The sequence below is a fragment of the Nicotiana tabacum genome, chromosome 24 (assembly GCF_000715075.1).
Source record: "Nicotiana tabacum cultivar K326 chromosome 24, ASM71507v2, whole genome shotgun sequence".
Taxonomy (NCBI): domain Eukaryota; kingdom Viridiplantae; phylum Streptophyta; class Magnoliopsida; order Solanales; family Solanaceae; genus Nicotiana; species Nicotiana tabacum.
This window is the reverse complement of record NC_134103.1, coordinates 89740046-89812134: the sequence shown is the minus strand read 5'-3', so window position 1 is coordinate 89812134 and position 72089 is coordinate 89740046. Positions and strand designations below refer to the sequence as shown.

Genomic DNA, 72089 nt, shown 5'->3' with positions numbered 1-72089 from the left:
CTTGTTCAACTTGGATTGATGGGAAGTTTCCTTTGCTAATATGTGTGTTGTCACACCCCTTTTCTACCCCCACAAAAGATATGCATGTTATGGATTGTGGGTTAAAGAGTTTTTCCAATTAAAATGATAATTTTGAAATAGGGATTATTTTGTTATTCAGAGTTGCCACTTGGAATTGATTTTTTGGTGTTGCAAGTCACCTTTTATTTGAATCCCTAGTCAAAGGAAGGTTTGACTCTTTTATTATGGGTCTGCGAAAATAAAGTCCGGATAAGAAATTATGTTGACCGAGGAGAAGGTGTAAAATATTTTCCGAGTCCCGTGGTTCTAGTACGGTCGCTTTATTGACTTAAACTTGGCTTAAATTAATTTTGGACATACTGTGATTTATTGGTTTTCATGTTTTATCTATCCGCTTTTAATTATTAAAATACGAAATTATCTTTAAAACGGATCACATGTGCGTAAATTCGTTTTATTTTGTACGCTAAAATTATGTCACGCGTACGTGTACACAATTAATAAAGCTTTATTATTTATTAAGATTGTTTTTGGCCAAAGTCGCGCGAACGCGTAACTTGATTTATTTTGGGAATCATAATTATGTCACGCGAATGTGTACATAATCACAATAATAAGTTTAAAACGCGCCTAAAGCACTCTAACGATGTTCATTATTCTTCCTAAACTTTGAGATTATTGTGAGGCATAAGTTATGAAATTTATTATGGATGAAGTGTAGTAAATTAGTTATGAAAAAGTAAAAATTTTTATAGCTCAAACAAAATCCTCACTCAGTCCAAAATTAATGAAAGTGCAATTTTCATGTAGAAGAATTAGCCAAAATCCCAAACCCTTTAATGTTAGTTAATCATCACGTTATCAAATCATTAGGTGGCCCATGCACTAAGGCCCAAAAATTATTCTTTCCATCTTTGATCCCTTAAAACCCAAATTTTGTGTCCCACCACACATATTGTAATTTAAACAAATATTCTTATCTCTCAACCTTTAAAGATTTAGTAGTAGAACCAACAAAGCAATCAATATTCATCTGATTAAACCAAAACTAAAGCAAATAAAATATATTAATCAAAATAAGACAACGAGATAACCGAGAAAACACATAGAACATTTAAAAGAAGAAACCTACCAAAAAGCAAATGTAATACGTACTTAAACAGTAAACGAAAATGGACCTTTTTATTATTGGATATGTAGCCTTTGTGCTGCATACAAAGAAGCCTCGAACCGGCGACGGAGCCTCGAATAGAAAAATCGCGACTTGCGACCTCGATCGACCTAACAAAACCAGTGAATTAGTGATTGTTTTTTGCTGGTTTTGGTGCTGCTTTTGGAGCAGTTTGGTGACTGTTTTTCGACTGATTTTGAGTGAAATTTTGGTCGCTTTTTAGAGCGGATTTCATGACTGTTTCAGAGTCATTTTTAGACTGAGAAGAGGGCTGGTTTGGGGGTGGATTTCCAGCTCGTTTTTGGGACTTTGTTGCTGGAAGTGACCAGCTTTTATGGGGTTAAAGGCTAGTGAAGTTTGATGGTTATTTGGAGTAGGTTTTATGGGCAAAAGGGGCTGGTTTACAAGCTGGAACTGGCAGAATTTTGGACCATTTTCGGAGCTGTTTTGGGGCTCTTTTTTTGGGATTGATTTTAAGGTGTTTTGGAGCTAGATTTTGGAGTATTTTGGGGGTGGTTTCAGCTAGGCTTCGAGTGTTTTCGGAGCTGTTTTGCAGTTGCTTTTGACCCATGTTTTGGTGACGTTTTTTGGGGGTGGTTTATGAGAGCTCATTTCAGCAGGTTTTGGGGAGCTTTTTTTTTTTGCTCCAGTTGGATGGAAAGTAACCAGCTTTTTATGAGCTTTATAGATTGATTTTTTGACGGTGCAAGATGATTCCTTCCTTCTCTTTTCATGCCCCGTTTCCCTCGTTGTCCCCTTCTTTCCTCCTCCCTATTTTTTTTTGTGTGTGTAAAAGAAAGTAAGAGTGTGAGTTGTAAAGAGTAAGAGTGTGGGAAGTGAGAAGTTAGGTATTAGGGAGATGAGTGGAGAAAATTCAAGTATGGTAAAAAATTAGGTGCTCACATGTGCGACTGCATTTCCTTGACGGAAGGTGTGCCTAATCGCCAGGTGTTTTAGTTGCAACATTAACAACTTGCAGTCATAAATAAGATCGTTAAATACTTTATTACCTTCTTGATGCACAATATTCACGAGCTTGGGTATGCGTTCTGGTGGCTTATAATAGAAAAACTTATTACAAAAATTTAAATAGACACATTAAAATAGTGTAAGATGATAGCTGAATTTAACTAAAACTCCTCTCACGTATAAACTCTTTCCTCTTTTTTTTTGGTAAGTTTCCAAAAAAAATATTCTTTTAAATTTAAATCTTTTATATTTTAATATTTTAATTTCAATTTTAACAACATACTCATTTGGAGACCAGAATATGCTAAAATTATCGGTATGTCAAATATAAATTTAGATTTCTTTCCTTTTCACTGTGTCAAATTAACCAACTTGCCATAAAATGGAAGGAAAGAAATAGTAGTACTTAATTACGAAGTTACTCTTAGTTTCTTTTTATGTTAAATTGCTCTCTTTTTCTTTTTGAATTTGTGCATTGGTATAAAACTACGAAGTTTTGCATTTTCTATCTATTGCTTATATACTATTGCAAAAGTACGAAACTTTAACATTGAATTTATGTTGGTTGATTTTTCACTTTTTATTTTACTTCATTAGGTTACGTTCTTTTATAGATTAATATGGCCGTTGATTTGGTAGTGTCAGAATCATCGGGAAATATGTAGGATCGAGGGACCCCATAATCATCAACTTCGTCAGACTCCTGCTTCTCTAGTTAGGTCGAGGCAGGCGTTTGTGATTGCTATTTGGTCTCCTGTTTTCCCTTCGAATTTGACCCCCTTGTCGATGAGAGTGACGATATCGGAGTCACTTCGTCGACGACAAACATTTCCTTTGCGGCGGGTTGCTCTCCGTAGATTGTTTTGATTCCCTCTAGTGTTGTGAAGTTTAGAACCTGGTGAAGGGTCGAGGGTACTGCTCTCATGTTGTGGATCCATGGTCTCCCGAACAGGGCATTATACCTCATGTCTCCCTCGATCACATGTAACTTCGTTTCTTGGATGGTCCCGACCACGTTTACTGGCAAAGTTATCTCGCCCTTAGTAGTTTCATATGCCATGTTGAATCCGTTTAGTACTAGTGCCGCGGGCACAACCTGGTCCTGTAGACCGAGTTGCTCTATGACCTTCGATCGAATGATGTTGGCCAAAATACCTGGATCAATTAACACACGCTTAACTTGATTCTTATTCATAAGTACAAATATTACCAGTGCATCGTTATGGGACTGCATGATTATTTCTGTGTCTTCGTCGTTGAAGGACAAGGTTCCTTTCGGTATGTAATCCTGAGCCCGAGATCGCTTCTCCCTTACAATCGACACCTTAGTGTATTTAAACACTAGCCCTTGGGGAACGTCGATCCCTCCGATAATCATGTGAATAATGTGTTGCGGTTCTTCTTGCTCGTTTTGTGTATTGAACTCTCTGTTTTTGAAGTGATTCGTGGCCCGATCACTTAAAAACTCCTGAAGGTGCCCTTCATTGAATAACCGGGCTACTTCTTCTCTCAACTGCTTGCAATCTTCCATTCTGTGGCCATGGGTGCCATGATACTTGCATACTTGATTGGGATTTCTCTGGGCTGGATTGGTCTGTAGAGGTCGAGGCTATTTAGTATCTTTGATGCGTCCGATAGCTGATACGATGGCGGATGCATCAACATTGAAGTTATACTCTGACAATCGCGGTGATTCCTTAGGTCCGGTGTGCCTGTCGAAACCATTCTTGATGATCAACCCTTGAGAGACTTGGCCTCGATCGCTTCTCCTCTCACCTCGTATGGAGATGTGCACATGTCTGTTTCCCCTACGATCTCTATTATACGGCTGGTATCGATCCCTGTTCATCCTCGGTTCTCAATCGATGTCTCTTTTGGTAGCGGAACTAAAAGGAGCCCACAGTTGGTCATCTTCGACTCTAATCATTAATTGATATCGATTATGTATATCGGCCTAGGTAACAGCCAATTACTTAATCAAGTTATGCTTCAACTGTTGTGAAGCCACTGAGCTTCATTCATTTAGTCCTTGGGTGAAAGCTTGAACGGCCCAATCGTCTGTGACCAGTGGTAGATCCATTCGTTCCATTCCCAAAAACGAGATACAAACTCTATTAGCATCTCGTTCTTTTTTTGCTTTACCTTGAAGAGGTTCGACTTCCTAGTCTCGACCTTTATGGCTCTGGCATGTGCTTTTACAAAAGAATCTGCAAGCACGACAAGAGAATCGATATAGTTAGGTGGTAAATTATGATACCATATCATTGCTCCCTTTGACGGGGTTTCCCCGAATTTCTTTAGTAATACAGATTCGATCTCGTCATCTTCTAGATCATTCCCTTTAATGGCACACGTGTAAGAGGTGACATGCTCTTTGGGGTCGGTCGTTCCATCATACTTAGGAATCTCGGGTATGCGTAACTTCTTGGGGATCGGGTTGGGAGCTGCGCTCGGGGGAAAGGCTTTTGTACGAACTTTTTGGAATTCAAACCCTTCAGTATTGGTGGTGCCCCCGGGATCTAATCAACCCTGGAGTTATAGGTTTCCACTTTCTTGTCGTTTGCTTCGATCCTCTTTTCCCCTGATTCCATCCGCTTTGTCAGTTTCTCGAGTATCTTTATAATTTCGGGGTTAGTCTCCGATTCTTGTTCATTTGACCTTACCACAGCTGGCCCCGTTCTGTGGGTGACTTCTTGGGGTGGAACGGGCTTGGCCCTGCTCGGTGCGTGGATTTGGCTCTGCAACTGAGCTATCACCACATGTTGAACTTGCAGCATATCGAAGATCATACACAGGCTGATCACGTCTTCTCCAACATTTTGGGTATTTCGAACTACAGATCAGATTCCACCATGGATACTATTTTCGGGACTGGAATGTTGTTTCGCTTCGATGGCCACTGCGAATTAACATCAATCAGATTCACGACCCGAGTTCTAACGGGGTGAGCGGGTGGCCTTCCATCCCCGGGCATCTCGTTATTATTCTCCCCTTGATGGCCAGAATTGTTGTCGATATGTAGGGGTATTAATTGAGAGTTCGTCATTTTTAGCCTGAAAATCAAAGATACTTCCAAGATCAAATATAAAATACTGTGTTTTTCAGAGATTTGTATCAAATAACCACTATTATCCTTAGCCCCATTATGGGCGCCAAACTGTTTACCCGAAAAATAGATGACAATTAAATTTGTATGCGGTTCTAAGGATATGTGGTATAATTTGGTACAAATTGAGAAAATATATAAATGAATATCGAAATTAATTGCGAAAGATATGAATGCAAACCGAATGAATTAATTTGCCTAAGCTTTCAAGTTTTATCACCCTCAAACTGAATGGAGAGTAGCTGATAGAAGAACAAAATGACTAAATATCAAAACGAGAAGAAAAATAGTATATTGCTTTATGTTCTATGAATCTCCCTTACATATAATCAGATCCCCCTTTATATAGTGGGGAGGTCCTATTCTTAATTTTATTTTTAAATACAATAAGAAATCCCATGATAGATTAATTAATTGACCTCTCATTTGCTCGACCTCTGGGTCTCGAGCTCGATAATCTAACTTTGCATCATGACTTGATATTACATAAAGTTGATCATTGGTCTATCATATTCCAATCTCGATTATTCATACGAAGGAAAAATTTGGTTTTGATCGTATACAGAGATGTATAAGGTTTCTCATCTTCATCTAATGCATCTTCAAACATAAATTTTAATAAAACCAGAAAAGTCAATTAGTATTAACAATGAGCAACAGGAAAAAAGATAAAACAATCTTTTTTCTAGTAGATTTCTTTTACTGCAAATGTAGTATGTGTTAGATCTCAGTAAATTTCAATGATGCAAAATAACTAATTACTCCCTATGTGCATTCTGAGCAATAAAGTGGAGGAAATGAATCCAATAAAAAAGGAAAGAGAAGCGGACAAATCAATCCAAGAAGATAGCAAAATCAATTAAAAGAATTATTATAGGAAGGATCTAAATCAAAGGAGATTACGGGCACGAAATCATCCGCTAAAGGTTCTCTCACATAATAACGTCAATCGAAGGCATCAACCAAGGTATTTGGCAACGGGAATACTCTCTCATTTAAGGAAGAAATCACTCAAGCCCGCGAGTTAAGACAAGTCAGTAGAAGAATTAATCTACGAATCCGTTTGAATACAACTCCCTTGGGTTCGCAATCTCTTAAAAAGATATACAAGACTTGAAGGTTTCGAGAAGTATAAATACCTATTGCACTAGCTTTGAAATGATATACTTTGATCAAACCAACTACAATCTCTTTGTTCTATTTCAAACAAAACACTGTAGTCTGTTTTGGATTCCTTGTGTAACAAAGAAGAGAAGGGAGAGAGAAAAGAACACTTGTGAGACATTATATCAATTACAGAGAGAAAAACGAGCGACATAAGCTATTGGTGTATAACAACATCAACTCATCTGTACTAAGACACTTCATACTTGAAAGAGATCATTCTTGCAACCTACGGGGACTGGACGTAGTATTCACTCTGAAGCCGAACCAGTATAAAAACATACTGTGTCATTTACTTTCTGCAATTTATCTTTTACATTCTATTCCTGAAAAGTCCAGTCGACTACCTCGAAAAAAAAAGAAAAATTACAATTCACCCCCTCTTGTACTATCAGTATGCACGACAAGAACCAGATAAAATAACTTCAGATTAAGCAGTTAAGAAGTACAATCTTTTTCCCCTGCTTCCCTTGTCTTATAGGTTAATTCCTTTGTTTTACACCAGATTTATTTGAATTGACCAACTACGTATTACTTCCTAATTTATCCAATAGTCAACATCATGTATTGATGTTCATAGACGAAGCTCGAACCAATAACAATTAAGCAGTCAATAAAGCCAATATTTCCACATGCATTTATTGTGGCAAAAAGATTTACATAAACTACTTTGAGAGGCTAAGAAGAATTTCAGAACCTCAGCTATCAATATAATAGGCTTAAAATGACTTGATAGCAGGTAACTGCAGTTTTGCATTGGTTGGTCAATAAACCAATTACGAGGGCATTGTTGCTAAACAAAGAATAAAAAGGCAAGTACAAAGGGAATTCCTCGTGAGACAAATTAAAGGTCATATTAGCTTCCTATGAAGTTGAAGCTTTCAGTTTCAATGTTGGCAATGAATGACTATCATACGAGAACCTTACTAAATTAGGAGTGTCTAACTTAACAACAATCACATTATGACAATCATATACTCTCAGTTGTTTAAGCCGGGCGCTTGAGATCTTCATAGTCTTGATCAATGTCGCGCGCGCAACGAATTAAGTCAAAATTTTCTAGATTTTGTAGGTTGGAAAAAATTTCCTCTAACCATTTTTCAGTCATGGGCATACTTGTTGTATGCCTAACTCAAACTCCAAAATGGTAATAGGAGCCAAAAGTTTTGTTCAGAGATCTTCTGCTTTTGCTGATTTGCTAGAGTTTGATGCACAATATTCTTTTTTTTTTGTTGAGAAAATAGAAACATTAAATTAATACTAAACTGGTTCCACCGTATTACAATTCATAGTGATGTCACTTAGGACATTCAGATTACCTAGACTTGCTAGCATATTACATGCACTATTAGATAAGTGCTTAACAAAAACAACACCACCAAGTTTATATTTTTCTAGTGCATAGTTAACAAAATTGGGAGGCCTTGCAAAGCGGGTCATCTTGTTCAACTTGGATTGATGGGAAGTTTCCTTTGCTAATATGTGTGTTGTCACACCCCTTTTCTACCCCCACAAAAGATATGCATGTTATGGATTGTGGGTTAAAGAGTTTTTCCAATTAAAATGATAATTTTGAAATAGGGATTATTTTGTTATTCAGAGTTGCCACTTGGAATTGATTTTTTGGTGTTGCAAGTCACCTTTTATTTGAATCCCTAGTCAAAGGAAGGTTTGACTCTTTTATTATGGGTCTGCGAAAATAAAGTCCGGATAAGAAATTATGTTGACCGAGGAGAAGGTGTAAAATATTTTCCGAGTCCCGTGGTTCTAGTACGGTCGCTTTATTGACTTAAACTTGGCTTAAATTAATTTTGGACATACTGTGATTTATTGGTTTTCATGTTTTATCTATCCGCTTTTAATTATTAAAATACGAAATTATCTTTAAAACGGATCACATGTGCGTAAATTCGTTTTATTTTGTACGCTAAAATTATGTCACGCGTACGTGTACACAATTAATAAAGCTTTATTATTTATTAAGATTGTTTTTGGCCAAAGTCGCGCGAACGCGTAACTTGATTTATTTTGGGAATCATAATTATGTCACGCGAATGTGTACATAATCACAATAATAAGTTTAAAACGCGCCTAAAGCACTCTAACGATGTTCATTATTCTTCCTAAACTTTGAGATTATTGTGAGGCATAAGTTATGAAATTTATTATGGATGAAGTGTAGTAAATTAGTTATGAAAAAGTAAAAATTTTTATAGCTCAAACAAAATCCTCACTCAGTCCAAAATTAATGAAAGTGCAATTTTCATGTAGAAGAATTAGCCAAAATCCCAAACCCTTTAATGTTAGTTAATCATCACGTTATCAAATCATTAGGTGGCCCATGCACTAAGGCCCAAAAATTATTCTTTCCATCTTTGATCCCTTAAAACCCAAATTTTGTGTCCCACCACACATATTGTAATTTAAACAAATATTCTTATCTCTCAACCTTTAAAGATTTAGTAGTAGAACCAACAAAGCAATCAATATTCATCTGATTAAACCAAAACTAAAGCAAATAAAATATATTAATCAAAATAAGACAACGAGATAACCGAGAAAACACATAGAACATTTAAAAGAAGAAACCTACCAAAAAGCAAATGTAATACGTACTTAAACAGTAAACGAAAATGGACCTTTTTATTATTGGATATGTAGCCTTTGTGCTGCATACAAAGAAGCCTCGAACCGGCGACGGAGCCTCGAATAGAAAAATCGCGACTTGCGACCTCGATCGACCTAACAAAACCAGTGAATTAGTGATTGTTTTTTGCTGGTTTTGGTGCTGCTTTTGGAGCAGTTTGGTGACTGTTTTTCGACTGATTTTGAGTGAAATTTTGGTCGCTTTTTAGAGCGGATTTCGTGACTGTTTCAGAGTCATTTTTAGACTGAGAAGAGGGCTGGTTTGGGGGTGGATTTCCAGCTCGTTTTTGGGACTTTGTTGCTGGAAGTGACCAGCTTTTATGGGGTTAAAGGCTAGTGAAGTTTGATGGTTATTTGGAGTAGGTTTTATGGGCAAGAGGGGCTGGTTTACAAGCTGGAACTGGCAGAATTTTGGACCATTTTCGGAGCTGTTTTGGGGCTCTTTTTTTGGGATTGATTTTAAGGTGTTTTGGAGCTAGATTTTGGAGTATTTTGGGGGTGGTTTCAGCTAGGCTTCGAGTGTTTTCGGAGCTGTTTTGCAGTTGCTTTTGACCCATGTTTTGGTGACGTTTTTTGGGGGTGGTTTATGAGAGCTCATTTCAGCAGGTTTTGGGGAGCTTTTTTTTTTTTTGCTCCAGTTGGATGGAAAGTAACCAGCTTTTTATGAGCTTTATAGATTGATTTTTTGACGGTGCAAGATGATTCCTTCCTTCTCTTTTCATGCCCCGTTTCCCTCGTTGTCCCCTTCTTTCCTCCTCCCTATTTTTTTTTGTGTGTGTAAAAGAAAGTAAGAGTGTGAGTTGTAAAGAGTAAGAGTGTGGGAAGTGAGAAGTTAGGTATTAGGGAGATGAGTGGAGAAAATTCAAGTATGGTAAAAAATTAGGTGCTCACATGTGCGACTGCATTTCCTTGACGGAAGGTGTGCCTAATCGCCAGGTGTTTTAGTTGCAACATTAACAACTTGCAGTCATAAATAAGATCGTTAAATACTTTATTACCTTCTTGATGCACAATATTCACGAGCTTGGGTATGCGTTCTGGTGGCTTATAATAGAAAAACTTATTACAAAAATTTAAATAGACACATTAAAATAGTGTAAGATGATAGCTGAATTTAACTAAAACTCCTCTCACGTATAAACTCTTTCCTCTTTTTTTTTGGTAAGTTTCCAAAAAAAATATTCTTTTAAATTTAAATCTTTTATATTTTAATATTTTAATTTCAATTTTAACAACATACTCATTTGGAGACCAGAATATGCTAAAATTATCGGTATGTCAAATATAAATTTAGATTTCTTTCCTTTTCACTGTGTCAAATTAACCAACTTGCCATAAAATGGAAGGAAAGAAATAGTAGTACTTAATTACGAAGTTACTCTTAGTTTCTTTTTATGTTAAATTGCTCTCTTTTTCTTTTTGAATTTGTGCATTGGTATAAAACTACGAAGTTTTGCATTTTCTATCTATTGCTTATATACTATTGCAAAAGTACGAAACTTTAACATTGAATTTATGTTGGTTGATTTTTCACTTTTTATTTTACTTCATTAGGTTACGTTCTTTTATAGATTAATATGGCCGTTGATTTGGTAGTGTCAGAATCATCGGGAAATATGTAGGATCGAGGGACCCCATAATCATCAACTTCGTCAGACTCCTGCTTCTCTAGTTAGGTCGAGGCAGGCGTTTGTGATTGCTATTTGGTCTCCTGTTTTCCCTTCGAATTTGACCCCCTTGTCGATGAGAGTGACGATATCGGAGTCACTTCGTCGACGACAAACATTTCCTTTGCGGCGGGTTGCTCTCCGTAGATTGTTTTGATTCCCTCTAGTGTTGTGAAGTTTAGAACCTGGTGAAGGGTCGAGGGTACTGCTCTCATGTTGTGGATCCATGGTCTCCCGAACAGGGCATTATACCTCATGTCTCCCTCGATCACATGTAACTTCGTTTCTTGGATGGTCCCGACCACGTTTACTGGCAAAGTTATCTCGCCCTTAGTAGTTTCATATGCCATGTTGAATCCGTTTAGTACTATGGCCGCGGGTACAATCTGGTCTTGTAAACCGAGTTGCTCTACGACCTTCGATCGAATAATGTTGGCCGAACTACCTGGATCAATTAACACACGCTTAACTTGAGTCTTATTCATGAGTACAGATATTACTAGTGCATCGTTATGGGACTGCATGATTATTTCTGTGTCTTCGTCGTTGAAGGACAAGGTTCCTTTCGGTATGTAATCCTGAGCCCGAGATCGCTTCTCCCTTACAATCGACACCTTAGTGTATTTAAACACTAGCCCTTGGGGAACGTCGATCCCTCCGATAATCATGTGAATAATGTGTTGCGGTTCTTCTTGCTCGTTTTGTCTATTGAACTCTCTGTTTTTGAAGTGATTCGTGGCCCGATCACTTAAAAACTCCTGAAGGTGCCCTTCATCTTCGACTCTAATCTTTAATTGATATCGATTATGTATATCGGCCCAGGTAACAACCAGGTACTCAATCAAGTTCTGCTTCAAATGCTGTGAAGCCACTAAGTTTCATTCATTTAGTCCTTGGGTGAAAGCTTGAACGGCCCAATCATCTGTGACTAATGGTAGATCCTCGTTCCATTCCCAAAAATGAGAAACAAACTCTCTTAGCATCTCGTTATTTTTTTACTTTACCTTGAAGAGGTCCGACTTCTTAGTCTCGACCGTTATGGCTCCGGCGTGTGCTTTTACAAAAGAATCTGCATACACAGCAAAAGAATCGATAGAGTTAGGTGGTAAATTATGATACCATATTATTACTCCCTTTGACAGGGTTTTCCCGAATTTCTTTAGTAATACAGATTCGATCTCGTCATCCTCTAGATCATTCCCTTTAATGGCACACGTGTAAGAAGTGACATGCTCATTAGGGTCGGTCGTTCCATTATACTTAGGAATCTCGGGCATGCAGAACTCTTTGGGGATCGGTTTGGAAGCTGCGCTCGGGGAGGAAAGGCTTTTGTACGAACCTTTTGGAATCCAAACCCTTCGGTATTGGTGGTTCCCCCAGGATCTGATCAACCCTAGAGTTATAGGTTTCCACTTTCTTGTCGTTTGCTTCGATTCTTTTTTTCCCTGATTCTATCCGCTTTGTCAGTTCCTCGAGTATCTTTATAATTTCGGGGTTAGTCCCTGATTCTTGTTCATTTGACCTTACCATAGCTGGCCCCATTCTGTGGGTTACTTCTTGGGGGTGAAACGGACTCGTCCCTGCTTGGTGCCTGGGTTTGGTTCTGCAACTGAGCTATCGCCACCTGTTGAGCTTGCAGCATATCGAAGATCATGCTGATCCCGTCTTCTCCAACATTTTGGGTATTTCAAACTGCAGATCGGATTCCACCATGGATGCTATTTTCGGGACCAGAATGTTGGTTCGCTTCGATAGATACATGCGAATTAACATCAATCGGATCCACGACCCGAGTTTCAACGGGGTCAGCGGGCGGCCTTCCATCCCCGGACATCTCGTTGTTATTCTCCCCTTGATGGCTAGATTCGTTGTCAATATGTAGGGGTATTAATTGAGAGTTCGTCATTTTTAGCCTGAAAATCAAAGATACTTCCCAGAGCAAATGTAAAATAGTGTGTTTTTCAGAGATTTGTATCAAATAACCACTGTTATCCTTAGCCCCACGGTGGGCGCCAAACTGTTTATCCGAAAAACGGATGACAATTGAATTTGTACGCGGTTCTAAGAATATGTAGTATAATTTGGTACAAATTGATAAAATATATAAATGAATATCGAAATTAATTGTGAAAGATATGAATGCAAACCGAATGAATTAATTAGCATAAACCTTCAAGTTTTATCACCCTCAAACTGAATGGAGAGTAGCTGATAGAATAACAAAATTACTAAATATCAAAACTCGAAGTAAGATAGTATATTGCTTTATGTTCTATGAATCTCAATGAATCTTCCTTATAAATAATCAGACCCCCTTTATATAGTGGGGAGGTCCATTCTTAATATCATTTTTAAATACAATAAGGAATCCCATGATAGATTAATTAATTGGCCTCTCATTGATATGCATCGTGATTTTCATCGAGATTCTCGCCCAATTACGGATATTCAGGCTTTCGGTTTTTTGGCTCGATAAGCTTTCCTCGATCGAGGCCTCGATCGGTCTCGATCTTGGCCGATCTCGATCTTTGACCGGTCTCTATTTTGCTCGACCTTTATCTTAGCCGATCTCGATCTTTGACCGGTCTCTATTTTGCTCGACTTTGATCTTAGCGGATCTCGATCTTGACCGGTCTCTATTTTGCTCGGCCTATGGGTCTCGAGCTCGGTAACCTAACTTCACATCATGGCTTGATATTACACGAAGTTGATCCTTGGTCTATCATGTTCCGATCTCGATTATTCATATGAAGGGCAAACTCGATTTTGACCGTATACAAAGATGTACAAGGTTTCTCATCTTCATCTAATGCATCTTCAAACATAAATTTTAATAAAACCAGAAAAGTCAATAAGTATTAACAATGAACAACAGGAAAAAAAGATAAAACAATCTCTTTCTGCAATTTATCTTTTACATTCTATTCCTGAAAAGTTCAGTCGACTAGAATTCAAATTAGTCGACTACCTCGAAAAGAAAAAAAATACAATTCACCCCCTCTTGCACTATCAGTATGCACGACAAGAACCAGATAAAATAACTTCAGTTTAATCAGTTAAGAAATACAATCTTTTGCCCCTACTTCCCTTGTCTTATAAGTTAATTCCTTTGTTTTACACCAGATTTATTTGAATTAACCAACTACGTATTACTTCCTAATTTATCCAGTAGTCAACATCATGTATTAATGTTCATAGACGAAGCTCGAACCAATAACAATTAAGCAGTCAATAAAGCCAATATTTTCACATGCATTTATTGTGGCAAAAAGATTTACATAAATAACTTTGAGAGGCTAAGAAGAATTTCAGAACCTCAGCTATGACTTGTTAGCAGGTAACTGCAGTTTTGCATTGGTTGGTCAATAAACCAATTACGAGGGCATTGTTGCTAAACAAAGACTTAAAAAGGCAAGTAAAAAGGGAATTCCTCCTTAGACAAATTAAAGGTGATATTAGCTTCCTATGAAGTTGAAGCTTTCAGTTTCAATGTTGGCAATGAATAACTATCATACCAGAACCTTACTAAATTAGGAGTATCTAACTTAACAACAATCACATTATGACAATCGTATACTCTGAGCTGTTTAAGCTAGGCGATTGAGATCTTCATAGTTTTAATCAATGTCGCGCGCGCAACAAATAAAGTCAAAATTTTCTAGATTTTGTAGGCTGGAAAAAAAAAATTCTAACCATTTTTCAGTCCCAACTCAAACTACAAAATGATTTCCTAAAGTTTGATGCACAATATTCACAACCTTGGGTATGCGTTCTGGTGGCTTATAATAGAAAAAATAATTACAAAAATTTAAATAGACATTAAAACAATGTAAGATGATAGCTGAATTTAACTAAAACTCCTCTCACGTATAAATTCTTTCCTCTTTTTTTTTGGTACGTTTACAATTTTAAATTTAAATTCTTTTATATTTTAATATTTTAATATTTTAATTTCAATTTTAACAACATACTCATTAGGAGACCAGAATATGCTAAAATTATCGGTATGTCAAATATAAATTTAGCTTTCTTTCCTTTTCACTGTGTCAAATTAACCACCTTGCCATAAAATGGAAGGAAAGAAATAGTTAGTACTTAATTACGAAGTTGCTCTTGGTTTCTTTTTATGTTAAATTGCTCTCTTTTTCTTTTTGAATTTGTGCATTGGTATAAAACTACCAGAAATTTTGCATTTTCTATTTATTACTTATATACTATTGCAAAAGTACGAAACTTTAACATTGAATTTATGTTGGTTGATTTTTCACTTTTTATTTTACTTCATTAGGTTACATTCTTTTATAGATTAATATGGCAAAGCTATTATAATATTTTGATTTTTATAATCCCACTCGAATTGGTATCTGTTGTTATTTACTATGAAGTATTTTTACGCTTTTGTACCTTAATATAAGTTTCAAGCATTTTGATCAATAATTTTATTAGTTTTCCCATTCTATAATAGATGGATGCTTTGACCTTATGTGGCTTGTTGTGCTTTGTTTGTGCTTTTCCTCATTTGATAGTTTCACTTTTCAAGTTATTATACATCTACCCTGATTTTCTTTTCTCATATTTATTCTTTTTAATGAGTTTTTGAGAAATTCGCATATTTCCTATCAATCATTTTTTATTGTTTTTATAAAAAAATATGATGGAATGATAAGTATATTTTTAGTGGGAGGACTCGAATTAACTCAAACTGGAATCACTTTTAATAAATTTTACGTATTTTTCTGTTTAAATTCAGATTAATCGCCGAGTGAAAACCCAAAAAAAAAAGAAGAAGAGAAAATCACCTCTGTTATAAGAAAAATCAAATTATGGTGGATGTCTACTCTTCCTCCATGATCTTCTCAAATATTCAATGACATATTTCTATGCTTAATGACATATTCAATGACATATTTTTCTTCACTTTTCATGCCTATATAAAGGCCTTGTAATAGATAGGAAAATACACACAATTGAAGAAGAAATAAGAATCTCCCCTCTCTTTCTCTCTAGTCTCTATATCTCTTAGCTTATTTTTCCTTGTTCTATATTGTTACTCTGAGCTATATTTTATAACACGTTATCAGCACGAAGTCTCTAACCTCAAGGTTGAATTTCACTTCTGGTAAGGTATATCTCGATGATCTATTGTCAAAATTATCCAAATTTTATTCAGAAAGATATGTAGTGTTACCGACACGTCTTTCTGCTACAGCAACAAGTCCAAGCATTAAACGAGATAAGTTTGTACCACTATTTAGAATAAGTAATTGTCTGGTTATTAGAAAATTAGTATTTATGTGGCTGCTAAGGATGTCACCTTGTTAACTTTTCATGAACTAAATAATAGGTGGCATGCGGTATACTAAATAATCTACAAAATTAAAATAATACTTTATTATGTATGCTTATGGTTAATTTTACCTTATAATACGATTTTAGTATGCCTAGTATAATGATTATATATTAGTTTACTGTCAAATATATAATAATAATAATAATAATAATAATAATAATAATAATAATAATAATAATAATAATAATAATAATAATAATAATAATAATAATAATAATAATAATAATAATATTCGTAACTATTTTATTTTGATAAGATAAAATATTAGTACAAGAAATATGTACTACACCAAAATTTTCATTGATGATAGTTCTTATCAAATTAACATGTTGAATCATTTCTATATGGAAAGCATATAGTAGTAGATAGTAGACAGAGATTTGTCCACTATTTTTTTGATTCCCTGATTGACTTAAAGGTTCTGCTATATCCTTTTGTTTTTTTAGAGAGCATAATACTTAGTTTCCACAAAAGTGCATGGTAACTAGTAGTATTATTATTCTGTTTGATACATAATATTTCCTTAATGTTCTGGTCATATCACTTTCATCTTGAAGTAAGCTTATTGCAGCAAAGACCACATGTGAATTTTCAATATTATTTTATATTTTTATATATTTGTTTGACATTAATTACTTAGCTGATTTGAGTAAACGAAAGTCTATTGTTGAGAATTATATCCAAATGACATTATAAAGAATTTAACTCAAGAGGTAAGCATTTCCTTCGTATTTGAAATTATTTTTGTCCTTTGCTATTAATGATATCAACTTCAATGAGTTCAAGTCGTAATGCACCGTGAGGGTAAGATATCAGGATCAAGTCCTGATGCTTCATGATGATAAGAGTTGGGTTTGAGTCCTAATTCATTATGATCTAACATGCCTTTATATTGGTAAGATATTGGGTTTGAGTCCCACTATACCATATTGATGATATAATGATAACTAAAGAAAAATAATATATTTTTCATGAAAAGGCATGAATATTGTCCCACTTGATTTGCTCCATTCTTGAAGTGAATGTGGTAGCGGCGCGTAATAAGTCTAAATGAAGACAAGTGGTTGAACAATGAACGTGGACGTTCCAAAGATCAAAATAATAATAATCATCATTATGATTATAAAAGGAGAACAATAAGGGTTCTCAAAATAGTCCTTAAAAATGTGAAGGCAATGTTTACCATCAAATTGGTATGAAAAATAATAAAGCACGCCGCTGATTATAATCCATTCCTTGAAGAGAATGTGACTTGTGATAAGCATTGAGAATGCAGACCCATTCCTAAAGGTGAATGTGAAAATATGTGGTAAAAGTAATGAATAAAGACATGCAATGCATGATTAGATGAATACCACATAACTCACCTCTAAGGGAGGTTTGAGTAAAATAAAGAGAATAAATATTATTGTGTGATTACATGAATATGTCATTAGTCGCGCACATGTGATACGCCGAAAAAAAATATATTTTGTTGTGACTTATAAAAGGTTATTAAAGGCAAAATTAAAGCAAGAAATGATTTTGCTTATGATGATTTTGACAATGACAATTTATTATGATATAATTTTCTTCGTGAAGGAGACATTTACCATATGAATGGTGTGACAAAAGATCTTGTAGTACAAAAGTTGTTAAGAGCTCTGAAAAAATTAATTTATTACTACCCGGATGAATACAATTATTCACGACATTGATATTGTAAAGTCTCAAAAGAAACTTTTTGAGTTTCAAATGTATAAGTCAAAGTGGTTGGCATATTGAGACTATAAATGAAAGGAATATTGAATATTTTCATATTTCTATAATCATAATGGGTAAATATGAAAGGTTACCCGATTTTCTTTCTATTTGTACTACACAAATATAAGCATGATGATGGAATCATAATGTCACAAGTAAACTAGAGGTTTACTGAAACAAATATTAGTTGGCATGACCGGTTGACCATCCCAATTCAATTATCATACGAAAAAATAATTAAGAATTAAATTGGCATATATTGAAGAAATAGAAGATTCTTCAAGAATTCTCTTGTGCTGCTTAGTCTCATGATATACCAGTTAAGGTTGGGATTGAATCCCTTGACTTCTAGAACAAATAAAAGATGATAAATATATGGGCCCAGCCACCTGCCATGTGGACCGTTTACTATTATATGATTTTAATAGATGCATCTATTCTATGGTCACATGTGCATTTGTTATCAACTTGCAGTTTGACTTTTGCAAGATTGATTGCTCGAATTATTAGAGCACAGTTCCAGAATATAAATTATAATGATTTATTTTGATAATACTGGTTTAAACCAAGTCGATTTAGCAGAAATTGTATGCCTCCAATTATATCTAAACCATTGGTTATGAGAACAAAACTACCAAAATAAAATTTGGTATGTGATGTATTATTTAATATACAACAACACTTGTACACATCTAGCCAAGTTATGATAAATTCTCCCCTGTCAAAATCGGTTCAGGGTCAGGAACCAAATAATTTCCATCTAGAAATATGAATGTGCTATATGATTTAATTGTTCCACCACAATGCACAAAGATGGATCCCCAAATAAGGCTAGGGATATGTATTGGTGATCTCAACAATAGGGGGAGAAATTGGGAAGCTGAAAAAGTAATGCATGTAATGAATTATTATGAGTACATCTAGATCCTCGTACGAAAAAAAGTGAACTTGAAGTTTAAGTGATAATTCATTTATAAAATATTATCAGGCGTATTTGCTGACCCAAAGCTAAATATCATATTAAGCTGCTAATACTCCAAATAAAATAAAGTTCATAATGAATAGAGTTTATGGCATGCATGAAGCATAATAGACTAATCGGTTCCAAAGATAAAACTCCTTGAAGAAGGAGAGGAGCAAATGTTCAAGATGGTCATAATAAGGAGGCAAGTGCTCTAGAAGAGCACCATGACATAACACTTCATAAGATCTCATGGGAGAGGCTCAGGTACCTGAAAATAATAAGATAAAGAGATATCAATAAGTTATATTCTTTATTGGGTAATAGTAGAACCGATTTAAATGATCGTCGACGATATTGTTTATATAATGTAGCGCGCAATATTATTAATATTGACGAGGATCTTGAGCTCAAATCTGTCATAAAATTTGGACAGATAAATGATTGGCCAAATGAAAAATACGCAGTGACAATTAATTTCACCTGAAAAATATGAAGTTGGACGGATAGTCCCAACACCTGAAAGTATAAGCCAGTTGAGGTATAAATGTGTTCTTGTGCGAAAAAAAAGATCAAGTCGATAGACATAAAGACGACTTGTGTCACAAGAAGATTTATAAATATCCTAGCATTGATTATATAGAGACATGTTCTCCAGTGGTGGATGTCCTCATTTCAGGTTTTAATCTGGAAATACAAGAAAAATGTGATATGCGTATAATGGAAATCATTGAAGGATTTAAATTGTTCTGAAGTATAATAAGATTTCCAAAAAGAATTATTAAATAATGCTTCAAAAATCCTTATACAGATTGAAACAATCAGGGCGCATGTGGTATAATCACCTGAGTGAGTACCTGTTGAAAGAAGGGTACATGAATGATTCAATTTGTCATTGTGTCGTTATAAAAAGATCTGGATCTAAATTTGTTATAATCGTTGATGATTTAAATATCATTGGAACTCCTAGAGAGCTTCCTAAAGCAGTAGACTATTTAAAGAAAGAATTTGAAATAAAAAAATCTTGAAAAGATAAAATTTTGTCTTGGTCTACAAATTGAGTATAAGAAAGATGGAATTTTCGTCCATCAATCAGCATACACTAAAAAGATTTTAAAGCGATTCTATATGGATAAAGCACATCCATTGAGTACTCTGATGGTTGTTAGATCACTCGATATAAATAAAGATCCATTCCGACCTCATGAAAATAATGAAGAGCTTCTTGGTCCCGAAGTACCATATCTTAGTGAAATTGGTGCACTAATATATCTTTCTAACATTACAAGGTCTGACATAATTTTTTCAGTTAATGTCTTAACAAGATATAGCTCTGCTCCTACAAGGAGACATTGGAATGGAATCAAACACATATTGCGGTATCTAAAAGGGACTATCGATATGGGATTATTTTATGACAATAATTGCAGTCCTGATCTTGTTGGTTATGCCGATGTTGGGTATTTATCTGACCCATACAAGGCTCGATCTCAAATAGGCTATGTGTTTACATATGGAGGCACTTCCATATCTTGGCGATCGACTAAGCAATCAATCATGGCTATTTCATCTAATCATGCTGAGATAATTGTTATTCATGAAGCAAGTCAACAATCTGTATGGTTAAGGTCTATAATACACCTTATTCGAGACAAATGTAGTTTGAAGTGTGACAAACTACCCATAATTTTATATGAAGACAATGCAACATGCCCAATTGAAGGGAGGATTCATAAAAGGGGATAAGACAAAGCACATTTCACCAAAGTTATTTTTCACTCATGATTTTCAAAAGAATGGTGATATCAATGTGCAACAGATCCGTTCAAGTGATAATATGGCTGATTTGTTCACCAAATCTCTACCGACGTCAACCTTCAAGAAACTAGTGTACAAGATTGGGATGCGAAGGCTCAAGGATGTGAATTGATGCTCTCATCAGGGGGAGTTAATATACGTTGTACTTTTTTTTCCTTACAAGATTTTGTCCCACTGGATTTTCCTTGCAAGGTTTTTAACGAGGCAACCAAAAGGCGTATTTCTAAACATGTGTACTCTTTCTCCTTCACTAGGATTTTTTTCCCATATGATTTTTTTTCCTAATAAGGTTTTAACGAGACACATTATCTATGGACATCCAAGGGGGAGTGTTATAAGAAAAATTAAATTATGGTGAATGTCTACTCTTTCTCCATGATTTTCTCAAATGCTTAATGACATATTCAATGACATATTTCTATGCTTAATGACATATTCAATGACATATTTTTCTTCACTTTCCATGCCTATATAAAGGCCTTGTAATAGATAGGAAAATACACACAATTGAAGAAGAAATAAGAGTCTCTCCTCTTTTTTTCACTATATCTTTTAGCTTATTTTTCCATCACATATTTTTCTTTACTCTTACCATGTTTTATAACAACCTCTTTATTCTATTCTCTTTCTTTTTTGGCCCTTTGTTGCGTTTTTCTCCCTTAGATTCTGCGCCTCTCTTGACTTTGCCTCTTGTTGTATTCCATCATCCATTGTACACTATTTTTCCTCCATCCAATCGATCTCAAATTACAAACCCCAAAAACCATTTTGCAATTAATCAGCTATGACTCTTGGCTCAGGAGGATCTAGTGTCGTGGGTGAGACGTTTTTCCAATTCTGCCCTTAATTTTTATCTCAAATCTGATCATGGGTTGTTCTTATTTCTCTCTTTATTGCATGTTTTATGTTTATATCTTATGGATATGTACTTATCAATTAGTTATTTTCTAGTGTTATACCTCTGTTCTCTTAAAGATTAGAACTTTGCAATTTCTTTTAATTTTTTATCATGTGATTTTTTTTTTTTTTTTTTGGCTGAACCCAGTAATTGTAGTGAGGTATTAAGATGAAATTTGTCATTAATTGATCTTTATTTCATGTGAGGTATTAGTAAAAGTTAGTCTAAATCCTGTAGGGATAACTTTATTTTGGTGTGTTGGTACATCTTTTTAGTAGTGGAGTGGATATTATAGTTTAGTAAGTATTGTTCAGTAAAATCATCGCCGATTTGTTAGAAAGAGTGCTTATTACAGAAAAATTCCAGTTAGAGTTTGGATTTCCAGATCTTACAATGTTCAATTTTAGATGAGTATTTGGACAATGCTAGGGGCTGAGAGCACGTTTGGCTTAGCTGATAAGCACTTTTGATGTCTGCCAAATTTGTACATAAGCTAAAAAGATGCTTATAAGCTGACCCAAATACCCTCTTATTTATGTGACAGTTTATTTTAATATGTCTTACCTAGTGACAGTGTTAAAAATCTTATGTCGTAATTAAATGAAAATGAGTTTATACATGTTCTGTCAGATCCGAGTATATGAATGTCCCTGTGCTTATATCTAAACACATTTTGTCAATGTTTGATTGGTATTAATTGTCAGGCATCTTTTGTTCCTCCTCCTTCGTAGAAGCATTTAGATTCCCCCTCCCCCGCTATGAGGGAAGGTGAGGATTTTGGACAGGTTCGGATGAACCCATAAGATATGCTATGCATCATCATAATTTGTTAATTCACAAGCATAGAGGAGGAGAATTTGGGCTTGGGAGCACATTTATGTTTAAATAAAGTGCATGCTACGTTGAATGGCATATGGCAGTTGCAATGTACTTTTTCTTGTTGAGTCTAAGACCCTAAGGGGCTTTCTGTAAGGATATTAATTCTGGTATAAATTTGGGATTATAGTTATCCCATGTTTGGTTGTGGGTATTAGCTAATACCAGTATAAATTTTATACCAAAATGGTAGTATTAGTTATCCCATATAGAACGTAGGGTAGATAATCCCATAGGATATCTCAGAACTGAACGACTCCTAAATGTCTTTGCAGTGATCTCACACCAAGACAGACATTTTACATAAATTAAAAATATTGAAGTTAAGCTTCCTAAAAATCCAGCAACTATTTATACAAAATGGAATATTTTCTTCCCCCCCAAAAAAATAAAAAAATAAATACAAATGGAACATTAGAGATCTTTGACTCTCCATGGTTGACTTTCAGCTCCTTCAAAAGTTCTAATAATCCTTTCTTATTATCCTAAACAACAAAAGGGGAGCTGCCAACCATATCTAAGATGTTAGATAAAACTTTGTGGTTGTTCTTGGCAGGTAAACTATAGGTCAAGGTTCAAGGTCTGTAAAAAGCCTCTTTGCAGAAATGCAAAGAGAAGGCTATGTACAGTATACAGCCACCTTCCCCTTACCTCTGCTCTAGCTGTGAGCATTTGAGGCAAAGGGTAAGTCCTTTTATTAAATGAAGAACCCTCATTCAAGCCACTTGCCATATATTCAAAATGTCTACTTTTTCCACTGAAATGAGAGTTGGTGATGGAGCCTAAGATTCATTTGCATTTGAAGTGGTACTTTTCTATGAGCTTATTAGGTCATTGGAACTGCTACTGTGATTTGACATACGGTAACTCCTTCAACTATTTGGATCTGGAAATGATAGGAACAGCAGTAATGGTCAATGATCCTAGCACTCACCTTTTGTACTGTCATTAGCCTGTACATCTACTTGGGAGTTGGAAGCATCTGCAATGTTATGGATTCTTGGTTTACTTTTGTAAATCCTTCACTTACCAAAATTTTTAATTCCTTGCAGTCCCTCGGAATTTCAGATTACTTGAGGAACTTGAACGCGGTGAAAAGGGTATTGGAGATGGGACCGTGAGCTATGGGATGGATGATGGAGATGATATCTATATGCGTTCCTGGACTGGCACCATTATTGGTCCTCACAATGTTAGCATTCTTTTCTCTTTCCTAGTTCCAACCATCTCTAAGTTTGGTTTTAACATGGCTTTGTATGTGAGAGTAAATAAGTAAAATAAAATCTTTACTCTATCTTCTATTGTGTATAGTATCACATTACCTTTTTTTTCATCATTTTGGTGTATTTTTTTTTCATGTTTCCAGTCCGTTCATGAAGGTCGCATTTATCAGTTGAAGTTATTCTGCGACAAAGATTATCCAGAGAAGCCACCAAGTGTCCGATTCCATTCTCGAGTTAATATGACGTGTGTCAACCATGAGACAGGAGTGGTGAGCAAATCTAGTATTAATATATTGCTAAAATTGATGCATCACTGTTGTTAGCAAGAAAATTTATGTAACACTGCATTATCATAATAATACCTGGAAATCCAAAATATAATAATGATAATCTGATTTTGCCTTTCCATGGTGGAATTTAGTACTTGCATAGTTATTCCTTCTTATGACATTCCATGTAGAAGGGAATCATTGAGGATAGGAGGCAATTGTACAATGTATCGTGCTCTGGGATAAAGATCTTTCTCTATTGCAGAGCAGAGATGCTGTGATGCAGAAAAAATTGATCATGAAATTTTTTAGGAAAACTACGGTTACATTGTTTCCGTTGTAGATTTACTTTTGATATCCTTGATGTGTAGACTCCGAATTTTCAATCTCCATGTTTTTAGCTATTCATTTATAATTGCATTTAGATGTGGCTGTTATTTACGAAGACTCGAAATTGATTATGTGCGGAGGTCGAGCATTAGGGTTGTAGGTTAGGAGGTAGTTGAGTATCTTTCTACTTCGAACCGGGGGTGAGGCTAATTTGATAGGGTTGATCTTAGACGGCTAGTGGTTAATATTGTGTTTACGCTATCTTTCCGTTTTTCATAGCACCAGGCCTTATTTACTTGTTATTGTTAGTGCATGTCATTTATTTTCTGGTTCTTATGTCGATGTTATTATTTCTATGGTTTCTGTTGACGGTACTGATATATTTTATCTTTTCGTCTTTTCCGTCTTCTTGAGCCGAGGGTCTATCGGAAACAACCTCTCTGCCACACGGGGTAGGGGTAAGGTCTGCGTACACACTACCCTCCCCTGACCCCACTTGTGGGATTTTACTGGGCCGTTGTTGTTGTTGTTGTTGTTGTTGTTGTTGTTGTTGTTATATTTTCCCAAAAACTTTATTCCTTGGCTCATTCATCCTTCTCAATGCATGATTACCGGCTAACGCAATATTATATTCCAATGATCTTTTCCAGTTTAGAGCTTTTGATCCAGACAACATTCTGGACTTCTGTTCTCTGTGCTAAATGGGGTTTATTTCAACACTTGCATATTGTGTGAATAACATCACAAACATTTCTTATGTGATGCTTTGTATACCAACCTAATTTACATTCTTCTGTTCGTGTTTGCATTTTCTCCCGCTTGACCTGTTGCTTAATAAAATCGATGAACCCGTTGACGAGAAGCCACAACACTCTGTCTTCTTGATACAGGTGGAACCAAAAAAGTTTGCTTTACTTGCAAATTGGCAGAGAGAGTACACAATGGAAGACATACTGGTTCAGCTGAAAAAGGAGATGGCTGCTCCTCACAATCGCAAGCTAGTTCAGCCCCCCGAAGGCACCTATTTCTAGCACAAGGACGATATATAGGTCGAGTCAACTATGTGCAAAATTGTGTTGCTGTGTCATGACATTGGAACTTAAAATTTACAGGGGAGTGCCTTTAATGGCTTCTCTTACCTCCAATGGCATCTTGATCACTTCTGCTTTCATCCTTTATGAACTTTGTCACTGTGTGCTGTTTGATTAATGAGATTTAACGTGTGTCAAATATTTTACTAGTAATAGTGTCTTGTGCTGCCTGAATCATTTCTTTGCCTTTTTGTTTCTCTGCGCTTTTTGCTTGTCATTTTTAAACAAGTATAATAGTTTTCTGTTCTTAATGCTGTCTTATTTCCCCCTATTCTTTCTCGCATATGTATTCTGTATGCTTGGCTACAGTGAAAAGCGCAACTTGTTCTTAGCCAGATTATCATTAAATCCCCTTTGATTGCTGAAAGTGGAAGTATCAATTGCATGAGATGAGCTCTTACATTTTTCACTGCTGATTAATAAATGTTGTATGAGTATTTTCACTCATCCCGAAAATATATACAATCTGCTAATATGAAAAGAAACACCCAATTTGGAAATTTCAGGCTTCTAAATCATCACCATAAGTAACTGAAAATGGCTGTTAGCGACGTAAAAAATGTCCCTAAAGATTTGACTATGGTCCCTAAAAGTCAATAAGGACTAGAAAGATTTGGTCGCCACCCATCGTTATAAGTCGATAATGACTGGTAACTGTCGCTTGCCTTCCTTTTTGAATTGGGGCGCTACAGATTTGGCAATAGATCAAAGAGTATAAATCAGTCTTACGGTGTCGTATAATTGTGTCCAATAGGATTTTGTTTATGGGTGAGCTGTGAACTACACTTTTTTTAAAAAATCAAAAGTCCATCATCATGATGGGGCGGTAGACCCCAACCCGTATATAGCAAAAATAATAATTACACGGAGGAGAACATATACCTTTGCCTCCCCTACAAAGTGTAGATTGTTCTCAAGCAATCTATTGAATAGTTGAATAATATGCGATAGCCTCACATTAAGAACCACAAGCATTGTTGATAGTGCACCTACCTTCTATCAAATACACTACACACAAGTTCATCAGCAGACTTCTAATCATAACAAGTTCAAATGATGCCATAATCAACTGTGAATTGATTTTTCTTATTGATCCTTAGGTAGGGTAGGCCATCTTGTTCTAACTTCAAAGAAGCTCTAACTTGTCTAGGAAGAGAAACAACTGCATTGAAGATATGAAATATCCTTGTATTTTTCCCAAAATTAGCTAATTGATCTGCCCCCACATTGCCTTCTCTATATGTATGTGCAATACAGAAGGTTCCTGTGCCAACATATTCTTTGATCTGCTCAAGCATATGTTTAATCTGCCAAGGAGGTCTCATCTTTTTGTTAAACATATTCACTAACAACAAAGAGTCTGATTCCACCAACACATTAGAGAATCCGTATTGCCTGTATATATTAATTCCCTGCAATATAGCCTTTGCCTCTCCTACATTGTTACTACACCTTCCATAACAATCTGAGAATGCCAGGCTCATAACTCCTTCATGGTTTCTGATAATTCCAGCCCCTCTGGCTGAGCCAGGCTTACCTTTACTACAACCATCTACATTCAGTTTAAACCATCCCAATCAAGGTCTTTCCCATCTGATCACCTCGGAATGAAACCTTTGTCGAACATTCTCTATAACTTTATATTTGTCAAACCAAAGTTAAGGGAATTGAATTGACGGGAATTGACTATTCAAGATCAAGGTCATTGTATTGGTGACTTGCTTTATGATATACCAACCTGACATATGCTTGTTTCCAAACCTTGCATCACATCTACTCTTCCAGATATTCCAGCAAATCACAAAAGGTAGGCACTGCAGCAACATAACATGTACTTCATTTCTAGCTTTCGTTAACCACCAGAACTTGCCTAAACTGACCTTGGCTAACTTTGATACCAAGTCATAAGAACTTGTCTAAGCTGACCTTGTATATTGTGAACTGCACTATAAACGAAATACTACATGAACATTTAGGAAAAGCCTCATTCTTTCATGTCATTAAGAGTTAATTCCTCGTATGGTCATTTAATTATTGAGAATTACCTACTAAAGTCACGCTTTTATTTTTATTTTTATTTTTATTTTTATTTTTATTTTAAGACAATAAAAGTGCTCAAGTTATCTTATAAAGTCACTTTAGCCGGAGAAGTGATGTCTCCAACTGAAAAAGTGATGTCTTTTACAAAGTCAAATGATCCAACATCCACATAGTTGCTGCATCTGTGATTCTTGTTTACCATTTTTCAAGAATTAATATTCTTTTTTAAAGCGGTAGGTTACGGTAATTTGGCTTAACATTAAAAAAACATGATTTGTGATTTTCATAGAACAAATTTGGCACCTAAGTTAAAAGATAGAAAGATAAAAATTTAGTAGAGAACCAACTAAAAAAACTAAAAAATATTTCACGATAAAAAAATACCTAATCAATATAAGACTTTATTGCCCCAAAACTATAAGAACAACCCTTAAGGTAAGCAATCCCTTTGTAAGTTCGCCTTAACAAGTTTAAGCACCAACTAAGGAATTCATCCTCACAAAGGAGTTCATTAGGATATCAATAACAAGCTAGCCCTAAATTGAGAGCCATAAGGGCTATTTATACTAGGGAGCTAAGTATTACAAGTATAGCCACCAAGTACAATATAGTCTTTAATTATTGGTCAAATTGTACGTATAGCCACCCAATATGAAAGTAGCCTCCAATTGAAATCCAACGTTCGATGACTATTTAGATTTGTTTTAGCAACACATGCCCCTAAACTTGGACCTCAACCTCGACCCCGATCAGAAACCCATTACCTTGAACCTAGACCTCAACCCTAGCCTGATCCCGAACCCCATACTCGACCTAGTTCCCAATCTTAACCCACGACCCTGATCGCCTGACCCCGTCCCTCAGTCCCCGACCATGATCCCGACTCGAACTCTAACCCCAACCCAAGAATCGGCGCGTTCCTTCCCCCAACCTAGAACCAACCCCATCCCTGACCTTGAACTCGACCTCGACTATGAACCTGAACCCGATTACACCTCGACCTCTACCCTCGACATGATCACGGCCTTGACCCGTACTTCAATTGCCAACCCCAAACCCGACCCTAACCCCAACCTTGGACCCTACCCTACTCATAATCCTAATATTGATCCCAATCCCGACTCTAATTTGGATGACTGCGACCCGCGACATGGGGCCTTACCTCGACCCTAACCCAAACCTCGATCATGTCCCGAACCTCGACCCCGACCCCGACCCCTATGTAGACCACTATAGTGAATCAGACCTCGACTCTTATCCCAACCCGCACGATCATGAGCCCTCGCCTTGACTCCCAACCCTAGACGTTGACCCCTAATTTTGACTCTGACCCAGACATGACCCCGAACTTAAACTCGACCTCAACTCTGATCCTGAATATTAACATGGCCTTGCTTCATACCACGACCATAACCCCCAACCGCTGAATCCATACTCAAAGCACTCCCACTTTCCTGGATCCCGAACTACGATAATGACCCGACCTCTATTTTGGACCTCGCTCGTGCCCCCGATACAAAAATCGAACATGACACCCGGATCCTTACCCCCTCACTCGACCTCTAACTAAGACCCCTGACTCCGAACTCGGAGTTGAGACTTGGACCCATTTCTCTGCTCTTACCCCAACCTCGAACCTCTGAATTCGACCCCGACCTCGAACCAAGACCAAACCTTCGACCTTGACCTCGAACCCCACCTTCGACCCTCACTGACCCCATTGCCTCGCTCCTTCACCAACCCTCACTAATTATGTCTCTTATAGTGTTAAAATATTTCTACTCACTGACCAAACACTAGAAAATAAGTAAGAGAATTACTTGATTTCGGTAAATATTTTCTGTGGGTAACATTTTCTTCATACCCAATACACTATTAGAATTAGTTATTTTTCTAGATTACAATTTTATTCATTATTTTGGAACCGTTCCCACATTTTGTAGAATTTTTAATCTCGGGATTAGCAATGCATGATTGTTTATTATTTTTATACCACATTCTGAATCATTTCTCAAAAATCTTTTGAAAAATTCAAGGTTAAAAATTATAAATAAAAGTTATTCTAATTCATCTAGTTTAAACCAAATACATATTTTATATTATATTTATAAATCTCACGTTTAATCCAATAAACTAAACATCTATACATAAAAGTATTTCTAATAAATAATCTCATTATTATTCAATGTGAGTATCTATTTATTTTTTTCATTAGGAGTATCTAATTATTTAAATTGATTAACAAACTGCCAGTTTATAAATTACGTTGGAAATGAAAAAAGCTGCCTACCGTCACATCAATTTGAAAAACAAAATAAACATATGGCTTCTTACTTCACATCCTGGCTTCTACCATCATCGCCGACAACCGTCCGATCTGTGTCGGCTTCAAATGTCATTACTGTGTTTACTCATATTAGAAGCGCATTGAATCAAAATTCATACGTGTTTTTCGATACAGTATTTCCGAGGGTATTCTTTAACCTTCTGAAGTTAATCCAATAGACAAGTGTGCTCTTGTCAAAGCTAAGATCGATGACTTGAAGCTGATTCAACTTGGGTTAACTCTAACTGATAAAGGTGGAAATCTTCTAGAGGTTGAGGGATGCAAGTTTGCATAGAAAATTAACTTTTCTGATTTCTGAACCAAGGAGATAACATCAAGAAAGATAGTGTTCGTTCATCTAATTTCGCACTATGCATGGGTTACTCAGAGTTGTTTCTTAATATCAAAGTCAAGGCATACATATGTTTCCAGGAGAATTATGATTTCGTCCATCTTCTGAAAGTAGTTTTACTAAACAAAGAGTTGTCTGCGACCTTCAACTTATTTCTTAGAAAGGTGAAGAAAATATCTACGACGTCAAACATATCATGCAATCCAAAGGCATTCATGGTGGCCCGAGCACCATAACCCAAGATCTCCAGGTTGTCAGACAGAGTTGGTGACGCACACAATATCAGCTCCGATAGCCATCTTACTTGAGGAGTTTTCCAAAAGCCGAGAGATAAATTTTTTTCATGGTGATGAATCTTTAATGAGAAAATATGTTGACAAGGTACGCGGATACACAGATTAATTCTTTGACGTCCATACATTATTTTAATTATGTCCTTAGTATATAGTTAGGCTCGAAACAGTACACAGTTCAAGAAAATAAAATAAAGACCGAAAAATTTTAATATTTTATATCAAACAATATTAGCGTTACCATCTCTATGAATCCTCTGATTCTACTTTTCAACAATAAATAAAAGAGCCTTCGAACTTGATAGAAACTTACGGTCTACCAAGCTGTATAGAGAACCAGGTTCTCTATCAGTTCTCACAGAACACACAAGGAAATAAGTAAATGACACAACAGAGTATTACGTGAGGAACTCCCAGCTCACGAGATTAAAAACCACGACCTACACTCGTAGGATTTCAACTTCACTTACCGAGCAAGTTCAGATTATAACCTAGGAATTAACACCTTAATCCCTCACTCACTTGTAATAACTTTATTACAAGGAGCTTTGTATTGACATTATTACAAAGCTCACAACTCGACTAACTCTAGTCAAGACACAAACACACGGTTTATGATTTTACAAGGGGTTTCCTACACAATGCTTCTAGCTAAACTAAGTAGGAATTACAAGTAACTCTCTTTAACAAAGGTACAACATAACTAAGGACATATAATGACTCAATGCAGGAAACTGGTCCTTTGTTGTGATGTTCTCTGTTCTTGAAGCCCTGAATATCACTTGCAAGTTGGCAACACACTTGAGAGAAAGCTTAATCAATTCTGGGATGTGCAAGTGTGTTGATTTTCCTTTTCTTCATGTTAATATTACACAAATGATATCACTTGAGTGATGCAAGCATATTTGGTACAAGAGCATTCCCCATAAAGTGACTGCTGCAGTGTTTGTATTGTTGCGTGTGTGTAGAGAAACAATTGCAGCCACTTTACAACTGTGGGGAAGTTTACTGATACAATCAGCATGGGAACTGATGTCTATATATTCCTTCTGTTGTTTCTTTGACTCTGAATGTTGGAACATGTCCTAGACTTGAGACTTGTTGATGTTGAGCACTTTGAGAATGTGGAACAGGTTCCTATCTTGTTCTTAATATTTAAGTTTGTTAGATCATCAAAACATAACAGGACACATAACTTATTAATTTCCCCCCTTTTGATGATGACAAACTTGTAATTAAAATTCCCCCTAAGAACCAGAGTACCATAAATATTTCGTATTCCCCCTGAACCTGTTTCCACCTCTGTTCCTTAATTACCTTTCCCCATTTTGGCATCATAAAAAGATTAGTAACGAGGAATAAGCAAAAAGAAGTCTAGCAAGCGTAACTCATGCCACATGTGTGCACACAAACATGACTAAGAACAAAGCATAAGAGCAAGGCATGCATAGCAAAAGGACGGGATATTCATTAATTTGGAAATATGCAAGGAGCAGAATTAGTAGTACCAATTTGTTACATAAGCATCCACAAAATAAAACAACAGAAAAAGTACCAACCACTAAACACAATAAAACAGAAGACCAAAACAGAGGGCAGACAACTTAAACTGGACACTGGGAAGGGAACGATGTTTAAGGAGCACTGGAAGGGGGAGGAAGAGATGAAGAGGCAAGAGTTCTAAGGAGGATATCCATCTGAGAATTTACGGACCCTTGCTCATTGAGTAACCTCTCCTTCAGGTCCTCGACCTGTTTCCTTAGATCAACGTTCTCCTTGGTCAGACAGGCAACCTCTGCGCCTTGTGTGCTGCTGGAAGCAGGTGCCTCCTAGGCCTGACTAAGCTATCCCTCAAGAATAACATTTCGTGCCTTCAACTTCCTTATCTCTTTATTTGCAATATTCTTGGCTTCAATCAGTTGAGAGATAATGGAATTGCTGTCAACCCCTCATTTCTTATCGATGCACTCACGCTCTTCTAAGGTGGTCTTGGAGAGGGTCTGCTTGTGAGTGCCCACTGTAGCCTTTCCCAAAGGAACTTTGAAGAACTCAAATATCTTAGTGAGTAAAAACCCGTAGGGCAGCCCATGATTACCATCCTTAAAATCTGCCACTTTCTTCATGTGCTCAATCATGATACCCGACAGATTGATAGTGGAGTAGGCATCCAGTGCTTCCATGAGGAACATGTCTTCTCGTGACGTAATGGAATGCCTTTCTGCATGAGGGAGCAAAACCTTATTCACCATTTCGAACAACAATTGGTACACTGGAAGGAGGACCTTCTTGTGTACCTGTTCCCCAGCTGTACTGCATCATCCTTCACAATAGCGTTTCTGAAGTTTGTACAGCAAGTCCCCTCAATGGATGATATGCCCTCAGTAGGCACTCCTAGAATTATCCCCAGCATAACCTTATCCATCATAAAATCAACACCATTTACCTTCAAACATATGTTGTCATCTTCCACCGTCAACATAGAAACTTCGCACCTCTTCCTCATACATCTTTGGACTCTCATTTATGAACAAATATGCCCATTATTGAAATTCACAGCTATCAACCAGTTGGCGCATCCCGGTCATGTCAAGGATATCAAGAGCAAATGTTCTGCCCCACAACACCTTCCGGTTTCTCAGATTTTCTCTTCCTTCATCCTTGGCCACACTCACCTTGGCCTTCTTGGAGGAACCTGGTTCCTCATTGGCACCAGCCTTCCGTTTCATAGATTTTCTCACAGTTTTTCCTCTCTCTGCAGATTTCTCAGACACCCTCACAAATACCTTTTCTCTAGACTTCTCAGACACTTTCTCACTAGACTCCTCATCCACTTTCTCACCAGACTCTCCCACTTCAGCATTGCTAACCTCCATCACTCTCACAGATGACTCTTTCCTAGATTTTGGAACAATAAGTTTCTTAGAGGACATACGAATTAAGGAACTGGGTTCCTCATTCATCTCGTCATCAACGTCAACAACAAGTGCTGGAGGCACTACCTCTTGATTTACTAACTTTCCACCCTTCACCAACCTCCTCTTCTTATTTTGTTCCTTATTTTTCTTCAGAACTGATTCAAGAGCTTCCTTCTTTTGCAGCCTAGTAGTAGGTCTTTTATGAGTGGGAGTTTTGGGAGTTGACCTACTACTTCTATCAGCAATATATCTAGCAACAGAGATATTGTCATAATCTTCCTCACTATCCTCATTCTCTTCCTCAGAGAGAGATTTCATCTCAGGAACAACAATGGTTAATGGATCAGCATTGAAATGCGAAGAGAGAGCGGGATCAATACTGGCCTTGGGTTCATTTGAAGAACATGAGGTTTCATCCCAAGTAGGAGAAGAGGGATCCTCTTGGGCTGAAGGATCAGGTACCTCATGTGGTTCTCCAGTAGTACTTTCAGTTCTGATTGTCAAAAGGCACCAGTTCCCCACCCTCTACATGTAGACTATTATCACCTTCCCCCTGAGACCCAATAGTTTCAGAAGCACCTTCATAACCACCAACTAAAATCCCCTTGGTATCTATTAACAACATATTCTCTATGACTTATTATTAATTCAACCCCAAAGTAGATGCAGAAGGCACATGAAGAGTATCACATGTAGGGTTGGCAACATTCAAGTCAAGATTTGGGGTAATCGGCGCTGATTCTTCACCACTACACACCGCACTCTGTTGTGCCTCAGTGCTGTCCTCTACTTACAGGCTGGAAACTTCCTGATGTTCTTCTCCCTCCACTGTTTCTTCCTCAGCCATTTTTTTCGGCAAGGCAGAGGGAGAGGTCACTGCCACGAACCTCTTTAGGTTCGAAATTTTGCGACTTCGATGAGAACCAGAATTTGATTGGGTTAGAGAAGAAGCAAAGGTCAGTTGAGAATCATGTGGGGGGTTTGGATTAGATGACATGGGAGACTTAGACTCTATTGCATGTGCCTCTTGAGATGGAGACACGGTGGGGACGACATCTAGAAGATTTTAGGCTTCCAGATTTTTAGACATGGTGGGGTTTTGTAGTAAGAAGAAGGAGTATTTTGTTTTGAGAGAAAAAGAGGGTTTTTGGATTTTGATGTGAACAATGGTGATAAAGACACCTTTTGGGTTTATTTAAGGAGGGCGAGGGACCGGTTGGAGTAGGTATTAATATTTCTAGGTAGACAGGTCATTTATAACGGGTACGACTCTTGGGTTCCCAAAAGGAAAAAAAGGAAAAACTGACATTTTAATGACATGGCACTTTCTCAGCCGTTAAAAAGTTGTGCATGAGAGTACAAAAGAACTACTAACCTGTGTCACGGGAACCAGGTTCCCTGACTACTTTTGTAAATGAGAGCCGCATCCTTTTACGAACATGCAATACCATTGGCTTCTGTGTGCTATGTAATTGCCATGCGTGTCTACCTGTAACGGTATAGAAATAAGTTAGATCTTGCGAGAAAATACTTTTTAGCTGTTTTACCTGTTCATTTATTTCATAGCCAATCATTGAGGGACCAGGTGCTCAGTTTGATTTCATCAACCCCAGTGCCAATCGATTTCTTTCAAAGTGCTCTCTACTCAGTGCTTTGGTGAAGATATCTACAATTTGATCTTATGTGCTACAAAACTTCATGCAGATAAGCCCCTTTTCAATATTATCTCCGAGAAAATGATGGCGCACATCAATGTGCTTTGTTCTCTTGTGCTGAACTGGGTTCTTAGCCATGTTGAGAGCACTGGTATTGTCACACAGTAATGTCACACAACCTGAAATACACCAAAGTCCTCTAACTGCTGCTTAATCTACAACAGTTGAGCACAACAAGTGGAAGCTGCTTCATACTCAGCTTCTGTAGTTGAAAGAGCCACTGAGTTTTGTTTCCTCGTACCCCATGAAATTAGACACGATCCCAGAAAGTGTTCCATGCCAGAAGTGCTTTTTCTATCCACCAGATAACCAGCATAATCAACATCAGCATACCCGATCAAGTCGAAGTTGTCTCCTGAGGGATAGTAGAGAACCAGGTCCTGCGTTCCTTTGAGATACCTCAAGATTCTCTTGGCAACCTTCAGATGTGATTCCTTTGGATTAGATTTAAACCTGGTGCATAGTCCCACACTGAATACAATATCTGGTCTGCTTGCCATGAGATACAAGAGTGACCCAATGATACCTCTGTACATGATCTCGTTCACAGGGGAACCAGGTTCATCCAGGTCCAGATGAGTGGCAGTGGAAATAGGAGTATCAATGATTTTTGAGCTTTCTATTTCAAATATTTTTAGAAGCTCTTTGATGTACTTCTGCTGACTTATCATTGTGCCCTTAGGAGTTTGCTTAACTTGTAGACCCAAGAAGAAATTTAATTCCCCTATCATGCTCATTTCAAACTCACTTCCCATGAGCTTTGAAAACTCCTCACACAGAGAGTCATTTGTTGTACCAAAGATGATGTCATCAACATAAACTTGCACAATGAGCAGGTTCCTCCCCTGTTTCTTCAGATATAGGGTATTGTCGATTTTTCCTCTTGTAAAGCCATTTTATAGGAGAAATTTGGACAGCCTTTCATACCATGTATGAGGAGCCTGCTTAAGCCCATATAGAGCTTTGTCTAGTTTAAAAACATGCTCAGGATTCTCATGACATTCGAAGCTAGATGGTTGCTTGACGAAGACTTCTTCTTTTAGAAAACCATTCAGAAATGCACTTTTGATGCAAAGGCAATAAGGATTTTGATGTCTTCCATTCGAGCAACTGGAGAAAAAGTTTCATCATAGTCGATCCCTTCTTCTTGATTGTAGCCTTGAACTACTAGCCTTGCCTTGTTCCTTGTTGTGTTTCCAAACTCATCAAGTTTGTTTATGAATACCCACCTTGTTCCTATAACAGTTCTGTCAGCTGGTCGTGGAACCAGGTGCCACATGCTGTTCCTCTCAAATTGATGGAGTTCATCTTGCATGGCAGTAATCCAGTCGGCATCTTTCAATGCTTTCTTGATATTTTTAGGCTCAATTTGAGAGAGAAAGGTTAAGAAGGCGAGTGAGTTTCTTGACTTTGATTTAGTTTGAATCCCTGAGTCAAGAGGAGTGATCACATTCTGGAGAGGGTGTGAACTTTTGTGCTTCCAGTTAGACAACTGAATCTCATTGTGAGAGGGTCTAAGATCTTTTGAATATGACCCATTGTTGACATGAGTCCCACTTCTCAACTCAACATCTGGGGTTTCTTGCACAGCATCAACGACTCTGTTCTCAGCTTCAGTTATTGTGATTGAGGAGCCAGGTTCCTCTACATCAGCTGGAGACACAACTGCATCATCATCATTTGATTCTTTGACGTGACTCATCATGTCAGATTTTCCATTTTACCATATCAATGACTTTACCAGGGACTGTTGACTGCTCTCCGTCTTAATCAATCTTATCATGTGAATCTTTCCCACATAAGTGGTGTGATTCATCAAAGATCACATATATGCTTTCCTCAACACATTGAGTTCTTTTGTTGTAGACTTTGTACGTTTTGCTTTGTGATGAATAGCCCAGAAAGATTCCTTCATCACTTTTGGCATCAAATTTTCCAAGTGCTTCCTTACCATTGTCGAGGACATAACATTTGCGGCCAAATATCCTTAAATGAGTAAGCTTGGGTTTCCTCCCTTTCAGCAGGTCATACGGAGTCTTGTTCGGGAGGGACCTGATCATGCACCTATTCACCAAATAGCATGCAGTGTTAGCTGCTTCTGCCCAGAAACTTTTAGCAATGCTACTGTCAATCAACATTATCCTTGCCATGCCTTCAAGACTCCTATTTTTCCTCTCCACAACACCATTTTGTTGAGGTGTTCTTGGAGCTGAAAAATTATGACTTATGCCATTTTCCGCACAGAATTCATTGATTTTTGCATTATCAAACTCTGTGCCGTGATCAGATCTTATACACATAATATTGTGGCTCAGCTTCACTTGGATCTTCTTCACGAAGGCAACAAACACTGGAAAAGTTTCATCCTTGGTTCTGAGGAACAAGGTCTAGGTGAATCTAGAATAGTTATCCATTATAACAAAAATGTACTTCCTTCCTCCTCTACTTGCCACTCTCATAGGTCCACACAGATCCATATGGAGGAGATCAAATAGCCTTGAGGTGTTGACTTCCTTTTTGGGCTTGAAAGAAGAACTGACTCGCTTTTCTTTTACACATGCATCACACACCTTGTGATCTTTGAAACTTGACATCGGCATGCCATGAACCAGGTCCTTCTTGACCAATTTGTTCAGCAACATAAATCTTGCATGACCTAATCTTCTATGTCATAGTTCAGCATCATCATCAACTGCACTCAGACAAGTGAGATCCCCATTTTGCAAGGACTCAAAATCAGCAACATAAATATTTTTGTATCTTTTTGCCACTAGGACCACTTCACCAGTCACAAGATTTGTGACTGTGCAGATTTTTGACACAAATTCCACCTTGTTTCCTTTGTAACAGATTTGGGAAACACTCAGTAGGCTATATTTTTAGTCGTTCACATAATACACATTTTTAATTGAGTGAGTGACTTCCCAATTCTTCTTACTCCCAGAATGCATCCCTTTTTGCCATTGCCAGAGGACACACTCCCTTCTTGCAGGGCTTTGAGTGAAAGGAAATAATTGATGCTTCTAATCATGTGCTTAGAACAACCATTATCCATGTACCATTTTTGGCTGCTTCCTTTCACTGCTTCCTGTGCAAGAGAATCAAGGATTAGACTTAGGAACCCAAACAAGTTTGGGTTCCTTGTAATGAGGAAAAGTGTAAATTAAACTTCTTTTTGTCTAGGGAGGTAGTACACGTTTTTTGCCATAGGGACCAGGTTCCCTAGCTGTAGTTAACTTTTCAGCAAACACTTTGTTTTTATGTTGAGATTGAAGTCTAGCCTTACAATTTTTTTAAAGTGACCAGTGTTCCTACAGTGAGTGCAAAGCCAGTTATCAGGGATAGTATCATACTTGCTATATGGATTGTAGGGAATCTTTTCTTTTTGGAATCCGACTCCCTGCCTGTTCTCACCATTGCTAGCATACATGATAGTAATTGTATCAAAGGACCACGTCCACCTTAGAGATTTTTCTAGGTCATTTTTAACTCTTCCTAAATCTTCTTGAAGTTGTTTGTTTCTTTCAAGTTCAGTACACAGACTAGATTTCACAAATTTGAGTTCATTTTCAAGCCTATTGTATGCCTCACTTGCAACTTCCTTTCTCTTTTGGATAGTCCCAGAACCGTTTCCTCTTTTTAATTCCTCTATCATTTCTTTTAGGCCCAGGACTACTATCAATAGGTTATCTCTCTCATTTTCTACGTCTTCAACCTTTTTACTCAGAACATTCTTTTCTTTCAATAGATCCTCGACAGTTTTTTTTAGGTCAGCCACTACGATAACCAGATCATCTCTCTCATTTTCTACCTCTCCTAGTTCCATAGTTAAAGCATTTTTATCATTTATAAGATTGTGATAAGCATCAATTAAAACATTTGCCAAAGATATAAGCTTTTTCTGAGAATAAGACTTCAGATTTCTTTGAACATCTAGAAAGTTTACCTCATCATCATCATTGTCTTCATCATCATCAGATTTTGCCATTAGGGCAAAGATAAAATCATAATCAGCGACAATGTTGTCTTTTAAATCTTTTGTCAGGAACTGGGTTCCTCTTGGCTGCTTTGTCTGTGTTGTGCTTGTATTGGTTTTGCTTGAGGAGGGGACAATCCTTGATGAAATGTCCTGGCTTCCCGCACTTATGACATAAGTCATTCCCTCTTGGCTTGCTGGAGCTGCCCCTCTTTGGAATACCTCTATTTCTGCGAACCATCTTCTGAAATCGCGTTGTCAGGTAAACCATATTCTCATCCTCACCACTTGATTCATTGTTGTCTGTCTTGAGGACCAGTTTATTCTCCCTTTTGGGCTCTCTTCTCTCATGATCCTTTTGCTACATCCCGCATGTCATACGTTAAAGTTTCGTCGTAGGCTCGGAAATGAGATTATTTTTGAGGTTATAAGCATTTATGCTATTTGTAACAGGTGATAAGTAACGTGAAGGTTAGAGGGTAAATATATCAAAAAAGATGAGTTTCGTTGAAGGTTGTCAATTTGGGATAAAATATGGTCCAAGCTATAATACCCCGTATTTATGGACTAGTGCCATACAAGGTACCACATGACCATGATAGTAAGGTGTATGAAGTGTGTTAAAAGTGATTAGTATTTTTGGTAATTTAAGATAATTCTTAATTATGTGGGTAATTGATTAATTATTGGTTAGTGAGAGATTAACAAGTTAACAAATCAATTGGAAAATTAGGTGGATAAGTTTGGTAATGTGGCAGCAAAGGGCTAAGTAGCCATGGCTCTTGATTCATTAAGACTAGGTGGCACATTAAGGGATCTTTGGGCAAAACTAAGCCACAAAAGTGAGGCCCACAACCTGTAACTTTAAGAGATTTTCTTATCTTATTAAAGTGTGATGCTAAGATTTGCAAAGTAACGAATCTTCTTCAGAAAATTCATGCGAGATTATGTAATAACAGCGTGAGATGCAATTCTAAAAGAACACGGTACGATCTTTCTCAAGAATATCATACGGATTTTTCCTTACTCTGATCCGCCGTTACATGTTTCGTCGCGATTGACGTGTGTTAGAGGGATTGTCAAGAGAATCCGTTCAGGTATGTTAAGTCTACCCCTTCTTTCCTTTTGGCATGATTCATGTGATACAAATGAAGCGAGCAAATACACAGCTTTCATAAATGACTATATTCATAGAAGTACTAGGGGTGTCTATGTTCTTGATTCCCCATGTGACTTATTATTATATCTATATCTTTTGTTCATGGGTATCAGAAAAATACGTAGTTGATAAAGTTAATTCGAAAGGCATATTGATCTTATAACATTCCGAGAAATATTATTAACGTATTTTTTATGCATTTCATTCATTTATACATGTACATAGACCCATGACCAGATGGCATTATATACGCGTATATTATATATATATGGGATATGGGAAATGTTACGGTGTTATATACGCACCACCAATTGATCAGCTGATATATGTTGATGATTTTGCCCACAGTGGCCGAGATGATATGATGGGATGCCCTCAGAGTCTTGATGATGTTATGTACACCTATACCTATGCATGATATGACATTTATACGTACGTGCATGACATTATAAATGTTTCAGGATTCACAAAGTTATTTAGACTCACAGGTGAAATTCTTTACTCTATGTTTCATCTATGTCTTTATGTACTGATTTTCATGCCTTACATACTCGGTACATTATTCGTACTAACATCCCTTTTGCCCGGGGATGCTGCGTTTCATGCCCGCAGGTGCAGGTAGACATGCTGACGGTCTCCCTTCTTAGGATCCTTGATCAGCGAGAGTTGGTGTACTCCATTTGATCCAGAGCTACTTTGAGTTTTGGTACGATGTGTTTGTATACATATATGGGTATGACGTGGCCCAGTCCCGCCCGTTATAAAGTTGTACACTCTATTAGTGGTCTGTAGACATTCATATATAGTTGAATAGTATGTGGCCTTGTCGGCTTCTAGTTTTGGATATATAGTTGCCTATAGCAGCCTTGTCGGCTCGCCCTACCGTATTCCCCATGTATATGTATATGTCTTTTGGACATGTTTTCCTCACGTATGTCATTCACGTAATTCAACAGTTTATTGATAAATATTATTTATGACCTACCCTTAATTCATGTTTATATCTTAGACGCATGCTTAGGGGTGTTCGACAGGTAGGACTCGGGCACTCGTCATGAACCATCGGTTTGGGTCGTGACAAAAGTGGTATCAAAGCAGTTCTGTCCTAGGGTTGTCTACAGACCGTGTCTAGTAGAGTCTTATTTATGGGTGTGTTATGCACCACACTTATAGACATGAGGCTAGAGGATATTTAGGATGGTTACTTTTCTTTCTAATCTAGATTGTGCGATAGAACTGAGTCGTAAGTATTCACTCATAATCTTTACCTTATTTATGTTTTTAGTGATGTTTATTACTACTAGACGACAGGCGCAAGCCGCTAGCATGGGTCAGAAGGCTACAAAAGTGTTAGAAGGGGATATAAGTTACACTATAGAGTCAGACCCATCGGAGATCATGGGTTCTATTGAGGAGGATCCTTCCGAGGATCCATATGAGTTATCCGTTCGAGTAGTATCCATTTCGCCGGCAACAAATGGGGTGAGAGGAGTTTCGACCTCACCAAGGCCCTTAGTTTCATTATCAGGGTTCGTTGATCAGGGTATAAGGGGAGTGGTGCACGGATTGGCACAACTGGGTTCCCCTCAGGCTCAAAACTATGTCAAGATATTTATATACACCAGTTTTTCTAAGGTTCCAGATAGTCCACAGCTTGGGAGTCCGTCAATCAAGGTGCGTTTGTGTATGTTATGGGCTATGCAGAGGAAGATGAGAGTAATCGGGCTAAGAGGAGGAAGGTAGCTGATAAGGATATGAAGATTCTGATTCGAAGTGTGTCTGATCGAGGCTCTCATATAGGACGAGGCGAGGACCCTCTACTGTAGGCTGCCTCCAGATATCAAATTTTGGTTAGTGAGCTCCACTTCTTCCCAAAGTATTACCAAGTCAGGGTTATGTATATATTAGGTTGTTTTATGAGGACGTAGGGAGCCTTTTCCCGACTTATATATATTATGGTTATGTTTTCTTAGAGGTTTTGCAGATAGTATCCTCTGTATAGTTTTGGGTATGACATATCTATGGCCTTGTCGGTCCCTATGTATCTATATAAACCTTTTTTTGAATTAGTTATGCGAGTTAAGTCCTAATATTGTTATGCATATGTATATATAGATGTGGCCCGTTATGGCCCATAATAAGTTTGATAATATAAAAGGACAAGGTTCGTGGTGCTCAGTTGGGTAGAATTTGATGTTATAATGGGTATGGATTAGTTGGCTTCTTGTTATGCCAACGTTGATTGTAGATCAAAGATGGTTCCTTAAAGATGTGTATTGATTATAGACAGTTGAATAAGGTGACGATCAAGAATAAGTACCCACTCCCGAGGAGTGATGATTTATTTGATTAGTTGAGGAGAAGGATATTCCGAAGACAACATTCAGGACCAGATACAAGCACTTTGAGTTTCGTGTTATGTCATTCGGTTTGACTAATGCCCCAACAGTATTCATGGACTTGATGAACCGAGAGTTCAGATCCTTTCTAGATCTATTCGTGATTGTATTTATTGATGATATATTGGTGTATTCTCGTTCCGAGACTGAGCATAAAGATCATTTGCGTACTGTGCTCAAAGTTCTACAAAAAGGGAAGTTTTATGCAAAATTCTTTAAATGTGAATTCTGGTTGAATTTTGTAGCTTTCCTTGGTCATATTATTTCAGGTGAAGGTATCCGGGTTGATACACAAAATATTGAGGCAGTAAAGACATAGCCTAGACCTACGACACCGACGGAGGTTCGTAGCTTCCTCAGCTTGGAAGGTTATTATAGGAGATTCGTAGAGGGATTTTCTTCCCTTTCAGCACCATTGATAAAGTTGACTCAGAAGGGAGCTAAGTTTCAATGGACTGATGCTTGCGAACGGAGTTTCCTGGCATTGAAGGACAGATTAACTTCAGCACCGATTCTAATGCTCCCATAGAGGACCGATGGTTATGCTATCTATTGTGATGCTTCGGGAGTTGGATTGGGTTGTGTACTGATGCAGCATAGTAAGGTTGTAGCCTATGCTTCTAGACAACTAAGAAAGCACGAGAAATATTATTAACGTATTTCTTATGCATTTCATTCATTTATACATGTACATTGACCCATGAACAGATGGCGTTATATACGCGTATATTATATGTATATGGGATATGGGAAAAGGTTACGGCGTTATATACGCACCACCACCTGATCAACTGGTATATGTTGATGATTTTGCCCACAATGGCCGAGATGATATGATGGGATGCCCTCAGAGGCTTGATGATGTTGTGTACACCTATACCTATGCATGATATGACATTTATATGCACGTGCATGACATTATAAATGTTTCAGGATTCACAAATTTATTTAGACTCACAGATGGAATTCTTTACTCCATGTTTCATCTATTTCTTTATTTACTGATTTTCATGCCTTATATACTCGGTACATTATTCGTACTAATGTCCCTTTTACCTGGGGACGTTGCGTTTCATGCTCGCAGGTGCAAGTAGGCATGTTGATTGTCCCCCTTCTTAGGATCCTTGATCAGCGAGAGTTGGTGTGCTCTATTTGATCAGAGCTGCTTTGATTTTGGTACGATGTATTTGTATACATATATGGGTAGGACGAGACCTAGTCCCGCCCGTTATACAGTTGTATACTCTATTAGTGGTTTGTAGGCAGTCGTGTATAGTTGAATAGTGTGTAGCCTTGTCGGCTTCTAGTTTTGGATATATAGTTGTCTATAACAGCCTTGTCGGCTCGCTCTACCGTATTCCGTATGTATATGTATATATGTTTTTTGACATGTTTTTCTCACGTATGTCATTCATGTAATTTAGCAGTTTATTGATAGATATTATTCATGACCTACCTTAATTCATGTTTATATCTTAGACGCATGCTTAGGGGTGTTCGACAGGTAGGACTCGGGCACTAGTCATGGCCCATCGGTTTGGGTCATGACACCTTTTTCTTCTTCATTTCATAAGTTTTCAGATTACCAATGAGTTCATCAATGGTCAGCTTTTGTAGATCCTTTGCCTCTGTGATAGAATTTACTTTGCTTTCCTAGGAACCAAGTAATACGCTAAGTATTTTCCTGACAAGTTTGTTCCTTGGAATGATTTCTCCCATAGAATGGAGCTCATTGATGATAGAGGTGAAACAAGTGTGCATGTCCTGAATGGACTCATCGTCCTTCATCCTGAAGAGTTCATACTCAATGGTTAGCATATCAATCTTCGACTGCTTGACTTGAGTTGTCCTATCATGTGCTGTTTGGAGAGCTTCCCAGGTCTCCTTGGCAGATTGACAGGCAGATATCCTGTTGTATTCGTCTGGCCCAATACCACAAAACAATGATCTTTTTTTCTCGAAAGATCTTCTCTATAGCTTTGAGGTCAGCATCGTTGTACTCCTTCCTAGTCTTGGGAACTATCACTGTTGGTTCCCCAATGGTCTTCATAGGAACAAAAGGACCATCGCAAATAACATCCTAGAGCTTTGAATCTTCAGCCATGATAAAATCATGCATCCTTGTCTTCCACCATCCGTAGTATTGGCCATTTAATCTTTTTGGTTTGTAGATAAATTGACCTTCTTCAAAGTTTGGTGGAGCAGCCATGAGGATTTTTTCTAGGTGTTAGCCTGATAGAAAGAACCCGCTCTGATACCAATTGATAGAAACTTACGGTCCATCAAGCTGTATAGAGAACCAAGTTCTCTATCAGTTCCCACAGAACACATACAAAGAGATAAATAAATGACACAACAGAGTTTTTACATGGAAAACTCCCAACTCATGGGATTAAAAATCACGACCTACACTCATAGGAATTCAACTTCACTTATCGAGCAAGTTCAAATTACAACCTATTGTAACCTAGGAATTAACACCTTAATCCCTCACTCACTTTTAATAACTCTATTACAAGACTCTTTGTAACGACACTATTACAAAGCTCACAACTCGACTAACTCTAGTCAAGACACAAACACACAGTTTATGATTTTACAAGGGGTTTCTTACACAATGCTTCTAGCTAAGCTAAGTTGGAATTATAAGTAAATCTCTTTAACAAAGGTACAACATAACTAAGGACATATAATGACTCAATGCAGGAAACTGGTCCTTTATTGTGATGTTCTCTGTTCTTGAAGCCCTGAATGTCACTTGCAAGTTGGCAACACACTTGAGAGAAAGCTTAATCAATTCTGGGATGTGCAAGTGTGTTGATTTTCCATTGCTTCATGTTAATATTACACAAGTGACATCACTTGAGTGATGCAAGTATATTTGGTACAAGGGCATTCCCTATAAAGTGACTACTGCACTGTTTGCATTATTGCGTGTATGCAGAGAAACAATTGCAGCCACATTACAACTATGGGGAAGTTGACTGATACAGTCAGCAAGGGAAATGATGTCTATCTATTCCCTATGTTGTTTCTTTAACTCTGAATGTTGGAACCTTTCCTAGACTTGAGACTTGTTGATGTTGAACACCTTGAGAATGTTGAGCAGGTTCACTATCTGGTTCTTAACATTTAAGTTTGTTAGATCATCAAAACATAACAGGATACATAACCTATCAGAGCTTAATCTTGAATTTTATTTTATTTTATTCCAAATGTTTGAGGCATGATCTTGATCTTGACGTATTTTTAATCCAAGGGCTTTGATAGCATCAAGGACAAGTATAGAGTTTTGGAAATTCAAAGAAGGCCATTTACAATATCTCAAGTTAAAGAGTTACAGACTAAGGTTGTTGGACTTCAATGGCAAATAAAGAAGCTTTTAATTGTAGAGGACGATCTCAAGACCAAATGAGATGAGTTGTACAAGTTTTACAATTATTTGGTGGCCCAAAATGAAGTCCAAGAGGAGGAAGATTAGGTCCCGAACTCGGCCCTTGAAATCTAGCAAAATGGCACCCAGAAGTAGGGGTGGGCGTCGGTCGATTATTATGAAAGTACGGTTCGGTTTATCAGTTTTCGGTTTTATAATATTAATAACCAAACCAAACCAAAGTATTTACGGCTCGGTGCGGTTTTTTCAAGGTTCGATTTGGTTATTTCCGGTTTAGTTTTTCGGTTATTAACGGTTCAAGATTTTTATATCCGATATAGACTACATATCTTTAATTGTAGCAAATTCTTTCACTGTTTCTGCTTGGCAGTCTGGCACTCTCGAAACAAAGTCAAAAAAATAACAGCAAGGATGGAGTAAATTCTTTTTAATTTTTTTTAAACAACACTAACGCGATATTTTTTTGCCTCTGTTTTTGGCTTTTTGCTGTTGTTCTTAACGTGATAAACAACATCAATAGCTACAAGAGTTGAACTTGTACCATTATTAATTACATGTTATCTCAACAAGATATTATAAACAAAAATGTAAATTTACAGAACAAAGTAGATAAGGCATAGTTCTTTATTTCTCCTGTCCTCGTTAGACTTCAAATAAAGAAAATGATTGACGCGCAGAGTTAAAAGCTGAAAGAAACCACTAGGAGGAGCGATAAAGGAAAACTGAAAAGGGAATCAGAAAAAGGAGGTAACCACTAACCTAATGATGAGCAACGAGCGGAGGAGGAAGGCATCACGGGCATCGGCACAATCGCAATCGCACAGAGGAGGAACCGAGGAAGGAAGTTAGGACTGAGGAGTGGGGACGCTTAAGAACAAGAACCCTAATTAGAAACAATTTCTAATTTCAGATGGTTTAGGTACTGGTATATTGGGTAAATTGGGCTTGGGTAAATATTGGGTTTCAGATGGGTAAATCGGGCTTCATAATTCAGATGGGTATTGGCCTATTGTGTTTTAGTCTTTCAGATGAGTTAAGTCTGTATTGGCCTATTGGGTTAGGTACTCATACAGTCCAATTGGAGTTCAAACCAAAGGGATTTGGCCGCCCACCCTACCTAATTGTAATGACTTTTCTTATTCCTTAACAACCATCCTACCTAATTTTAATGACTTTTTATGCCTAAGCAGCCACCCTATCTAATTTTAAGGACTTTTACTCCTATAAATAAGGACTTCTTCTTATTCATTGAGGGCTTCATTTTTATTGATTAAGAATATTATACTTTGAGAGTTCTTTTGAACCTTTGTTACTTATGCTTTGAGATTTATCTTTCAACTTTTACTAGTTCATTGTTCAAGGTAGTAAGATAACTTCTTTATTGTGATATCATTGATTACTTTGTGGTATTCTTAGAAGGCGATTAATACGAGTTATTAATTGTTGTCTCAAGTTACTCATAAAGCAGTCAATATCCGAATCTATTGTTTTGATTTGTTTTTAAGTAAAGGCATTTGATTTCGTCAATAAATTAAAACTTTGTTGCTTGGATCTTGTCAAGGCTATAGAACTTGCGTTCTTAGAAGGTCATGGAATTCATTCCTTGAATTTTTCCATATCCTTTATTTTCTGCACTTTAATTCTAGTTGTTCAATTCTTTATTGTTATTGCTTCCACGTTTACTTCTCAAATTCTTACTCTAGTTTGGATTTTTGACCTTGTTTTTGCAACAATCGTAGTATTTTATGTCAAACAATATTAGCGTTACAATCTCTATGAATCCTCTAATTTTACTTTTCATTAGTAAATAAAAGAGTCTTCGAGCTTAATCTTGAATTTTATTTTATTTTATTCCAAGTGATTGAGGCCTGATCTTGATCTTGACGTATTTTTAATCCAAGGGATTGCAGCTTGTTCTTGAATCTTCGTCTTGATCTTTTAATCCTTAGAACACTTGAATGCTTGTAACTTTTAGAGAAATCTGCAGCGTTTGATCCACGAGCTCTCTCTTGCTTCTTGCTATAACTTTTGATCCCTTTTTGGGTTATGAAGACCCCTATTTATAGTTGTGGAAGGGAGGAGTTATGATAAGAACAAACTCTTTTCGACTAATCAAATTGAAATGTGACAAGGCCGCATTTGATTGGCCAGAACATATCACTTGCACATGTGGTGCGATTTCATTAGCCTTTTAATATGACTTGGCATGCCTCATCATTTTAACACGTGGCATGATCTCATTGGCTCTTCTGTCTTGAAAGTACAAGAGGGGGAGGGGTGAATTGTAGTTTATTGAAAATTAGTCGACTAACAATGATTTTAGTTGACTAAACACAGTGCAAAATGAAAGATAACAGTAATTAAAAAGTAAATAACACACATCAATTTTCTACTGGTTCGGTACCATTATGGTACTAATATACATCCAGTTTCCCTTGGGTCACAAGGGTTCCCTTTATATATTGAAAGTATTACAATACAGATGGTTTTGACTTGTTCTCCACCAACAAAAATAGCAACAGTGAATTCTGAATGTTTGACACAACTCTCTTTTGTGTTCTAATTCTTCCTATCTTTTGAGACACTGATAAACTAAGGATTACAGTGTTTAGGCTAAGAAGTAGAGAGACTTAGAAGATAATGTGTGTAGTTGCGCAAGCCTTCTATTTGATCTTAGCAGTCTTCTTATAAGAGATAAAAGGGTCGTTGAGTCTTGACCGAAATTAGAGGCACGAGATCATCAAAGGGATTTGACCTAAGGGTTGCCTCTTCGAATCCTGCTCTTGGGAGAGCCCAGATTCGATCGTGACTTTCCTTGTCACATGCTTGTATTGAGGAGTTATTCAAGCCTTGATTGAGAGCTTATTTTTGGATACAGAATATTTGTTGGTGAAGGCTTCCTTGATTAGCAATCTGAACTCCATTGATTGAGGTCTAATAAAAGTGCTGCAATGAAGTCCCTTTTTCTTCTCCATTAATTTAGCAATCATATATTTGGATAGCATCGCATTCTTTCCATTTTGCTTGTTTCGAATTCTGTAATCCTGCAAACTAACATAAGATAGAATTGTCATCATTGAAACTTTGAAACTTAATAATCTCCCCCTTTTTGATGATGACAACCAAGAGAGAGTAAAAATAAAGTAAACATAAACTATGAGACTTCCTTTTTTTTTTATATATGTTGCTCCCCCTGAATAATTGAATAAATGTTGTCTCCTGATGTGCTGAGTTTCTCCTCCTAAGGTGTTTACTTCTCTACATATTTCTCCCCCGTTGACATCAATCAAAAAGGTAAAAAAAACACATAGAACAAATAATATATGAAATAATATACATACTAGTTAGGGGATTAGAGCAGCAAAATTAGTGCCTTCAGCAGAGGCTTAGCTAGTTCAGACCCAAGCAAACGATTGTTTAAAAAAAAAACTAACAAGCAAGCATAAGCAAAAAGCAACAAAAATTATTTGTAACACCATCACATAGAGTCTCATTAACTTCTTACTAGGAAGTACTTGAGAGTGTTGATCACTTTGGTGCAGAAGGAGTCATAGGAATTTTCAACATCTTTGACAAGTTTGTCCATCTTTTCACTCATGGAATTGAAAGCCCTGGATCCTTGCCTCCGTGTGGCTCCCATATCCATCATGAGTTTAGCCACATCTGTACCTGTCTCCTTGGTAACTTCCCTGATTTTGTCTACCTGTTCCTTCATCTCAACTAGTAGCAGTTTTACCGCATCTAGATAATGCTGAATTTGCTGAAGATTTTGAGAGGCAGTCGACTGATATGCTGGTTGTTCAGTTTGAACTTCAACTGGCACTGGAATACTTTCGACTTTGGCGTGCTTCACCCATCCATCATCACCCAGGGTGTAACTCATCATTGAGAAGGTTGTCTTATCATAAGTATTAATAACGTGCTTGGGTGTAAAGGGTGCCAAATCTACCTTCATGACCTCGAGAACATGTGAGATGAGAAGACCATAGAGCAAACATGCAATAGAAGAGGATATATCCCTAATGCTTTCAAGCATGTATTGACTAATCCACACAAACCAATCAAGTCTTTTATTGTTAACCAGACAGTAAAGGACAAAAACATCTCTAGTGGACAAAGAGCTAAGGGACCCAGTTCTGGAGAGGAGAGTAGTAGCAATCATATGGGCCAAGACACGATGTTCAAACTTAAGATTCTTGGGACCAATGTTAGGAGGATTATCAGAAAAAAGGTTTTTGCTTCATCAAAGGAAACTTCATAGTCTTTGGGCCACGAATTTTGTACAAACACATCAAACCCACTAAACTTAGCAGAGAAAATCTTTTCAAATTGATAAGAGTCCAAAACAATTCTGGTGCTTAAAACCATAGATTCCAAGTCATCTTTATCATTCACAAAAAGGTTTGCATAAAACATCCTTACTGGTTTTTCATAAACAGAGTTTCCAATGGTATCAAATAGAGAGGAAAGGTGCTGAAAATCGAAAATAGCAGTCACATCACAGTGAAGATTTTTCATGAGAGAGAGAGACTTACAGAGCGTCCATGAGCCATAGATTTTGACTTGTAGGACTCAAACCTTGCTTTATCACTGGGACTATAGAAGATTAACTTATCCTTAGGACCAAATTTCATGTTCTCCACTTTACCTTTCTTGCATGCAGCCTTTTTGGGGGTTTGCTCCATTGGTCTTTTGCCGGCCTTTTTCTGACTAATAGGAGGATTTTCAGAAGATTCACTGCTTTCATTGTCTGTTCTAAGGAAATCTGAGTCAATAGACGACTCCACATCCACAAGTTCTTCTGGGTTTTTGAAATCTTCGACTGCGTCTGGTTGCAGCAGAAGATGAGGGATTTATTTTGGCTATGGTGTGAAGGATTGCTTTGAAGATAATGAGGAGAGTACTGGAGAAGGAAGGGTTTTATGGATGCCTTTGGGAGGAGCGAAGGGACGTCTTGGTTAAAGGAAAGGACAGGTTCAGAAGGAAGTGATGCTTATGAAGTGACTGATCGGCGGTACTGAGAAGAGGCAATAATTACACTTACACACAAAATTAATAAAGCCACACATAATTAAGGAAATAAAATATTTTAGAACAAGGTAAAATATTTAAAAACATGGTAAAATATTTGATTTACAAATTTGGCACAATGCCAATCCTTTTTCGGAGTAGTCAAAATCTTTCTTCCGAAAGTGGTTTTGTAAAAATATCAGCAAGTTCAGAATCAGTACTAATAAATTCTATAACAATGTCACCTTTTGCAACATGATCATGGATAAAATGATGTTTAATTTTTATATGCTTTGCTCTAGAATGATGCACAGAATTTTTTGATAAACAGATAGCACTGGTATTATCACAGAATATAGGAGTAGATATAAGAGATAAATCATAGTCGAGAAGTTGATGCTTAATCCATAGAACTTGTGTGCAACAGCTTCCAACGGCTAAGTATTCTACCTCAGTTGTGGATAGTGCAACACAATTTTATTTCTTGCTATGCCAAGATACTAAGGCATTTCCTAGCAATTGACATGTCCCACTAGTGCTCTTTCTATCAATCTTGTCACCTGCAAAATATGCACCTGAAAAGCCTTTTAGAGAAAAATTGTTAGAACGATCATACCATAATCCTAGCTTAGAGGTACCAATTAAGTATCTAACAATTCGTTTAACAGCAGATTGATGGGATTCCTTAAGAGCCGACTGAAATCTTGCACATTTGCACACACTAAACATAATATCCGGTCGACTAGCAGTTAGATATAATAGAGATCCAATCATTCCTCTATACATGGTTTCATCAACCTTTTCTCTATTGCTGTCTTCATCAAGCATTGTAGTTGGATTCATTGGAGTGCCAATTGACTTAGCATTTTCCATGCCAAACTTTTTGAAAATCTCCTTAGTGTACTTGGTTTGGATAATGAAAATCCCCTTTAGTAGACTATTTGATTTAAAGACCAATAAAGAAATTCAGTTCTCCCATCATACTCATCTCAAATTCTCCTTTCATGGAAAGAGCAAATTCTTCACAAAGAACAGAGTTAGGGCTGTCAAAAATAATATTATCTACATAGATTTGAGTAATAAAATTACCTGAACTGGAGTGCTTAATAAAAAGAGTTATATCGATATTATCTCTTTTGAACCCTTGATTTAGAAGAAAAGAATTTAACCTTTCATACCATGCACGAGGGGCTTGTATGAGACCATACAAAGCTTTAGTCAACTTGTATACATGATTAGGAAAGGTGACATTTGCAAATCCGGGTGGTTTCTTCACATATACTTCTACAGAGATGTAGCCATTTAGGAACGCACTTTTAATATCCATTTGAAATAGCTTGAATCCTTTATGAGCAGCGAAAGCAAGTAATATTCATATGGATTCAAGTTTTGCTACAGGCGCAAAGGTTTCATCGTAGTCGATTCCTTCTTGTTGAGAGTAACCTTGAGCAACCAGTCTTGCTTTATTTCGAACCACTTGACCTGATTCATTCAATTTGTTTCTGAAAACCTACTTAGTTCCAATGATAGAGGAGTTTGGAGGTCTTGGAATCAATTCCCATACTTTATTTCTTTCAAATTGATCTAGTTCCTCTTTCATAGCACTTATCCAGTGAGTATCTTTGAGAGCTTCATCCACTTTATTTGGCTCAAATTTAGACATAAGAGCTACATGAGATTTGTTCTTTTATGACCTTCTTGTAGTGATTCCTTCCTGTGGATCTCCTATAATGAATTTGTGAGGATATTCCAGTTCACTTTTCCATTCATTTGGAGTATTTGAGGGAGTTTCTCTTTCTTCAGTAGTAGACTGATCTGCTTGAGGCAGTTTGAGATTTTCTATAGGTACTTCAGCTGGTTGAGTCTGTTGAACAACATGCTCATTTTGATGAACCTTTCCTATAATAACGGATTTAGGGACACAAGAAATTTCTTCATCTTCAGGAATTTGTTCATTCCTTGGGCGAGGGTTAGTATCAACAAAAACAACATGAATATATTCTTCAATGCACACAGTTCTTTTATTGTAGACTCTATATGCTCTACTTGAAGGAGAGTAACCAAGAAATATACCTTCATCACTCTTATGATCAAACTTACCCAAATTATTCTTTTCATTGTTGTGGATAAAACATTTGCATCCAAAAGGGTGAAAATAGTTGATATTTGGTTTCTTACCATTCCACAGTTCATAAGGAGTTTTTTTGAGAATTGGTCGAATCAGACACCTATTGATGATGTGGCATGCTGTACTCACAGCTTCTGCCTAGAAATAATGAGGTAGAGAGTTTTCCATAATCATGGTTCTTGCCATGTCCTGTAAAGTTCTATTTTTATGCTCTACTACTCCATTTTGCTGCAGTGATCTTGGTGAAGAGAAGTTGTGAGAGATTCCTTGATCGTTGCAAAAATTTTCAAAAGCCCTGCTTTCAAATGCTCCTCCATGATCACTCCTGATAGTAGATATGTAGTATCCCTTTTCTCGTTGAAACTTCTTACAGAAAACTTCAAAATTCTTTAGAGCATCATCTTTGTGACTTAGAAACATAACCCAGATAAATCTAGAGAAATCATCTACAATGACAAATGCATATTTCCTACCACCTATGCTAGCAGTTCTAGTAGGACCAAATAAATCCATATGCAATAATTGAAGAGGTTTGGAGGTGGAAGCAATGTTTTTAACTTTGAAAGAAGAACGAGTTTGTTTTCCTAGTTGACATGCATCACATATATGATATTTTGAAAAATCTAGTTTTGGAAGTCCAATTACAAGATCATGTTTAGAAAATTTTTGAATAGTATGCATGCTGGCATGACCAAGTTTTCTATGCCAAACCTAGGGATCATCAATCATGGAAGTAAGACAAATTTGATCCCCAAGATTTTCTAAGTTACTGATAGTATAGACATTTCTGTCTCTGTTACCTGAAAGAATGATTTTACCTGATTCATCTTCTATAAACCAGCCATGTTTCTTAAAACGAACCTCATAGTCATTGTCGCATAGTTGACTAACGCTGAGAAGATTATAGCCAAGTTCATCAACCAGGTAGACTTCATCTACATCACATGTTGAGCTTAGATGAACTTTTCCAATACCAATTACATATCCTTTGGATTTGTCTCCAAAAGTAATTGTTCCTCTATCTAGTTTGGTGACTGATTTGAACAATTATTTGTCACCAGTCATATGTCTGGAACACGCACTGTCGAGATACCATTTTCCTTTTCGATTCTTCTTGCGGTGTTCCTGCAAAACAAAATTACTTATTTTTAGGTACCCAAGCTTGCTTGGGTCTTGAATGGTTAGAATGCTGAGTGTTAGTTTGATTTGAAGATTTAGGTCTCCAAACCCATCTCCGGTTATCTTTGAACCTGCAACGATTTGAGGCATGACCTCTTTCACCACAATAAAAACATGATGGACTGTTAGAGTTACCAAGGCCTCTTTCTTCTCTAATTATGTTCCTGCATTGGTTAGTACTATGGTCGTTTTTACCACAAAAGGAACATGCATGAATTTTCTGTTTGTGATGAACAGTCTGATTTGATTTGACTGAGCTATGACTCGTGAATTTTTGCAATCCATTCAATTGAAGTTGAAGTTCATTTACTTCATCCTGCAGCATATCACGCTCAATCTCACATACTTCTAGTTTCAAGGCCCAGTCTTTTTTTTTTCTCTTGATTCTTCTAAGTTCATTCACGACTCTTTCTATATCTGTAAGAGCAATATCAACAAATTCTTGGAGTTCATAACAATTAGAGTATAAGGGAGTACGTACCTCCCTAATTCCTTCGTCCGCCATGAGACCAAGTTCTCTTGAGTCATCTTCCTCATCATTGTTGTCTGCCATTAGTCCAAGTTCTCCTGAATCTTTATTTTTATTCATAGCCATGAAACACATGTTAGCAATTTCCTCATGATCAGACTTTTCTTCATCACTCCATGCTCCGAAGGATTTCTTCTTTTGCATGTTTCTGTTGAGTTTCTTTTTTAGTTCAAGACAATCAGCTTGAATGTGACCAAACTTTTCACATTCGTAGCACCTTCCATCATTTTTATTAGCTTCATTGCTTATCCTTCCTTTCCTGAAGTTAGGCTTCCCTCTTCTCCTATTCCTGGTTTTCCTCATCATGCTTGTTACAACTTGAGAGAGCATGGCAATGTTTTTGTCTTGTTCTCCTCCTTCTTCTTCCTCTTCATTTTCTGGTTCAGCCACAGTTGCCTTAAAAGCAACAGTTTTCTTCTTCTCTTGAATTTGTCTATCCAAGTGAGTTTTCTCAAAAGCAATTAGATCACCTCCGAGTTCATCATAGGATATTTTGTCTAGATCTTGACAGTCTAAGGCGATAACTTTTGGCTGTCAAATAGTGGGTAAGCTCCTGAGAATCTTTCTAACCTGTTCATCACTCTTGATAGGTCTACCAAAAGATTTCAGATCTCCAAGAATTTTGCTAAATCTGGAGAACATCTCTTCCACTGATTCTCCATCCTTCATTTGGAATAACTCGTAGTCCTGAACCAGAAGATTTATCCTAGTTTCTTTCACTTTGTTGGTTCCTTCGTAAGTAACCTCCAGTTTGTCCCACATTTCTTTGGTCGTTTTACAACTTGATATCTTTTCATACTCTTCTCCACTGATAGCATTGTACAGTAGATTTTTTGCTTTGGCATTTACAGTTATGACAGCAGCTTGTTCATCAGTGTAATCATCTAAGTCCAGAGGATTAGTTGATACGATGACTTGACCATTTGCATCCTTCTTAGGAGGGATTGGAAGATTTCCCTTTTTTTATCACACGCGAAACTTTGATGTCATATGACATTGTGTAAGTTTCCATGCGCACTTTCCAGTGAGAAAAGTGCTGACCATTGAAATAAGGAGGTCGAACCTGAGAGGTTCCTTCTTGAAATAGAGCACCAACAACAGTGTTAGATCCCATGATCTTTTTCTCACAAGCTGTTAAGCAAAGATTGTGAGCCTTGCTCTGATATCTTGAAAGTACAAGAGGGGGAGGGGTGAATTGTAGTTTATTGAAAATTAGTCGACTAACAATGATTTTAGTTGACTAAACACAGTGCAGAATGAAAGATAACAGTAATTAAAAAGTGAATAACATACAACAATTTTATACTGGTTCGGTACTATTATGGTACTTACATCCGGTTTTTCTTGGGTCACAAGGGTTACCTTTAAATCTTGAAAATATTACAATACAGATGGTTTTGACTCATTCTCTACCAACAAAAAATGGCAACAGTGAATTCTGAATGTTTGACACAACTCTCTTTTGTGTTCTAATTCTTCCTATCTTTTGAGACACTGATAAACTAAGGATTACAGTGTTTAGGCTAAGAAGTAGAGAGACTTAGAAGACAATGTGTGTAGTTGCGCAAGCCTTCCATTTGATCTTAGCAGTCTTCTTATAGGAGAGAAAAGGGTCGTTGAGTCTTGACCGAAATTAGAGGCACGAGATCATCAAAGGGATTTGACCCAAGGGGTGCCTCTTCGAATCCTGCTCTTGGGAGAGCCCAAATTCGATCATGACTTTCCTTGTCACATGCTTGTATTGAGGAGTTATTCAAGCCTTGATTGGGAGCTTATTTTTGGATACAAAATATTTGCTGGCGAAGGCTTCCTTGATTAGCAATCTGAACTCCTTTGATTGAGGTCTAATAAATGTGCTGCAATAAAGTCCCTTTTTCTTGTCCATTAATTTAGCAATCATATCTTTGGATAGCATCTTATTCTTTCCTTTTTGCTTGTTTCGAATCCTGCAATCCTGCAAACTAACATAAGATGGAATTGTCATCATTGAAACTTTGAAACTTAACATGTCTGACTTGGCGTGCCACGTCATTTGACACGTGGCACCAAACTTGGCCTCTAGGAAAATTATATCTTGGGCTTAATAAAGTGGGCTCATCATTTTAGCCCAATGGATTAAAACTTATTTATTTAATCTATATATATATATATATATATATATATATATATATATATATATATATATATATATATATATATATATATATATATAATTCAATTATATTAGCCCATAATATTTATTTGGCCTGTATATTAAAAATATAATCCAAGTTATTTATTGAATTTGAATCCAATAAATTTTACATGGTTACAGTTACAGAAGAAGTTTCTAATGATGTTAAAAGGACTTGGAGTTGAAAGCTTACGTCAAGGGTTCTTATTAGAAGCAAGATTTTTGGAGGATTCGAGTTCTTATATTGCCGCCAAAGTTAGGCACATCCTTCTTCGAAGACACAAGCAGTAGCCGAATCCGACATGGAAAACAATTGCAATAGCCGCCTTATATACCTGATCCCACATCGACCAATTTATTGTCTGCTGCCCTCCAATACGTGTATATATAGACGTATGTTCTTCCCCTCTAAACATCAATTTGCAGTATTTGCAAGCTGTATTGAGTCTACCTTTGACGATTCGGAAGCATTAACGCGAAAGTAATTTCTTCTTCTTCTCTTGTCCTTTCATCCTTTTTTGTACTTTATTGTCTCTCTTTTTTCCTTTTTAGAAGTAACTTCTTCAAAGTACTTTAAAAGTTTGAGACAAAGACCTTTAAAAGTTCGCTATGAAGACTTTTAAAATTTATGGCGAAGACCCATAAAAGTTCACGCAAAGATCCTTAAAAGCTCGTGGTCAAGATTTTTAAAAGTTCGCGGTGAATACCTTTAAAAGTTTGCGATGGAGACCTTTAAAAGCACGCGATGAAGACCTTTACAAATCCGTGGCGAATACCCTTAAAAGTTCGCGATGAAGACCTTAAAAATTTGCGGCGAAGCCCATAAAAGTCCGCGATGAAGACCTTTAAAAGTTCGCGATTAATATCTTTAAAATTTGGGGTGAAGACCCATAAAAGTTTGTGCAAAGATCCTTACAAGCTCGTGGTCAAGATCTTTAAATGTTCACAGTGAAGACCTTTAAAAGTTCTCGGTGAAGACTTTTAATAGCACGCGAGGAAGACCTTTAAAAATTCATGGCGAAGACCCTTAAAAGCTCGTAGTATAAATCCTTAAAAGTCGGCAGTGAAGACCCTTTAAAGTTCACCACGAGCACCTTTAGAACTGTCCCAGATAATATTTTGAATCCAACTTTATATTGCACCACGCTGTCAATTTCAGATTTGCGCAGTCTCATCAAAAAATTCGTATCTTGGTGTAGAAACATTGAACTTACGAACCGTTTGATTTCATAAAAACAAGACTTCAAAATCTAAGACATATCCAAAATTCGGAATCGAACACTTTCAGAAACGTCCCAAATTTTATTTCGAGGCTAACTTTAAATTCCAACACGTTGATAGTTTCAGATTTGCGCAGCTTCACCAAAAATATTGTATCTTGATGTAGGAATGTTGAAATCACAAACCATTTGATTTGATAAAAACAAGACTTAAAAATCTAAAACATTTCCAAAATTTAGGATTTAATACCTTAAGGATAGTTTCAGATATTATTTCGAATTCAACATCATATTTTAATATACCGACAGTTCCGAATTGGCGCGACTTCGCTAAAACCTTTATGTTTCAGTATGGAAGCCTCGGGATCACAAGACGTTTTTCTTTATATCAATTGAAATTCAAGAGCTCCATTATCACAAATATCTTGGGTTCAAGTCTCACTGAATTTGAAACGTTGTGCCCAAGAATCTTTTCTTCTTATATTTGTGTTCCCTTTTGACGCCTCTCTTCTCTTCCCTTTTTTTTAGGGTAGTGAGTGGATATGAAGACCAACAAACTTGAAGGTTATGCGAACATGAAAATATAGCGAATTCCCAAACTTCAATCAAATACTTTATAGCCTCCTAAAAGACTGTCATCATTTCATTGAAGATACCAATTTACCATAGCGGTTTGCCCCCTTTAGATCAAATGTGATCCAAAGTTTAATAGAAGAATGGTATCTCAGCTCGATTTTCAAGTGCCGATTGAATGGATTACATTCCATTGTACTTCATTCGAACAACTATTGGAGCAATATGTATCTTTAAACTCATGCGACTGAACTCAGAATGAAACTCTAAGCTGCTTACTTACCTCAGTGAAGAGGGTCAAGTCATACCGTAGTTTAGAATGGGTGATTTTTTATTTTTTATTTTTTCATGTCCTAATTTTTGCCTATGCTGCCTCTTTCGAGGTTTTCAACCTAGCCGACCTTTTTTATATTTGTTTATGTCCTAACTTTTCCCTAGGCCGCCTCTTTCGAGGTTTTCAACCTAGCGAACTCTTTTATTTTTTGGTGGGCCGTACAGAGTTTAGACTCATGCGGGCCAAGATTTTAGGAGCATGCAGTTTAGGCTCATACGTCAAGGAGCATTGCAACTTCAAGGATAATACTTCTTCAAAAACTTGCCATTGATAGGGCCGATTCTCAAGTCGTCTGCATCAACTAGCTTGTAAGTCCTACTTGAATAAGCTTCTTGCACAACATATGGCCCATCCCATTTTGAAGTGAACTTCCCTATAGGTTTATGGGAAATAATAATGGTTCTTCGTATGGCAAGGACTTGATCTCCTACTTGAAAAGATCTTGTGCGAACTTTTTTATTGAAGGTGCGAGACAATCGAACTTGATAACATTCAAGACTTTGTTGAGCTTCCAACCTCTTCTCATTAAGAGCCTCTAACTCTGGTAGTCGTCGAGCATTCTCTTCATCAGTGATCCCCTCTTGAATAGCTAATCGTAATGAAGGTATTTGACGCTCCATTAGGTGTCACTGGCCCTACTTTCAACAAAGCTTCTTCCATACGCGGTGAGTTGTCCTATATGCCCACAGAGCTTCTTACATATGGTCATGCCAATCTCGTTTGGATTTGGAAACAACCTTCTTCAACAAGTTGCATGGAGTCTTATTAAATGTCTTAGCTAGGCCATTGGCAGTAGCATTGTACATAGAAGAGTTATGTTGCTTGAAGCCAAAGAGATTATAAATCTTGTTCATCAACTTGTTGTCGAATGGTTTTCCATTATCCGTTATTATATAACGAGGAATGCCAAAGCTATAGATTATGTTTACTCGGATGAAACTTGCAACATTTTCCTTCTTTACTTCCTTAGCTTCAACCCATTTTGAGAAGTAGTCAGTTGCAGCCAAGATGTATAAGTGTCTACCAGAGGATTTTGGCAATGGTCCAATAACATCCAGTCCCAAGCGTCAAATGGCCATGATGCAACAGTCGGATGTAGCACTTCAGGAGGCTGATGAATAAAATTTGTGTGGAACTAACAAGCCTTCCATCTTCGAGCATAGTCCAAGCAATCTTTTACCATCATTGGCCAATAATATTCCATCCTTTTTATATGGAAGTGGAGCTTTGGTCCAGACTGATGTGATCCACATGCCCCAGAATGTGCTTCTTGCAAAGCTTGGAGTGCTTCGTCTTCCCCTGTGCATCGCAAGAGTACTCCCTCAAATGATCTTATGTATAGGGTATCTTTGTAGTAAAGGAAGTGTGGTGCACGACGGCAAATTTCAGTTTTTCTCCTCGAATTTTCTAGAAGTATCTCGTAGCTCAAGTAATCAATAAAGGGTTTTCGCCATTCTTTCTTCTCAGTTTCAGAAATAGCAAAAAAATGCTCGAGTTCATTTTCATCACTTTCACCCTCATTTGGTGGCGGTACTACCCATTTTTGGCAGATAGTAACTTGCACTTGATCTGGCAGGGTTAACGATGAAGCTAGGACAGCTAAAGCATCAGCCTTCTTATTTTCTTACCTAGGCACATGTTGAATAGTTACTTCATCGAGCCACCCCATTAATGTTTTAGCGTAATCATGATATGGGCGTAGTTCAGGTTTCCTAACCTCGTAACTACCTAAAAGCTAGTTTATCACTAACTGAGAGTCACCAAATACTTGCAATTGCAACCGCTTCATTTCGACGGCCATTTCAAGCCCAAGTATTAATGCTTGATACTCATCAATGTTGTTAGAGCAGAGTTATGTCAACGTAAAAGAGTAGGGCAGAACTTCGCCTTGAGAGGTGACAAATACTATGCCAGCACCAGCTCCTTCGTGTTGTGCAGCACCATCAAAGTACATCTTCCATGGAGGTAGTACTTCAATGACCATTGCGTCTCCGTCAGGTAGTTCATTAGTTAGTTCCAAGTTATCAGGTATCGGATTATCTGCCAAGAAGTGTTCCAATGCTTGTCCTTTTACAGCCTTTTGAGGGATGTACACAATCTCGAATTGTTGAAATTGGAGGTACCATCTCGCTAGTCGATCACTAAGAATAAGTTTTGACATCACGAACTTGATGAGATTTGCTTTAGAAACAAGACGAACAACATGAGCTTGAAAGTAGTGCTTCAACTTTTGAATTGAGAAGACTAACACCAAACATAACCTTTCAATTGGCGAATAATTCAGCTCGTTTCGTGTCATCATCCTGCTCAAGTAGTAAAGAGAGTTCTCTTTCCCCTCACTATTTTCTTGGGCCAAAAATGCTCCAACACACCTTTCTTGTGCCGCAATGTATAGTATCAATGGCTTTCCAGGTAAAGGGGCTGCTAAAACTGGAGGCTTCATCAAGTAAGATTTAATGCTCTAAAAGGCATTGCTACAGGCTTAGTCCCACTTGAAAGGGACACCTTTCTTCATAAGGCAACTGAATGGTTGGCCTCTCCCAGATAGATTCGATATGAATCTCTTAAGATAAGCTAGCTTTCCTTGCAAGCTTTTCAATTCATGAATATCTCGAGGCTCATGCATTTTTAAAATTGCATCAATCTTGGCTTGATCAATTTAGATCCCTCGATACCGGACAAGGACTTTTCCAGAAGTAACTCCAAAGACACATTTTAATGGATTCATCCTAAGTTGGTACCTCCGGAGCTACTCAAATACCATTCTCAAGTCTTTCAAGTGGTCGCTCCTGTTTCTCGATTTTACCACCAAGTCATCAATATAGCATTCAACATTCTTCTGGAGAAGGTCATCAAAAATATTCTGCATAGCCCTTTGGTAAGTAGCACCAGCGTTATTCAAGCCAAAAGGCACTACCTTGTAGCAATAAATACCCTTAGGGGTACAGAATGCAGTAAGCTCTTCATCTTTTGGCTCCATGCAAATTTGGTTATAGCCCGATGAACCGTCCATAAATGGCATTTCCTTGTACCCAGTAGTAGCATCGATCATCAGCTCTGGAATAGAAAGCTGGAATTCATCTTTCGGACACGCATTGTTGAGATCCCTGAAGTCAACGAACACTCGAATCTGGCCTTTTTTCTTCCTTACAGGGACAATACTTGAAACCCATGTTGGGTATTTAAATTCACGAATAAAGCCAACTTCGATGAGTTTGTTAACTTTGGTTTCAATCAAGGGAACCAAGTCCGGCCTAAAACACCTTTGAGCTTGTGTAACAGGGCGAGCGTCATTCTTGACTGCTACTTTAGGGTCCAAGCCAGGCATCTCTTTGTAACTCCAAGCAAAGACATCTTTAAACTCCTTGAGTAACTCCATATAAGTTCTTTCTTCATCGGCTGCTAGTAAAGCACTTAGATAATTGGGCCTCGATTCTTCATCAATGCCAAGATTTACTTCTTCCAAAGTGTCCACTGTTGTATTTACCCCTTCTTCAAGTTCATGTGGAGAATCCTTTGTATATTCATCTTCTTGAGGGTCCCCATCATTAAAGGATATGTGATAACACGGTGAAACATCCTTCCATTCTGCATCATCCTCCATTAGAGATGGAACACCATTCTCGCCTTGTACAGTAATATGATATGAAGAACCCACACTTTCTTCATCTCCATCATGAGAGCGCTTGTAATTAACTTTGGTATAGGTTGGAATTAATTATAGTTCCATAGGATAAGTATTTAAATTGATTAAGAATATTTATTTAGTAATAATTAAAATTGATTAGTAAAACGAAAAAGGGAGAATCTGGAAACTCGGAAGCATGTGACTAAGCTAAGTCATTTGAAGCATTTGATAGAATTTAAAACAGACATTGGGGTTGCTATGTTGTCGAGAAATGGGGGACAAGGAAATTAATTAAATGGTAAAGACAAGGAACAAAAGAGAATGAATTTGAAGGAAAACTTATTTGTGATTACCCAAAGGCAATGCACTGGGCGGTGAAGTTAGGACAGGGCGTCCAGAAAGGCATCCAAAATTTTGTAGCAAAGGGACATGTCACGCAATGAGGATGCATCGCACATGTCCCGCGAGAATCACTGAAGCAACCTTTTTATAGGCTATCCGAGAGTAAGAAATATTATTTAGGTCAAGTTATTTTGGGTTAGAAAGAAGAGAGAGCTACTACTCCATAAATGTCTTGAGGTGAGTATTAAATCCATCTCTTTGGTAGGTTGGGTTATTACATCTTTTAACTCTCCAATCTCATAAAAATTATAGATTTTTGAAGAATATCTCAAGAACTCAAATCTTTAAAGTTATAGGGTTTGACAAAGAGGTAATCTCTTTACTTCAATCTTATGTACTATACCCTATGGGCGTAGTAGAGTATATTTATGAAGATAGATTTGTATTTAAACATCTATTCACGAAACCCTAGAAGCTAGTCTTGAAATTGAAGAATTGGTTGGTTGGGATGATGAATAGTGATGGGTCTTGCTTGAACGATGTTATTTTGAGTTTCTAGTGGAATGAATAGATCCCATAACAATTTTAATGAAATAGTTGGAGTTAAAATTCAAGGATTGACCTTCAAATGAGGAAATGGAGATTTTTGCTAAATTTATGAAATGGAACTTAAGTGTTAGACACTTAGTTGGCTTAGTTGGTATTGTTGTGATGCGTTATTGAATTATATGAGCTCGTATATGTAGATTGTGACTCGTTGGCATTATAGGACCATTTGGGGTAAGGTTGGAAGCAATTTGAGGTACGTTGAAACTTACTACTCTCGGAGCTTTTCTCCAAACTCATATCGAAACACGATTAAATAGAAATTCTAAATGTGAGTTCTAGCTTGTGGGGACGAGTGAGTTATCATTTCTTGCATCATAAAAGATTTAAGTGCTATAAATATTATTTTCTTGAAATATTTTATTTTAATTTTAAAACAAAATAAATGAGGAATAACACTTGTAGTATTTTTGAAATGGAAATACATGAGTTGTGAAATATCTTGGATTTAACTATTCTCAAATAGTTGATTTGGCTATGAATATCATCATTGATAAATGTAAAGGTTTTGGGAGTTACTTAAGTTCACCAAGATTGACCTTGGATAATTTTCCTCATTAGGTAATGAAACTACACATGTCGGTGTAGGCGTAGAACCTACCTTACGGTTGAGAACTACAACAGAGTACTTCCCATGAAGGGGTACTATTGTGCTACTTTATTAGCATGGCTGAGTCGATTCGTACAACACAACGATGAGACGACCTGAGCAAGTAAGGTATATGATACTTGCCGCTAGGTACATAACCTAGTTGACTTTCTTCCGTGTCAGTGATGGTATAGTGCTCCTGGTAAATGAAAAAACTAACATAATTTTGTAAAGATTAATACTAAAGGAAGACATTGAAATATGTTTTACCATATTATTTTATTTTATTTTCTAAATTGTTAATTGATATAAATGCTTCTTTCTTATATCAATTGTTATTGCATATCTTATATCTTCTTAAGTATTGTCTTATTTTATTTTGGAGAACGGTTCATGATTCGTACTAAGCTTGTGGAGCTTAGGCCTTTCCGCCACATTTCCATTTCTGTTTTCAGGGACTGGACCTGAGCAGCTTGGACCGCATGATTAGGGCAGTTCTACATTTTCGGTTGACGCTTTTGGTGAGACTCCACACTCGTACCCGTGAAGGACTTTATTATATTATTATTCTTTTGAGCAACCGGGTTATGCCTTGGCTTGCTATTTCATTCTGTTCGTAGAGATTTCTTAGACAATAGTAGTATTCATTTTGGGTTGTAATCCTATGGTTACTCATATCGGATGCATGAATAAAACTTTCTTTCATATTTATGAAGTTTTATTTCAAAGAAAAATATTTACTTAAAGATATTATTCATGTTTTGTTTTATATCTTAAAATTGATTGTACTTGAAGAGATTTTCATATCCTCATGTTAGGCACATAGGTGAGTATTAATATATGGGATGGTTCACTCAGGTCGGGTAAAGTACCGAGTGCCGGTTACGTGGTTTTAGGGCATGATAGTATAGACCACAATATATAGCTTTACCTTTAGTACTTCTTTACATGAAACCACAAGTTTTGTTTGTCGCCTCATTCTAGAAGGAACCAAACTTTAAAAATCCTTAGAGATCTCCTGGATTTTTGGCGAAGCGGATGTTCTTATGCTTTGATAATTTCCTGGACTTTGTTCCCCTTCTTTAATGGACCCAATCTCTCAAATACGGAAATCCTCACAGTTGTTTTTCCAAGTCGATCAAAGACTGAAGGTCTGTTAGAAGCGGCAGATTCATCTTCTATAGTGATATAATTATTGCTTGCCCTTTTTATGGAGATACGAACTAGCGATAGTTGCTTGTACCCCAAACCTTCACATAGTTGCCTTGTAGCAACTTCTGATGGGAGATTCCCTAGTTTTGGTGGCTCATTGGGATTGTATCCAGCTTTTGCAAATAACCCTTAAGCATTAGGATCAAATCCTTCATCTGTACGGTTTGTAGGGAGCACCACATTCTGAGAATGATTTTGGGCCACAAACCCTCCAAGTATCGTTGAGGATAGCTTTACTGCCTTAATTTGTTTGATCAGAAGAGTTAATTCCCTTAGAATATTGGTTTGGAGATTGGATGATTCGCCCTCCTCTTTCTTCTTTTTAGGGACATAGCAAAGCGTAGGAGTTACTTTCTTGTCGTGAGACACAATGTTCCCTTTATGAGGTTTATTTGAGCTAGGGTGCACTTCCTCAGCAATATCTTTGGTTTTGTCGGCAACCACCTCAACTTTCTTAGTCGTGGACTCGTCATTCTTGCCATTTATGACATCATCAGCTTTTAGCTGCTTCACAATGCGATTTTTCAAGTATAACTTTGCATCGACAAAGTGTAATTCATTCTCGGTGAATGGCTCATCATCAACAACTATCTTCTTCTCGATTCCTCCCTCGTAGTACTTCAAACATTTATGGTAGGTAGATGGAACCATTTTATTCTCATGTATCCAAGGCTTTCCAAGCAAAACGTTGTATGGAGTCTTTGCATCGATCACATGCAACCATGCACTTGATTGAATATCTTCAATGGTGATTCCCAACCCGATCGTACCTATGGCTCTTTGCCCCCTTGGTTGAATTCTTGAATCATGACACGACTTTCTGAAAGTTCGCTCAATGGGAATACCAAGTTCTTTCACAATATGAATTGACAGGATGTTCACTGAGGGTCCTCCATTAACCAAAATTCGATTTACCCTTTCATCATGCATATAGCCAACCAGGTACAACGGGCGGTTATGAGTAGTGTCACCTAGTATAAGATCGTTATTTGTGAACGTAACTTTTTTTCTCGCAAGCATTAACTTCTTGAGGAATAGACTCGATGAGATTTTCTAAAGATGGTGCCAATGGTAGGTCATCATTCTTTTCTTCTGCTTTATCAGCATTGTAACAAGAGGCCTCTATACCATCACGAAAAATCTTCACGCGGAACTAACTTGGGAAGAACTCCTCCAAGGTCACTGGATGTCGTGGCTTTTGAGGGTGGTGCACCTCCACTTTTTCTTTATTCAAATGCTTAACTGGATTCCATCTCCTTAGTCTTTTCACCGTCATTTTCCTTGTTGGTTGTTCTATTGATTCCTTTCGTGGGCTCCTTTTGTAGAGCCTACGACGAGTCACCAACGTCCAACCTTCATCATCATCATGGTGTCATGAACGTCCAACCTTTATCATCATCATGGTGGTCTACTTCGACTTTGTTATTCTCCAGTAATTGTTTATCTTTACTTTCTTTAAAACTGCATAATTCATCTGGACTGAATGAGTCAAAGGTGATAGAGACTTGGTTTGCGCTTGCTTTCTCATCTTCAAGCACGATCTTCTTTTCACGAGCCAAGTCTATAATTTTGTCCTTGAAGAAAAAACACTTCTCCATAGGGTGGCTCATAAGTCGATAGTATTTGCAGTAATTTGGGTCATTCATTTTCCCAGCTTCATTTGGTCGCTTCATTTCCGAAAGCTCAATGAGATTTAACTCAAGGAGCTCTTCAAAAATTCCTGTCACATCAGAATCCATAAATAGGTACTCCTTCTCTTGCATTTCTTTTAGAGTCAACTTTCCACTTGGCTTATCTTGGAAAGAAGTGGACTTCATACTCTGGTTCTTGCTCACCTTTGTCATGAACTTCGTAGGTGATGTGTTGACACTCATAGCTTCTTTGTTTTCAGATTGGGTACAAACTTGATCCATTTCTTGACTTCTTGCTTGCCGTTTCTTTTGCGAGGCTCATAGATAGGCAATCTTTCATTTTCAGCGAAGGTCGTGCTTAATTGCATGTCATGGGCACGAGTTGCAAGTTCTTCAAATGTGCTAGGCTTGATACCTTGTAAGATGTAGCGCAATCCCCAATGCATGCCTTGTATGCACATTTCTATATGAGAAGCTTCACTAAGCCTGTCTTTACAGTTGAGGCTTGCATAACCTCCAATGATTGATAAAGTCGATAACTGATTCGCCATTCCGTTGACGAGTATTTGTAAGTTCCACCATGCTCACAGTGCACCTTGTACTATAAAAGCGATTGAGGAACTCTTGCTCTAGTTGATCCCAGCTATCAATAGATCCCGCCTCGAGGTCTGTATGCCAATAAAAAGCATCTCCTTTTAGTGAGCGGACAAACTGCTTGACGAGGTAATCTCCATAAGTCCTGGCGTTGTTGCATGTCTCAACGAAGTATGCCACGTGTTGCTTTGGATTGCCTTTTCCATCAAACTGTTGAAATTTTGGAGGTTGATAGCCAGCAGGCATCTTCAACATATGGATCTTCGCAGTATATGGCTTTGCGTATGTAAGAGAGGACTTGGTAGCAACTTCGTACTTTCTTTTAATAGTTCCTTCAATGAACTCCTTCAATTGATCGATTGGAATCATCCCTTCAGATGAGACAGGGATAGCCTTAGCAGATACTACTTGTCTTGGGGGAGAATCACTCTCTGGAACTTCTGCGATCTTACCAGGTGCATGGGTGGACTCTTCTTCCATCAAGATTCCCACACTGTCTATTAGCTTGTCAATTATAACATCTTGATTTTGCATGCACTTGGTCAAGCCAGGGATTGCTTTCGTCAAGTTTGTCAACTGCTCCTCCACCGATGAAGCGTGTGTCACCATGGCTTGCATGATTGTTGTGGACGATGGAGAGTAGCATGGATTGTCACACAGATTGATCCTCGATTAGCTCACGCTATGCGGTGTAAGTAGGGAGGATCCATCGCTTGATATATCATCATCTTCCTTCACAATAGAGTTCTTGGATCCAGAGAGGTCAAGCAGAGCAAGAGTTTTCTTAATCTTTTCAGCAACATCGCTTCCTCCTTCAGGTGCGTTCGTGGAGAATCTTGCTCCTTTTGAGGATGAAGATCTAAAAATAGCGGTTGATGCGGATGACACTTTTAGTGCTTGTTGTCCTAAAGATCTTGCTTTGCTCCTTGTAACTGGTCCAAAGCTTCCAAAGATAACATCGAGAATGCTTTCCATATTAGTGTAGAACCTGGAATTAGCAGCCTTGGTGGAAGTTGATCTGGAGTTGATTTTCTTTGAAGCCATTTTGACGTTTTTGAACTTTGGTGATTGAAAAGTTGAGATGAGAGGTAGAGATTGTCCCACCGGGAATGCCAGAATTTGTAGACAATGAATTGTGTCAAAAAAAAAAATCAAGACCGAAAAATATTGCAACAATCGTAATATTTTATTCCAAGTGCTTGAGGCCTGATCTTGATCTTGACGTATTTTTAATCCAAGGGCTTGCAGCTTGTTCTTGAATCTTCGTCTTGATCTTTTAATCCTTAGAACACTTGAATGCTTGTAGTTTTTACACAAATCTGTAATGTTTGATCCACGAGCTCTCTCTTGTTTCTTGCTATAACTTCTAGTCATTTTTCTAGGTTATGAAGACCCCTATTTATAGTTGTGGGAGGGAAGAGTTATAATAAGAACAAACTCTTTCCGACCAATCAAATTGAAGTGTGACAAGGCCGCATTTGATTGGCCAGAACATGTCACTTGCACACGTGTAGCGGTTTCATTGGTCTTTTAATGTGACTTGGCATGCCTCGTCATTTTGACATGTAGCATAATCCCATTGGCTCTTCTGTGTGACTTGGCGTGCCACGTCATTTGACACGTGGCACCAAACTAGGCCTCTAGGAAGATGACATCTTGGGCTTAATGAAGTTGACTCATCATTTTAGCCCAATGGATTAAGACTTATTTATTTAATGCAGGAGTTTTGGAGGATTTGAGGCTCTTGCTACAACAAAGTCCTGTATTCATTCGTATATCAAATTTTTGCAAGATCTTTAGAGTAAAATCAAAGCCAAGAATTCGCTTAAGTTGAAGACTCTCTCAAGGTTACTGCTTCACATAGTGTCAAATCAATTGCCTCGCATTCACGATGGGTTTAGCAAGGCTAGTTCTTCAGAAGAATTTTAAAGCATCAATTTGTTTTCAAGGTATCTATGATCTTGCGAAGATACTCCTCACAATCTTTTACATGCGACCTTCGATCAGTTCCTTGAAAAGTGAAAGATTTTTTTTTATATAAGCATTTTTTTAAGTCAAACATATAATGGAATGCCAGAGCTTTCATAGGGAGTTGAGCACCATAGTCAAAAATCTCGAGGTTACAAGAATCAGGCGTCTCACACCACACCGACGCGTTTTCCAAATGCTTTGGGGCTCGTAATGAAGCTTCAATGAGCAGTTACATCGTCAAACTTCATGTATACATAGATTCATCAAATTATATACTTTAAAATCCTTGATTCTTTTAATTATGTTCGACATATATTGATTCTTTTAGTACAATTAGGCTAGAATACTCAGTCATTCAATTTTTTGGTCGAAAAAGGCCTTGTTCTTAATAGGGGTCGGGGTTAAAAGATCAATTGCGACTAGAGGCGACTCTGTAAAATTAGTGACTTAGCAAAACTTCAATATAATGTTTGAATTTATACAATAGAATTCATATACGTTTATATTTTAATTTGTTTATAATGGTGATATTCGAACCATCTTACATGCATATCTATCATTCACAAAGACTTATGCGATATTTTAAAAATATTCAAGTTTAACATAATATTTTTTTAAAATTATCAGCAAGTCTACTAATCTCATATTTTCACCACTAAGTAATGTCAAAAATATTTTTATATATTTTTAATAGTTCAAATATATTTTAAAATTAAACAAGATTGGCTTGCAACATATTTTTCCAATTTTTTCTTTGTCTAGTGTTATCAAATTTTTACCACATACAATATAGAATAGCATCTATTTTGAAGTAAAATTATTGTTTGGTCTGCCTGGGCCCGTCAATTTTGGGGCTTTAATTAAGCAATTGCGTTAGTGATTTTGGGTTTAAGACTTTGCTTGCTTGAGACGGTGATAGTTTAAAGTTCTCGAATAGCCCGTAGACTGGATCCATAAACTTAGCGTGCAGAGGATATCTGTTAGGGCCTAATTCTGTATATATATATATATATATATATATATATATATATATATATATATATATATATATATATATATATATATATATATATATATATATATATATATATATATATATATATATATATATATATATATATATATATATATATATATATATATATATATATATATATATATATATATTGATATGAACGATTCTACTATGATTTTATAGGTGTTTGGGGTTCATATTTACCTTTCCTTATCTCGAAAGCAGATCACCTATAAATATCTGATGGAATTATTTTTTATTGAAAATTTGTTCAAATTTGTTCTTGTATCTTTGGTAAAACAAGGAAGCTTATTCTAAATAGCAGACTAAAGAGGTAAACTTTCCTGAAACCATGATTTGGTATAAAATATAAATATATTGATTGATTTGAAACAAAATTGTTGTTTGATTTCTATGTCATTTGAGAAGATGGAATTCACGCTATTAGCTATCTAATAAATCAGCTGGAGCTTATGAACAATTAAGGGTCAGATAACATATTATTCAAGAGAATTTAACGAGACATGTTATATATTTACCTACACTAAATATTTATACTAAATTAAATTAAACAATTTAACTTTAATAGTTAAAAATTAAAGTAAAAGTACATCTTCACTTAACCCTGATGAACTGATAAATGTGTGCATAAATGAAATATATCCCATCCGTCTCAAATTATCTGTTGTGTTTTTGTTTTACATGTTCCTTAAGAAAATAATAATTATGAGATATTTTGACTATTTTATCCTTATTTATGTCTTATTTATTTTTGAACAATCATAATATTATCCTATAATTTAGGTGTTTATAGTATTTAAGAACAATTACTACTAAGGTTAAAATAGAAAAAAAAAATTAAGTTTGTCTTGAACTTCTAAAATGATAAATAATTTGAGATAACTATTTTAAGAAATCACGATAGATAATTTAAGATTGAGGGAGTATCATGCATTCATTGATTGTTGATACATATAAATATTGGATGCGAATAAATTAAAGGTTTCCTAAAAATAAAACATTGACTCCTAAAAAGCTACGAAAATTTGTGTAGAGCCCGTTTGGATTAGCTGATTGTAAAGAGCTGATAAGCTTGAAGTGCTGGGAAAAAATATTTAAGTGCTGAAACTTATCTTTAAAATAAGCATTTACGTGTTTGAATAAACGTGTTGAAACTAATAATAAGTAGTTGATGTGTTTGGTAGAAAAGTGTTGATAAGTTGTTCTTTTATTAAAATGACTAAAGTATCCTTAAAAATTTTACAAAAGATTATGAATTAAAAAGTTTCTTTGTAAAGAAAAAGATGAACAACGACTATGGAATGAAAAGAAAGTTAGAAAATTTATATTAGGAATAAAATTTTGCTAATTAAAAAATATTATTAAGGATAAACTAGTTAAAATCTTAGTCAAAATAAAAGTGCTTATAAGCTAAAAAATCATAAGTTGAGGGTGATCAACTTATGACTTATGGCTAATTTTA

The 72089-nt window shown here is 36.9% G+C and overlaps 2 protein-coding genes across 2 annotated transcripts; one reads left to right on the top strand and one right to left on the bottom strand.

Annotated features, from left to right (window-relative positions):
- Nucleotides 1-21227: 21227 nt before the first annotated feature.
- On the top strand, nucleotides 21228-25452 carry LOC107829201 (ubiquitin-conjugating enzyme E2 variant 1D). Its single transcript, XM_016656666.2, has 4 exons — nucleotides 21228-21434; nucleotides 23443-23582; nucleotides 23757-23882; nucleotides 25103-25452. Exons 1-4 carry the CDS (start codon nucleotides 21401-21403, stop codon nucleotides 25241-25243), a joined length of 441 nt encoding a protein of 146 aa, XP_016512152.1. The 5' UTR covers nucleotides 21228-21400; the 3' UTR covers nucleotides 25244-25452.
- A 28269-nt stretch (nucleotides 25453-53721) lies between these two features.
- LOC142178301 (uncharacterized) lies at nucleotides 53722-56750 on the bottom strand. The gene is made up of 5 exons (XM_075247632.1): nucleotides 56505-56750; nucleotides 55782-55958; nucleotides 55289-55675; nucleotides 54325-55249; nucleotides 53722-54044 (listed from the first exon to the last, which is right to left on the bottom strand). The coding sequence occupies exons 1-5, from the start codon at nucleotides 56748-56750 to the stop codon at nucleotides 53722-53724; spliced, it is 2058 nt and encodes a 685-aa protein (XP_075103733.1).
- Between the last annotated feature and the right edge of the window lie 15339 nt (nucleotides 56751-72089).

Excerpts from the sequence above, each read along its gene's own strand:
- LOC107829201 (XM_016656666.2), top strand. The coding sequence starts at position 21,401 with ATGACTCTTGGCTCAGGAGGATCTAGTGTCGTGG. Across the intron at positions 23,583-23,756 it reads CCATTATTGGTCCTCACAAT|TCCGTTCATGAAGGTCGCAT; the intron begins GTTAGCATTCTT and ends TCATGTTTCCAG. Across the intron at positions 23,883-25,102 it reads TCAACCATGAGACAGGAGTG|GTGGAACCAAAAAAGTTTGC; the intron begins GTGAGCAAATCT and ends TTCTTGATACAG.
- LOC142178301 (XM_075247632.1), bottom strand. The coding sequence starts at position 56,750 with ATGACGTGGCACGCCAAGTCAGACATGTTAAGTTTCAAAGTTTCAATG. Across the intron at positions 55,676-55,781 it reads TTCAAGAAGGAACCTCTCAG|GGAAATCTTCCAATCCCTCC; the intron begins GTTCGACCTCCT and ends TGATAAAAAAAG. Across the intron at positions 55,250-55,288 it reads CTATCAAGAGTGATGAACAG|CCAAAAGTTATCGCCTTAGA; the intron begins GTTAGAAAGATT and ends ACTATTTGACAG.